The 60948-nt window shown below is 37.2% G+C and overlaps 13 protein-coding genes across 18 annotated transcripts; 7 read left to right on the top strand and 6 right to left on the bottom strand.

Moving 5' to 3' along the window:
• Positions 1–586: 586 nt before the first annotated feature.
• LOC120012640 (lectin-like protein At1g53070) lies at positions 587–3577 on the top strand. Its single transcript, XM_038864076.1, has 5 exons — positions 587–1583; positions 1686–1688; positions 2220–2300; positions 2851–2870; positions 3509–3577. Exons 1-5 carry the CDS (start codon positions 587–589, stop codon positions 3575–3577), a joined length of 1170 nt encoding a protein of 389 aa, XP_038720004.1.
• On the top strand, positions 3558–8141 carry LOC120013087 (proline transporter 2-like). The gene is made up of 7 exons (XM_038864734.1): positions 3558–4069; positions 4798–5022; positions 5158–5252; positions 5987–6176; positions 6614–6738; positions 7294–7509; positions 7598–8141. Exons 1-7 carry the CDS (start codon positions 3871–3873, stop codon positions 7973–7975), a joined length of 1428 nt encoding a protein of 475 aa, XP_038720662.1. The 5' UTR covers positions 3558–3870; the 3' UTR covers positions 7976–8141.
• Positions 8142–9619: 1478 nt separating this feature from the next.
• LOC120013088 (probable sugar phosphate/phosphate translocator At3g11320) lies at positions 9620–13370 on the top strand. The gene is made up of 4 exons (XM_038864735.1): positions 9620–10388; positions 11056–11159; positions 11266–11494; positions 12807–13370. Exons 1-4 carry the CDS (start codon positions 9945–9947, stop codon positions 12951–12953), a joined length of 924 nt encoding a protein of 307 aa, XP_038720663.1. The 5' UTR covers positions 9620–9944; the 3' UTR covers positions 12954–13370.
• A 269-nt stretch (positions 13371–13639) lies between these two features.
• On the bottom strand, positions 13640–18371 carry LOC120013086 (adenylosuccinate lyase-like). Its single transcript, XM_038864732.1, has 10 exons — positions 18074–18371; positions 17832–17975; positions 17370–17585; positions 17070–17252; positions 16391–16612; positions 15910–16026; positions 15342–15485; positions 14896–14997; positions 14564–14632; positions 13640–14206 (listed from the first exon to the last, which is right to left on the bottom strand). The coding sequence occupies exons 1-10, from the start codon at positions 18281–18283 to the stop codon at positions 13958–13960; spliced, it is 1656 nt and encodes a 551-aa protein (XP_038720660.1). The 5' UTR covers positions 18284–18371; the 3' UTR covers positions 13640–13957.
• Positions 18372–19560: 1189 nt separating this feature from the next.
• Positions 19561–20492, top strand: LOC120011832. Its single transcript, XM_038862961.1, has 2 exons — positions 19561–19822; positions 19895–20492. The coding sequence occupies exons 1-2, from the start codon at positions 19820–19822 to the stop codon at positions 20393–20395; spliced, it is 504 nt and encodes a 167-aa protein (XP_038718889.1). The 5' UTR covers positions 19561–19819; the 3' UTR covers positions 20396–20492.
• A 364-nt stretch (positions 20493–20856) lies between these two features.
• On the top strand, positions 20857–23220 carry LOC120013332. Of its 5 annotated transcripts, none has more exons than XM_038865110.1 (5): positions 20857–21390; positions 21624–21642; positions 21955–22301; positions 22380–22562; positions 22652–23220. In XM_038865110.1, exons 3-5 carry the CDS (start codon positions 21960–21962, stop codon positions 22916–22918), a joined length of 792 nt encoding a protein of 263 aa, XP_038721038.1. In that variant the 5' UTR covers positions 20857–21390; positions 21624–21642; positions 21955–21959; the 3' UTR covers positions 22919–23220. The 5 variants fall into 5 exon arrangements, with proteins under 5 accessions (XP_038721038.1, XP_038721039.1, XP_038721037.1 ...); XM_038865111.1 differs by lacking the exon at positions 20857–21390 and adding an exon at positions 21771–21849; XM_038865109.1 differs by lacking the exon at positions 20857–21390 and having other exon boundaries at positions 21630–21849.
• An 855-nt stretch (positions 23221–24075) lies between these two features.
• Positions 24076–26736, bottom strand: LOC120011689 (replication protein A 70 kDa DNA-binding subunit-like). The gene is made up of 8 exons (XM_038862782.1): positions 26475–26736; positions 26300–26396; positions 26033–26163; positions 25809–25890; positions 25593–25722; positions 25357–25514; positions 24702–25253; positions 24076–24587 (listed from the first exon to the last, which is right to left on the bottom strand). The coding sequence occupies exons 1-8, from the start codon at positions 26725–26727 to the stop codon at positions 24491–24493; spliced, it is 1500 nt and encodes a 499-aa protein (XP_038718710.1). The 5' UTR covers positions 26728–26736; the 3' UTR covers positions 24076–24490.
• A 379-nt stretch (positions 26737–27115) lies between these two features.
• LOC120012639 lies at positions 27116–31573 on the bottom strand. The gene has a single exon (XM_038864075.1). It carries the CDS (start codon positions 31571–31573, stop codon positions 27116–27118), a length of 4458 nt encoding a protein of 1485 aa, XP_038720003.1.
• Positions 31574–33382: 1809 nt separating this feature from the next.
• LOC120012359 (laccase-4-like) lies at positions 33383–36933 on the top strand. The gene is made up of 6 exons (XM_038863753.1): positions 33383–33485; positions 33569–33720; positions 33873–34117; positions 34227–34355; positions 34437–35354; positions 36465–36933. The coding sequence occupies exons 1-6, from the start codon at positions 33399–33401 to the stop codon at positions 36593–36595; spliced, it is 1662 nt and encodes a 553-aa protein (XP_038719681.1). The 5' UTR covers positions 33383–33398; the 3' UTR covers positions 36596–36933.
• A 967-nt stretch (positions 36934–37900) lies between these two features.
• Positions 37901–39561, top strand: LOC120013175 (transcription factor DIVARICATA-like). The gene is made up of 2 exons (XM_038864904.1): positions 37901–38846; positions 39047–39561. Exons 1-2 carry the CDS (start codon positions 38464–38466, stop codon positions 39495–39497), a joined length of 834 nt encoding a protein of 277 aa, XP_038720832.1. The 5' UTR covers positions 37901–38463; the 3' UTR covers positions 39498–39561.
• A 2517-nt stretch (positions 39562–42078) lies between these two features.
• On the bottom strand, positions 42079–48691 carry LOC120013173. The gene is made up of 4 exons (XM_038864901.1): positions 48028–48691; positions 47604–47719; positions 44403–44646; positions 42079–43757 (listed from the first exon to the last, which is right to left on the bottom strand). The coding sequence occupies exons 1-4, from the start codon at positions 48403–48405 to the stop codon at positions 42429–42431; spliced, it is 2067 nt and encodes a 688-aa protein (XP_038720829.1). The 5' UTR covers positions 48406–48691; the 3' UTR covers positions 42079–42428.
• Positions 48692–50003: 1312 nt separating this feature from the next.
• LOC120013176 (probable signal peptidase complex subunit 2) lies at positions 50004–52066 on the bottom strand. Its single transcript, XM_038864905.1, has 5 exons — positions 51837–52066; positions 51584–51735; positions 51152–51233; positions 50388–50530; positions 50004–50290 (listed from the first exon to the last, which is right to left on the bottom strand). Exons 1-5 carry the CDS (start codon positions 51915–51917, stop codon positions 50194–50196), a joined length of 555 nt encoding a protein of 184 aa, XP_038720833.1. The 5' UTR covers positions 51918–52066; the 3' UTR covers positions 50004–50193.
• Positions 52067–52184: 118 nt separating this feature from the next.
• Positions 52185–57256, bottom strand: LOC120013174 (peroxisomal nicotinamide adenine dinucleotide carrier). Of its 2 annotated transcripts, XM_038864903.1 has the most exons (11): positions 56983–57255; positions 56817–56894; positions 56652–56726; positions 55795–55925; positions 55007–55061; positions 54734–54841; positions 54147–54215; positions 53971–54078; positions 53767–53835; positions 52840–52894; positions 52185–52582 (listed from the first exon to the last, which is right to left on the bottom strand). In XM_038864903.1, exons 1-11 carry the CDS (start codon positions 57061–57063, stop codon positions 52407–52409), a joined length of 1005 nt encoding a protein of 334 aa, XP_038720831.1. In that variant the 5' UTR covers positions 57064–57255; the 3' UTR covers positions 52185–52406. The 2 variants fall into 2 exon arrangements, with proteins under 2 accessions (XP_038720831.1, XP_038720830.1); XM_038864902.1 differs by having other exon boundaries at positions 56652–56894; positions 56983–57256.
• Positions 57257–60948: the final 3692 nt, after the last annotated feature.

The following is a 60948-nucleotide window of genomic DNA, read 5'->3' as shown; positions in this document are numbered from 1 at the left end:
GGAGAGAGAAAGAAGAGAGAGAGAAAAAGTGAGGAGAGAGAAAGGAGTCAAAATATGAGGAGATGAGAGAGAAAGAAGAGAGGGAAAGAAATGAGTGAGGAGAGAGAGAGGAGTGAAGAGAGAGAGCAGGGAAAAAATGAGGAGAGAGGAGAGAGGAGAAAATAAAGTAGTAAAAAATGTTATTTTATGTTTAGGGAAGTGAATAGTGGTTCTCTAGAGGTAGGGAACTACTGTTCATATTCTGTAAAATAGGGAACCTCTAGGTAATCTGATACGTAGCTTTATTTTGACAAAATCTCTATAATCTTTCCCTATTTTACAGACAGATTCATGTTTAGGTAATCTGATGTGAATGCTCTAATTAACCAACTAGGTTAAGAAGCCAAGCGATGAAAATTAATGATCTGTGAGTGTTGAAATTTCGGTTCATTGGGTAATTCTTGTGGGTGAATGGGATTTATGTAGTGAAATCTGAATCTTATTCTTTTCTTTCGAGACAATTTTCTGATAGGGTCCTTAAATGAACTTGTTCTGTTTTTCGAACCCCAGAAATTCATTGCTCGCCTGATCCAAATTCTTCAAAATCATGGCTGCGTTGTTCTTTCACATTTTCGTCATCTTCTTCTTTCTGTTAATCCTGATCGCAAGCCCCATTCCCTCTCTTGCGCTCCAAATTCTGACCACCAACAACCGCAACTTCGATACCCAGATCTCCCTTCTCGGCGATGCCGAAAATGTCGGTGATGGCTCTCAGTCCTACGTGCAACTTACGCGCTCGATGCCGTCGAGCTCCGGTCTTATATTCTACAAAGAGCCCTTCCATCTCACCAAAACGACTTCGTTTTCCACAGATTTCTCGTTCTCGGTTTCACCCGGTAAGTCGCCTCCTTCGCTGACTCTCATTGTTGGTCCTTACAATTTGGCATCGAAATTTGTGGGTCAAGGGTCGTTTGGGGTTTTGAAGGAGAAAAGTTTTCTGGGTATTGAATTCGACACCTCTGTTGGTAGCAATGCAGGGATCAATGTGGGTAGTTTTGTTTCCGTTAAGATTAATAATGTCAAGCCTCTGAAGTTGGACCTAGATAGAGGGGAAAAGTTGAGATCTTGGATCGATTTCAATGCCATTTCGAGGAGAGTGGAAGTTAGGCTTAGTAGATTGGGAGATAAAAGGCCATACAATCCGGTTCTCGCTTATTCTGTTGATTTGTCAAAAATGTGGGGAGAGAATGTTGCCTTTGTTGGTTTAGGTTCGTCTAGCGGTAATTCATCGCAGACCAGTAGCATTTATGCGTGGAGTTTTAGCTCAAGGAAGGTTCCTAATTGGATGCACTCATTGCCTGTGGATCCAAGGACTTATAAGGACAAGAATGGTGAAGAATTTAGTGCGCACAGGCGTAGGGTTTGTCCTCTGACAGTTTTTGCTCGACTGATTTTTGTGACTGGATGTGGAGCTCTGTTGGCATTTGTGATGCTGTTTGTGTGGGCGATTTTGGCTGGTAGACACTCAGTGTTCCCTGTTGAATGCAATGGGCAGCCTGTAGATTTCCAGTATGAAAAGATTTCTCTGGTTGTGGAGGAAGAAGGTAAAGGTGTTAACAATTAGGGTATGGATTCTGTGATCTAATTTTGTGAATTTTTGTTGTTGCGGTATCTTTGTAGTTTCTGTTGTATATCTGCATATGTAGCTGGTAATATGAGGGATTGCCTAGTTCCTCTTCCAATATTTTTTCAGAAGCCTTGTGTAATATAGACATGCATTCAGTGTAGTACAACATGTGTAACATGGAGAATACTTTTTCTCTGTATAAGCTTGAAAATTTCCCAAGATACTTGGGTATATTTCCTTCATAGAGGTCCTGCAATGTTAACCATCTTTATATGCTGAATTTTGTGACCTGTTATGAGAAGTTTATTGTCGTAGTCTAACTAGAAATCAATACCCTTGATGCCTTTTTTTAATTTCTCCTAATGCAAAGGACGAAACTAGTAAATACTAAATAAAACTGTGATAGTGAAGAATGAGAGGATTAGAAAGAGCCAAAGAGTAAGGATCAAAAACAAACAGAAAACAGTTGGGAGCATCCCCATTCCAGATTGATGATATCTGGAAATTTGTTAAGTGACTGAAAAGCCAAAACTTTGCTGTAGTTATCCAGTTATCAGCAAATAGGTCCAACTCAGGTTATTTCTCAGAGAAATTGTTTTTTCTTTCTTTCTAGCCCAATCAAGCAACAAGCGGTCATTTGGTTTAAAATGTAAAAATGTTCCCTTTGGTTATGCCACTGCAAATCAAGTTCCAAGTATAGTAGTCTTTTGAGTTGTTTGTTGGCATTCTGGATATTGTAATGCTCTAACAAGCTATGAGCAGCGTCTTTGTTTCCCTTTTCTTCTTTAGATGTGAATTACCTATAGTCCTACCCTACACAGAAACCTTCATGCAAATGATATTATAGCTATTTCATTGGCCGTAAAGTTCCCTTCCAAGTTCCATGTAGTTCTCTTTATTAGAGTTTTTCTTGATTATTTTTGAGTTATAGCAACACAAGAAACAATATTTTTCCTTCTCAGCCTTCTTTTGTTTCCTTGAATTTGTAATTCTAGAATATGCTGGAACTGTCCCAAAAATTCTTCTAGTGTTTGTTTTACTCAAAATTTTAGTCTGATGTTCTAGTTGTATTTGGTGCTGTTGTTGATTGATTGATTCTTGCTAGTTATGTTGAAACTTGGCAAATAGATTCACAGCATCTAACATATGCTTCATATGGTTGCACATTTTTTTTTTGTCTGAGATCAAGAATCTGCAAATGCAAGTGTTGCTATGAACATAGTACGTAATGTTGCCTTATACAGCTCCAGTTCTAGCTTGTTTGGTACTTCTATGAACTTGTCATTAGTTATGAATCATCTCATGCAGTGTTGATATTCCACACATTGGTAATAAATTTGGAGAACCATGATGATCCGCCTCAAACTAGTTAATATATTATACTACTTATTGTAGTTTATAAAAAAAATCTAATTATTTTATGCTTTCAAGCCAATCTTCTTCATGGCGAGCAGGAGCTTGTCATATGGGTCCGTTTGATAGAAGTTTATGCTTTGCGAAAATAAGTTAGGTTATAAGATATAAAAATAAACTTAGCTTATAAGCTGTCAGGTTATAAGATAAGACTTATAACTGACTAACTTATAAGTTGTGAGGCATTTTAACATAAGCGTGCACAACAATATAATTTTATTGTCTCAATTTTATTGAGAATAACATGGGGGAAGGGAACACTGGTGTCTTCCTTGTTGGCTTCAACACATGGGATCCATTTGTACCATACTCACAATTATATTAAAAATCAATACTGGATTCCATTTTTATTACATCAAAAATCAAGTCAGTAAATTTACATTATTGAACCAATATATTTTGTTGGTCTAATCACATTATCAAAACACATCTTTCAATACATTTTGTTGTCTTCAAAAAATTTTTATCATTGTGGTTACTTAACATCAGATTCAAAGGATTAATAAACGGGTTGGACAGTTGGGAGTTTCCTTCACAGATTCGTATAATCTACACTAGATAAGTACGTCAGTGCAAGAATCGTATCTACTCACAAAACGTGGCGTCTCTTCCGCCGTACCTAAATAAAATCCACGACTAGCAACTCCCAAGAACTTGGCCACGCCATCAAAAATCCTGACTCGCATAAAAAAGCGTTCTTTTATGGAAAATGAAAAAAAAAGAAGAAGAAGAATTTAGAGGATTTGATTCCGATAGGGACAGTGTTTTTCTCCCGTGGAAAGGAATTAATGTTATTCTGTAATTGGGAATTGAAGATCCTTAGCTGGTGATTAGTTTGGTTCATTAGTTGTATGGGTATATATACGGCGGATTTGGCAGATATTGTTCAAGAAGAAGGAGAGGCGGATCAAGGAGAGGGAGAGGCGCTGCTTTTGGAGAGCATGGAAGGGATACATATTCAAGGAGATTCTGGTAGTTGGAATCAGAATTTGACCGAAGAAGACAAGTTAGGCGTTGAGGTTCCTGAGACTGCACATCAGATTAGCAGTGGTTCGTTTGTTTCTCTATCTTTGTTTTGTTATGGGGGTTGTTTTTATATGTTTCTGCTGTTTTCAATTCATGTTCTGTGTAGTGAATTGGGTTGTTCTTATTGGTGTTGGGTACTGATGAGATTGCATAATTTTCAATTTATATGGTTAATTTTAGTGGATTAGTTTTGGGGTGTTGATTGCTTGTGTTCTAGATGGTAGCCGGGAATTAAACTATGCTAAGACTTATGGAGGATTAACCCAAAGGAGAATGCAATTGATTTCTTTATCAATTGATGCAGACCCCCAAACTGTGGGACAAAGGCTTTGGTGAAGTTTTGGTCTCTGGCTTTGGAATATGAAACATCTGTTTTCAATGTTCTCATCCATTTGGGATGCGAAGAACGACCTATTATTATTATTATTATTTTGGTTATATTATTGGATTTGATGCTGTGAAAACCTTGAAATGGTGCATGATAGGTTTCAATTGTTAGTTATGTGAAGCAGAATCATGGTGATACAAAGAATAGTTTAATGTTTTAGTTGGAGATCATTGTTCATCTTGGATTATTTCCTTAGGTTTGCTGTACATCACATGGTCATAAATGTTCATCTTGTGTCTGTTTTGACACATGAAAGTTTTGTATTTAATCTTATTAATTAGGTGACAGAAATTAGTTTATATAAGTGATTTGGTGTTAAATTGACCTCTTACATTTGCTCTCTTCTTTTTGATGGAATTCACAGATTCATGGTTTCAAGTGGGTTTTGTCCTCACCACTGGTATCAACAGTGCTTATGTCCTTGGATATTCTGGGACAATCATGGTTCCACTGGGTTGGAAAGTTGGTGTGGTTGGCTTAATTTTAGCTACAGCAATTTCATTATATGCAAATACTCTTGTTGCCAAGCTACATGAATATGGTGGCAAGAGGCATATAAGGTACAGGGATCTTGCAGGGGCTCTATATGGTATGAATAAAGAGGACAATAGAAAGATGAACCTTTTCCAATGATTTTGAGTTATTCCTATTGAACTGGTTATTTTGACTTCTTGTTGAAAATGTTTATATAATTTTGCCCAGCTTGATGTGGCTGTCAATGCAGGTAAGAAGGCTTATTCTTTTACTTGGGCATTGCAATATGTAAACCTTTTCATGATCAACACGGGGTTCATCATTTTGGCTGGATCAGCCCTAAAGGTACGATTGATCATGGAGATTTTTTTTTCTTTTTCCTTTCTAGCAGTATTCATGTGGTCTAATGGTAGAATTACAGGGGTGCAACCTAAAGGTCGCAGGTTCAATGCCTGGAAACATCTTCTCCATATGTTATGCGCACATCCTGCTTGTCCTCAATCTCATCCACTGCGGGAACCTTGTGCACAATAGTTATTTGTCTTTTATAGGCAAACATGCGGCCTGGTGGTAGAGTTGCAGAGGTGCAACCTAGAGGTCATAAGTTAAACAATCTCTCCACATATTATGTAGGGGTAAGGTCTGTGTACATCTTGCCTGTCCCTGACCTCGTCCATTGCGGAAGCCTTGTGCATATTTTCAAGTTTACATCAAGGCCTTTTGCATGCCATAAATATAATTGAACATAATTAGTCTTCTCTATCATTTATGAAAGTTATGGTTGTGGAGATTCATTTGAATTCATAACCAAGTTCTCTGACATTAGATATTCATGGTCTTGTTCTGTTTTCTTTTTAGTTTAAAGAATCTTGCTATTTCTCTTTATAATTTAAACATTCTTGTGACATTTAGATAAAGATAGGTTTAAGCATTAAGCTTGTGATGGATTAGACATGCTTCAGTGATTAGGACTTTTGGCACTGTAAGAAATAAATAAATATGATAATGTGTATTTGTTTGAGGGTTGCGTGTTGCTTCTTTTCTCTTCTAATCGTTTCTCATCTGTTTTTCCAACACAGGCTGTCTATGTTCTTTTCAGGGACGACGAGGTGATGAAGCTTCCGTATTTCATTGCCATAGCTGGGTTTGGATGTGCCTTATTTGCCATTTCAATTCCTCATTTGTCGGCTCTAAGAGTATGGTTGGGATTCTCAACAATTTTCAGTCTGCTGTACATTGTTATAGCATTTGTTCTGTCTCTTAAAGATGGTAATTCCATGTACTATTGATTTGGTGCTAGAAAGCAGTTGAGGTTTATTTTAGTAATTCTCGACCCTCTGCCTTTTTGTTTACCTATCAACTAAATTGCCTTGATGGGATTGCCTAAGTTAACGAATTCTCTTGTATTTGGGTTTAGTGGTATGACCTATGCATATTTTTTAAACTTTCAACATGGTGGAGTTGACTCTTCCAGTCAAGTCATTAGAAGAGTGTTCTCTACTTTTTAACGCATTACATGAGTGCTGGAAGTGCCTTAGTATGGTTTTAAAGTTGGCTGAGATGTCTAGTCTTAATTGAATAGAGAGCTAATGGTCGAGGGATCAATCAAATTACTTGCACAAGATTCTTTTTGATTTTCTGCATTTGATCTTACTTCGGGTTATATTTACAAGTCATTTCCTTTGAGAATCTCAATGCTGTTGCAGGAATGGAAGCTCCACCCAGGGATTACAGCATCCATGGAACAAATTCAAGTAAAATATTTACAACAATTGGGGCCTGCGCAAATCTTGTTTTTGCATTCAATACAGGAATGCTCCCAGAAATACAGGTAAGATGTGATACAGATTATCGGAGTTCATATGGAACTTCGAACTTGGTTAGAACCGTGTAATAATATTGGTTTTGTAGTAGCTGTGCAATCAGTTACTACTGATTCTTAATATTTTAGATATATTGGGAGTTCTACATTCTGATATTTGGTTATTAAAAATTGAAGTTTTCGGTAGTTGCCACTTGCCACCTTTTTGATCACCTCTATAGCTGAATTCAAGCTATACAAAGTGCATGAAAATCAGGTTCAAAATGTGTGCAGCCTGGCTACAAAAATTTTGTAGTACGCCTTAACTGTTCGTTCATTGTTTTTCTTTGACCAAAACCAAATATTCAGATCTTATTGGCTTTAGATTTTATTCTTGTTCTCTTGGCGGCAATCTGTATTTCACCGCATTTAGGTGTTCCAAGAGACGAAAATTTTTATGTAGTGATGAAGTATAGTCACGGAACCTACAGCATTACTTTCAAAAAAAAAAAAATTTCCGTCTAAATTATATTTATCTCCCTGCGAATTCTTATATTTTTCTTCATGATCTAATTCTTCCAACAGGCAACAATAAGGCAGCCAGTCGTCAAGAACATGATGAAAGCTCTGTACTTTCAGTTCACTGTTGGAGTTTTGCCAATGTATGCGATTACTTTCGTTGGTTACTGGGCTTATGGATCTTCAACATCGGCCTATCTTCTCAACAACGTCAATGGTCCTGTTTGGGTGAAGACCTTGGCCAACATCTCTGCCTTTCTCCAGACAGTGATCGCTTTGCATGTATTCGTCCTTTATCTGAGTCTTTGTAAAGTTGTTTTGTTTTTGCCGTTGCTGTGTTGTGCTGACCTACTTCCTCTTCTTCTTGTAGATATTCGCGAGTCCAATGTACGAGTATTTGGATACCAAGTATGGAATTAAAGGAAGTGCATTGTCGCCCCGCAACTTGTCATTCAGAATAGCAGTAAGAGGCGGCTACTTGGCAATTAACACCTTAGTCTCAGCTCTTCTGCCCTTCTTAGGTGATTTCATGAGCCTTACCGGCGCTATCAGCACGTTCCCTCTCACATTTATCCTTGCAAACCACATGTATCTAATCGCGAAGAAAAACAAATTGAATTCCTGGCAAAAGTTCTGGCATTGGCTCAACATTTGCTTCTTTGGATGCGCATCGGTTGCAGCAGCTGCTGCAGCCTTGAGGCTTATAGCCGTGGATTCCAAAACTTACCATGTATTTGCAGATCTATGAAACAAGAGTAGTTGGTTTTTCTCTGTTTTAGTTCCCTCGATATTTGCATCTCCATTGATGCGTTCTCCATTGATGCGTTTCGATGCATGTTTCTGTGACAGTTTAGATTACAATTTGAAGCATAGAATAAGTGCCATATTTTAGGTTTGGCCTTCAATTCATTGTACTCTTTTTTTTTTTTTTTTCTTTTGGAAAAACCCTTTTGGTTAAATGATATTATTGACCTATTATATATACTAGATCACTTTAAAAAATAATTAAAATCATTTTGGGATCTCCATTTGTCCAAGCACAAGTAGTAGAAGTGTAGAACCCCGCAAGTGAGTCGTTGGTTGAATGACAATCACAGTGCATGTAAGGGATCATCTACCTATTAAGTCGTGGGTTTGAATCCTACCCCTTTCCAAATCTCTGTTTCAAAAAAAAAAGAAAAAGTGTAGAACCTCATCAAAACCAACAAATCCACTTTATCATTTGGCCCAACCCATCCATCAGAGGTATTGTTCATTTTGTGTTATTCTGTTCTCGTAGATACATCGAGAACCTCAAGGCTTTGTCTTTTTATTAGAAAAATGCGCCTCTCGGTTCACAATTTTTCGATGTGGGACTTTGATTTTTAACATTGGGCATTGATTAAAAAAACATTAAATTTCAAAACCTTCTAGTTATTACTTCCATTGTTCTCTTTAAAGCTTCGCTTGTCATTATCTTTGCGAAAATTAGCTCAACATTATAAAACGAACAAAAAAATAGCAATGCAACATTTGGATGACTATGCAATAATTATGTTAAAAAAATATTTTTTAAGAAAATTAACACATAATTAAGAATGAAGGAGATTGATGAAAAAAGAAGGAGATTGATGAAGAAAGAACTAAGGGATACGGTCCCACCGCAATAATTTATTTGGGACCCATCTAAGGATGCCCCTTGCATGACTTATTTATTTATTTTATTAAATACAAAGATTAGGCTGCGTTTGGACCGACCTATTACAGTCTAAATTATTATTGTTATTTTGACTTTATAGTGTTCAAAACGTGTGGAGATAAAAGTTTTCTCCGGAGACTAAGCTCCAAGTAGTGTGCTTCTCCCTAACAACATCTTGAATTTTTTTTTCTACTGAAAAAAGCATTTTAGTTAGTTATATTTGATAATGCCTTTATCTTATTTGATCAAATTTAAATTTTTTAAAAAAATTTAATAAATAATTATGGTTCTTTGTGCGTACAATTCACCAATATTTTTTAAGAGAAAGGAGTTTCAGCTTAATAAATCATTTTAAATTAAATAATTATCAAACACCTAACAATTTAGACGTAATTTTTCAGCTATGTCAGATTATTGACTATCCGAAAAGACTTAATTTGAAACGTTTGAAAAATGAGTTTTCAAATTGAACTGAGTCAGATTATTCAGTACCCAAAAATGTTATTACCGGTCATCTATATGTGAAAATAAAAATTGTAACTTTCCTTGTTAAATACCCAACTCAAAATAACTACACGCAAAGAAGTCCACGAGGACCCAACATTTGGCCTTTCCATGGCAAGAAGAGATTACAATTAAATTAAGTTAATTAATTCCCATCAATTAACTTAATAATTATGATTATTTAATATAACCCCAAACGGAACAAATCCCCCCACTCGTCTTTCTTAGCTTATTCTGCAGAGACGAAGAAAGAAGGGAATACTCATTCAACTCTGCCTCTCTCTCTGTCTCTCTGAATCTCTCTGAATCTGTGTGTCTGAAGAACCCTTTATCTTTCTCTGTCTCTGCGTGTCTCTGCTTTTTCTGCTGTAAAAGGCTATATGCAGATCCATGGAAGGCGGGCCCCATAATCCGCCATTGCTCATATCGACGCATTTATAGTGTACCTGACGTTACACAATCGACACGGTGTAGTATTGTTGGTTGTATAACAATCTGAGCCGTTTGAATCGAAACGAATCGCCGGATCTTCACAATGAAAGGGGCGTCGTCGAGGTTTTTCACGATCGGGCTGGTGTCGTGCTGGTACTCTTCCAATATTGGGGTTCTGTTACTGAATAAATACTTGCTAAGCAATTATGGGTTCAAGTACCCCATCTTCCTCACCATGTGCCACATGACCGCTTGCTCCCTGTTGAGCTACATCGCTATAGCGTGGATGAAGATGGTTCCTATGCAGACGATTCGCTCCAGGGTCCAGTTTCTCAAGATCTCCGCGCTCAGTCTTGTGTTTTGTGTGTCGGTCGTGTTTGGAAACATCTCATTGAGGTTCTTGCCCGTCTCGTTTAACCAGGCGATCGGAGCCACCACGCCGTTTTTCACCGCGGTGTTCGCGTATTTGATGACTTTCAAGAGGGAGGCGTGGCTAACATACGTCACGCTGGTTCCGGTTGTTACAGGGGTCGTCATTGCGAGCGGGGTATGTATGAGGTTAATTTTATTGGAATGATTTCGAATTGGGTAATGGCTCTGCTTTGATTGATCATCTGTTGAAATTGAGTAACTTTTTGGCTAATTGAAATTTTCAAATGGTTTGTCTTTGATTGAAAGGGTATATTCTTAGTGTCGCATAGGGATGAATTATTTATTTCCGTAAATTGAGAGATATTAGATAGTAGTAGCTAATTTGAATGATGAATAAGAAAGAAAGCTAAAAATTTCAATTATGTTCTTGTTCGTATTTGAGAGCTGGCGTGGCAGATTAGTCCAGCTTGTCGGATTCAATTGCTTGATTGGCTTGTAAGCTAAGTTCTATACAGGTCGAGTCCTCGAGAACTTTAAGGTTCTGAAAGTCATTTATGTATATGGAACAGGTGAATGCCTGAACTAGAATTAATTTAAAAGTTTATGCAGTTGAAAGAAAGCTTATATTATGCAATTTCGGAGGTCTGTAACTGTTTAGATTATGTGTAGTTAAGACATGTTGATTCTGCATTTTGATTGATGATCTTCAAAGTTCTTTTTTTTTTTTTTTTTCCGTCTTTAACTTTTGGATTTTGTTTATATTGTCTGCAATTGCTAAAACCACTTGCGTACAATATTTATTTTATTTTCTTCTTTTGTGCATCCATCTTCCATGGCTATAGGGCGAACCAAGTTTCCATCTATTTGGGTTTATTATATGTGTTGCAGCTACAGCTGCAAGGGCACTCAAATCAGTTTTACAAGGGATTTTGTTGTCTTCTGATGGGTAGGGAGTTTTCTCTTCTTCTTCTTATTATTGTTATTATTATTATTATATCTCGAGTTTTATTAAACTGGGAATGGATTCTGAAGTGCTTCTAACCCTTTCATAGGGAGAAGCTGAATTCAATGAACCTTCTTCTATACATGGCTCCAATAGCAGTCGTGTTTCTTCTTCCTGCAACACTTATTATGGAGGAAAATGTGGTTGGCATCACTATAGCTCTAGCTAGAGATGACATCAAGATCATCTGGTATCTACTTTTCAACTCAGCGCTAGCATATTTTGTGAACTTGACCAACTTTTTGGTCACTAAACACACCAGTGCTCTTACTCTCCAGGTATGCAATTCTTCTGGTTCCTTTACTTTGCATTTGATGATTGACATGATAACCTATTCTGATTTCTTTAGTGCTTATCCCTTTATCCCTGAAGACAAAAGAGAACTAGGATAGTGTGGTTATCGTTTTGCTCAGAGCAGAACTAGGAAAGTCTAGCTTGAGTCATCTTAATCCTTTATGAAGTTTGCATTGCGGGAGTCTATATTTTGGCATGATATGAGAAATATCAGGTATTAGTAACAGTTCCCATTTCCAGATGCTTGGCCTTTTCTTTGTATGCTAATTTCCAGTTATATGCATTCTGGTGTTTGTTTTCACAAATCAACAAGTGGGCTCAGATTTTAGACTTTTTTGGCTTCGGAATAGACTTTGCCTCTATACACGTAAGATCTGTTGCAGGAGACTTGTTAAGCAGCTAACTGTTTGTGGACTTGTTTAGTTTTGCATGCTTGTATTTGTTGAATGTTGGTCTTGGACAGTAAAATGAGATAGTACTGCACAAAAAAGGTGAAAGGCTAGGAATAAAATTCAAGATACTTGAAAAAAATTATGTGAATCTATTCACACCTGTTGGAGGTTCCATTGATATTAGTTCCTTTGTGATTATGTGCTGAGAAATGCCATAAAGTATTTTCATTTATTGGTGCTGAGAAGATGCTAAACTAGGGAAGGTTTTGCTCTTGTATTATGGAAGCTATATAGCTACTGTATGAGTAGTAATGCAATGAAAACAAGAATTTCCTTTCATGATTTAGTGAGACATTTTTTCTCGATCATAGGGGGAGTTGAGGAATAATCTTTCAATTTCCAATTTGATTTTATTATTTTAGTTACATTCCTATGTACTCAACCCTATAGAATGGAAATGCTATATGGGCCATAGGAAAGAGTCTATTGTAGCGATCACTTTTTGATGAGCTTCTTTAGAGATTCTAGAATTTTAGATGCATGGAAAGCTATTTGGTTTGATATGTTTCACTTGAAGAAGAAAAATGGTTTGATAGGTTTTACCACACAAGGGAAACAGGACTTTAAGGTCTCCTTTAGAAATAAAAGAGAGAGATTTTTGATCTGCACAACTGACGAAATACAAATGAACAATGTGTATCCCTGCGCAATTTGAGAGGTGGTCATAAAAAATGCTTATTCACTGGTGGTTTTGCTCCCTCATTTTGGGTATAAAATTTTATAATGATTTAAGTATCTCCTCGTGTCTTTTCCTTTTCTTTGTGTAGTTTATACCTGCTTCAGTTTTGATAAGACACTGTTGGGGTGTTCAGTAAAATGTTAATGGAGTTCTTTGGTTGTACAGGTGCTTGGAAATGCCAAAGGAGCTGTGGCTGTGGTAGTTTCGATTTTAATTTTCAGAAATCCCGTCTCTGTCACTGGAATGCTTGGCTACTCACTTACAGTCCTTGGGGTAATCCTTTACAGTGAAGCCAAGAAAAGAAGTAAATGACATATCATCAAGAAAAAGGCTTAAGTTGCAATTTTCGATTATTTTGTTTTTATCGGTGCAAAATAGAGCGACAACGTTCATGGAAGCAATATTGGGGCGTGCTGCGTCGCTAATCTGTGGATTTTGCGATCTAGATACTATATTTTTCGCCTGGAAGCCTGGAGATTTGGTTTCCATTAGCCTTATGACTGCAGCAGGATTAGCCCAAGGTAGAAAAGTTTCAATAAGTGACAATTTGTTTCTTGCATTCCCGGATTAGGGTTGTAGAGGAATATCATTGTCTTTTGCTCCTTTTTTTTTCACTTTAAAAATTCTTTCAGGGGGTAGGATTTGGCTCTCAATACAATCGGACTGTTATTAACATTTGTTATATTGAATAATTAATGATAAAAACTTAAATAGTTTTACCATTTTCTAGTGTTGTTTTATAGACTGCTAAGCATGTACCTCATATAAGAAAAATAAATTTAAGAAGATATTGAATAAGCAAAAAAAAATTAAGGCGATGACGCCATTCACCAGTCCATCCTGATACAATATTCCAAGTAAACCCTGTCCTTGCACGTTGGTGTAGTCACCCAATAGATAACATCAGTTGCCTGTAATCACCATTTGTTTGCCATGACTCACATTTTCAGCAATCCATTACTTTGGTCTTTCAGGAAATTGAAAAATCCAAACAAAAATAATTCCCACATAATCTTTGCTTATTGCAAACACAGATCAGGAAAGTGTACAATCGAGCTCAGAGGTTCACAGCAATCACAGCAACATTAAGGCAATTTCCTACCAAAACTTCAACCACAAGTTCTTACTTCCCAGTGTACGAATTCCCGATTGCAAAACATAAACTCTCCTTCGGAAACAGGATTCCCCCCTATAACTTAAACATCTCAATGAACCACGTTTTACCTCACCCGGTTAACATGCTGCAGTGAACATATTGGGTCCCATGGTGCAGCCGAACATACTAAGTTACAACAATTGCGCCATCATTAGTTCTATCAGCTGTCGGTCTCTAAAACCTTCACACCATTCACTAAATTCAAAGCTGTATCAGCAGCAGTTCTGGCCAATTCAGTGGCTGCTCCAATGTAGGTATGGGGTGTTAGCTTTAAAAGATTGGTTTTTGCTTCTCTAGGTAATTCCAAGCCTTCAATAAATTGTCTTATACTTTCTTCGGTTACTGCCTGTCCCCTGGTTAGCTGCTTCAGCTTCTCATAAGGCTCTGGAACACCATATCGCCGCATAACCTGTATATAAAGTGGTCAAATATGTCTTATAAAATAAAGAAACAAACAAAACACCAAGGAATGCGGGAACAGAAGACACATGGTGCAAAAAAACCTTATGCATAAACCATAAGAAACCATCTAATCAGGAATCTTAGTCCATAAAGAAGAAAAAAAAAATTTTGGACATTGGTTAATAACAACCTGGATCACATGCAACCAATAGAGAGGCACTCAATCAAATGGACATTGTATTTCAGACTGGCAACTAGAACTACACACAAGCAATAAAGGAAAGTAACAGATGGTATAATAACTCGGATGCATTTAAATTTCTTTAAAATTGTTTAGTCTAAAAGTTGAGTGAGAACTACATACAGTCTGTATTGGTTCAGCAAGCACCTCCCATGCCTGGTTCAAGTCCTCATGCAAACAAGCTTCATTGACCTAAAGCAAGCAAAATCCAAATTCAATCAAAACAAATGCCCAAGGTGAAGGCAATAAAACTGGAATTTGGAGAAGTATCAGTGAAAGTGTTTCGCAGATGAAGCAAAGATACCAACTACATTAAGTTAATGAAGACACCGGGCCATTGATGTCGAATAAAAATTAAGCAAAATATACCACTCTATCAATCACCACCAAGAGTCGTGCAGTTTCAAAAAGTTCCCATTAACCAACCACACAACATCTATAGATACGTTGCATACCTTAAGTTTCGCTATCCCTACAAGCGCACTTTTGTAGGCAAGAAGAGAATGCCCTAATCCTTCACCCATGTTTCTCAGAGCTGTTGAATCAGTTAGATCACGCTGCAAGAATAACATAAAGTAAATGAACTATCTCACCAGTGAAGCAGAAGACAGTTTAGAACTCACCACAAAAGTCTATCTACGATTATAGAATTACAATAGCTCCTTGATTAGTTAAGGCAGACAGGTCCTTCAAAAGATCACAAGAATCATACTTCTTTTTTGGTTATGTTTGAGAAAAATGCTCATATACAGACAACAGATCCTTGGGTAATTAGCAGCCTCAATGAAGTAACCGCGAACTAAAGCTACAAGCACGCAGATTTTAAAAAAGGCCTAGAATTATGAAATAACATATAAAGTAAAGGCATAAAAGTTACAAGGAAAACTATCCTAAGGATTACCTGCAATCGTGAAATAGGCAACTTCTCAGCAAGATGGCGCAAACTTCCAATAGCTTTACCCAGATTGCCTTCACTATTTTCGAAATCAATAGGATTAACCTTATGAGGCATAGTCGAGGAGCCAATCTCACCAGCCTTAGTTATCTGCAAAAAACTTTCAACATGACACACTTGTCTTGTATAAGATTGTAAGAAACCAAACAAATCCAGCACCAAAAAATTGCCCAAGGGAAATCTTGGATTTTCTAGTTTTATTAACTGAAGCAAAGTACTGGGAATTTGAAAGAAAGAGAACCCTAAAAGGCTAAGCAATCTTCAGATAACCAGGATACTCTCCCAAGTAACCTTATAACTAAACCCTATGGCACAAGGTAAAGCCTATGATAAACTAAATTACTAGACCAAGACCACATACAGGCCAACCTAATAAGACTGATAACAATTAATTAAATGGGCTCGAGCCCAACACCAAACCTCCTCTCCATGAGCTGCCACAACTCATAGCCTAGGTTTGTTACAAAGAAAGATGGGGAGAAAACAGTATTCATGCTATGTCAGAATTGCTCACCTGCTTAAAGTAGCGTTTAGAGATGTAGCTCCATACATCAGTATCGAAATCAATCAATATAGTGTTGAATCGAACAATTGCATGAAAAAGTTTTGCCATATAGTCGTGAGTTTCAATCTGCCAAACAAGTATAAAATAACACAATCAGAAAACTACCTGAATTCATTTAGATTCTATCGACAGGGATTATAATCCCAGCCCCTTCCAAGAAAAACTTTGGTACTTAATCACTGTTCTACACAAAATCTTGCAAAAGACATTTCCATGTTTATACTGACAATCACTGAAAAGTTGCACTTGAGGTAACCCCCGCATTTAGATATTGATAAAGACTTAAGGACATGAAAAAAATCATCAAGCATGCTTAAGACGGGTTGCTGGTGCGTAGCAGTTAGTATCTTGAATATAATAAAAAACTACAGACTGAGAAATCTGAATAGATTGACCTCAACACCTTACTAGAAGAAAAACAAGGAAGTACCTGAGTAACATAGGGATTAAAGCACAACCCAAGAGATTTGACAAACTCTTCAGCAATCTGAGGCCAATTGATTTCGGGATATGCAGCAAGATGTGCATTATAGTTACCAACTGCACCAGCAAACTTCCCCATTATTTCAACTTGAGATAGTTCCTGCCTCTCTCTGCTCAATCGGACAGCAAATATACTAATCTCCTTTCCCAAAGTAGTTGGTGAAGCTGGCTAAGAGGAAAGATACAATGATCAACGATCAATTTATGAGTTACTTAAACTAAACCGTGCTACTGGATATTAAGTAAAATATAAAACCAAAAGCAATACAAGAACCAACCAAGATTGTCTCTTTTTTCCATCTTTTTAAATGCAAAGAAACATTTCATTAAAGAGTAACATGGTGGGTACCACCAATGTAGACAGCACCATAGAGTTCATAGTGGAATAAACATCGACATTCAGATCTCCGAAATCCCAGGAGTTGAGGTCCATGATCCTCCCTTTAAAAAATGCTGCTTAAAAGAAATTATATTCTCTGTACTTATTGTATAAGATTACAATGTTACTGTTTTAGTGAAACTTGCATATGCAATACAGCAGCGAGGTTCAAACATTCTAGCAGGCTCTCAGAGATAAAGAAAAGAATAACTATTAAATCACCCCATACAAAGAAAAGAAAATTCACCTGCCCATGAGTGTGTGAAAGCATGGGAATATGAGCGGTATCCTTAGCCATGTTGCACAATGCTTTGATCAGTTCATCAGTGACAGGAAATATAACTCTGTTTATTGCTTCTTTGAGCATCAATGCATGGGCGAGATTGTTAATGTCCTCAGATGTGCAAGCAAAGTGAAAAAATTCAAGCACCTGAGTTGTTTGAGCAAGGAAATATACAAAAACTCATTCCAAAATTTTTAAAAATTACGTCAAATGGAAATGAGCACACCAGCATTACTCAAATGAATGAATCCAGTCACCCCCAACCTTTGAAATCTCTGGATGCGATTGACATTTCTGTTTGAGGAAGTATTCCACAGCTTTTACATCATGGTTTGTTACTTTCTCAATCCTTTTAACTTCCAAGGCATCGTTGATGCTAAATCCAGTTATCAGTCCTTGCATATAAGACTCGGCTTCCTCACTAAAGCTAGGAACTTCTGTAACTTCTGGAATTTGGGAAAGCTTCAGCAACCATTTGATCTGACAGAGGTATCAATGTTACAATGAAACTCTTCATTATATTATGGTGGAGAAATCCCCAAGAAAAGGAAGAATCAGGAAAAAAAAAGAAAAAGAGAGAGAGATTATTGTTGCTACATGGAGACATGAAACTTGGTGTCACACAATCAGCATTAAATTCAGGCACTTCATACGTTATTCTCACTAAGAAATCATGCAAAAAAAAAAAAAAAACAACTTCAAATGTCTGGAACAATACAAACTTACCTCAACCAGGACACGAAAATAGATTAGACCATATTCACTCATATAAGGAGCTAAGTCCTTCACTTTACCCCAATATCGACCATCCAAAGGCGACAAAGCCATTAAACTCCACGATTCAAAATTCTCTCCCGCCAAATTCATAGCCTACAATACCAAAACAAAACCGGCAAAAAAAAAAATACAAATTCAGAAACTCGGGAAAAAAAACACAGAAAGTAAGCAGCCAACAGTGAAATAACAACCGGTAGAGTGGAGATGTTGGTATCTCTGAGGGTGGATGTTTTGCAGATAAAGCCTCTGCGAGAGCAAGATGTAGAGAGCTGAAACGAAGAATTCAATGGATAGTGAAAACTTAAGAATTCTTTTGACTCCGAGTGTCTTCTTCTCGTCGTTGCTGCTGATATGGGATTTAAAGAAGATAACCGACCGCGGTTGAGCAATCCGCACTCCATGAATGCTTTCAAGTGTGTGTGCTTGCAGTGAACCCTAGCTTTTTCACAGGGAGCGAGCGAGAAGAAACGGAACTGCTTTCAGTCTCCCACCCATATTCAGTCCCATCCCCCTTCACAGCCGTTAGATTTTCAAAGCCAAGACTGACCATTAGATTTTTGTTAATATTAATGACTTGATTTATCTTTATTTATTTACAATAAAGAAAATCAAACTACAATAATACCCTCAACTGCGTCAACTGTACCGTTCTTCTTCTACATCCTCAGAACGGACTTCTTCTCCCACCCCTTCCATAGTAATACCCTTCCGCTGTGTTTTGGGGTGACAAAAAAATATTCCCAATCGAACGAAATAACGTGTTTACGATCAAAATATTTACATATTCGGATCCGAGTTGAATTTCAGACGTACTTAATTGATCAAATTTAAATTGATTTAAATTCGAGATAAGTAAAACAGACAATAACTTAATTCAGGTTTTCGAATATGCTTAATTGATCAAATTCATATTAATTTAAATTCGAGACAAGTAAATCAGACAATAACATAATTCAGGTTAAGGTCTGTATAAATAAATTGGATAAACCTTCGATGTTTGGATCCAGACTTTATTTAAACTAGACAAAAAAAAATTTTGTACTCCAATTTGTCCAAACTAGTTTAATTCTAGGTGAATAAATCCGATCATCTGGACCAGAAATTCCACCCGAAACAGAATTTTGCCACCCCTACCCGCGTCCCCAGCTGCTGCTGCTAGTCCTCTTTTATGGTTTTCCTTCACCGTCAACGGGATTCAGTGCGCTTCTGTTCGTCCTTTGTGGATTTTTTTTAGCTGCACAAATCCCAGTTTTTTTATTTGGTAAAGGAAGCACTACTCAAAAACCCCGGTTTGGGCTTTGCGTCATCAACTGGAGCCCCTGATAGGGTGACAAAGAGCTTCTCTAGTTGTCAGCCATGGCCGAAGAATATGACTACAACGATGTCGATAAGGGGTGCGTTCTATAACTGTGGGCATTAACATATAGCTAATTTGAAATCGGACCCAAAACGAGTCAAGAGTTATATATTTGAATTCGAACAAGTTTTCCGTTGTTCGAAAAGAGCCGCAGCGGCACGAATGATTCTCTATCTAACCAGTTATATCTAACTCTTACACTTACCATTCCCATGATTCAATCCTCAAATCGGCTTGGCCTCATATATGTGAATTGAGTCCCATAACAGGCATTCGTTGGCCGGATAAGGCATTTATATGATCAAGATTATGCAGAAATAATGGAAAATTACAGAAAAAGTTAGATGTATGATTGTAGATTCCTAAGAAGGTTAGTTGTCTTGCTCATAGGACACTCCAAACTATGTACATTGCTTCTTAGGATTCCTTCACTACAACCTATGATGCCAGGAAAAAAAAAATGATGACATCCTAGTGCAAGATGATGATCATTCCAAGAACAGCTCACAGCCAACTGTTTTACGCTCGTTAAAGGATAGAAGTGTGCAGATTCTTGGCAACCTGCAGAACTCGGATAAACATGGTATGAATTCAGCTTTCCCCCTTTACGCTGTTCTTGTTCATATTTGGTTTCATATGTTCATATTTTCTGCAGGCACTTGAAGCAGGAAAGGAGAAATGGCGAAGCGTGGTAGGACTCGTAGTTAGTGCGCCAATTGAGAAAGTATGGACAATAGTCTCTCAAACAAGAAGGCTACAAGAATGGATGCCAATGGTTGAAAGAGTCACTGACTTAGCTGGTAATGAAGGTGTTCCTGGCTATGTTCGGCTAGTCTCCGGCTTCATGTTCCCTCAAGATGATGGAGAGAGGTCATGGATCAAGGAAAGGTTAGTTTCCATGGACTCAACACTGCATAGTTACGTTTACAGAATGGAAGCAAGCAACATAGGATTAGACGGATCGGTTAACTCACTGAAGCTAGTCAAATATGGAGAAGACTCAACACTAGTTGAGTGGTCTTTTGAGATTAATCCCATGGAAGGTGCCTGTGAGCACAGCATCATTGATTACCTGGAATTTCTTTACAAATCTTGCATTAATAGGATTGAGGGTGCCATACAAACAGCATCTCAAATGGCTCGAGGCGGTCTGTGATATTGTAAGACTTATCTTTTTTGTGTCATCTTTGAATTAATTTCAGACTTGTGATACAGATTATGGTCTAAATTTTACACTGCAGATGTTTTAAGAAGCAATATTTTCATTAAATTTGTTCTGTTTCACTTTGTTTGTTTATTAGATTCCATTCTGTAATTGTAAGTAATATCTGTTCAAGAAAAACCCAAGATTAAAAAATGGTTCAAAGAGGGAGGGAGACAGTCTAGGGTTTTGAAAAACCAAGTCAAAGATAATGTGTGATTTTGAAATTGACCCATGGGGGTTGGGCTGTTACTGCAAACACCATTTAATTAACAACATATTTTATAATAAGCTTTCTGGGTATCAAACTAGTGACCATTTCCATGAAAACCATTTCTCAACTGCACACATTTGCACTATCATCCATTGCCACCGTCGTATCCTGTTAACCTCCATACTCTTCTAGAAGATTATATATATACAAGCAAGCAACCCGCGCTTCGCGACGGGTTGTTGCTGTCTAAAGTGCATGGGAAATATTATAGAAGTTGTATCAGATGTTTTGGTATTGTAAATAGATTTTGTTGAATGGGCAACACATCATGGTCATACTGGTAATGTTTAAATAATAGGCAATATTGTGGTAATTTTTGTTGTGGTAATACCGACAATATGCCTCTTGTCTTGCAAAAACTTTCGAGTTTTCTTAGCAAAAGAGAAATGATGACTTTGCTTACCCTACATCATGAGATTTTTCACAGAGATTGCAGAGTTTTGTTGGCTGCGAAGATTATTCATGTGGGAAAGTTGAAGGAAGACGGAAGATAAAAGGGCCCTGGAATGCAAATAGGTTTAGGAATTGTCGATCTTGACCTTGGTTAATGACCTTGTTGGCAATGTTAGAGCAAACCAAAGGATATAATAGTACTTTCCTTTGCTGGCGGTATTAACTTCGATCAGAGGGAAAAAAATATTTTGGGCTCTGTTTTTGTGTTTGTGGACCAGGGAGGTTTACCAGTTGGGGTACTCGATAATTTCTGTAAAATGACAATGCGAAGCCCATATCCATTCTGAGTTTATTGAAAATGCTAAGCCATATCTACGCTTAGTTTAATGGAAGTTGAACAACAGGTTTGACGACAAACGTTATGTCTCCCGCGAAGTGATACCAGTTTTCTCTCCATAAAATCTCTTGCTCGTTTCGTCTCTCCATCGCTTCGAAATTCAGTTGTGCGCCGTACGATTTCACAGATTTGACTCAGGTATTCTCTGCTCTATATTGTGTACAATGTTCTTTACTTTCGTTTGCATGCATTTCTGATGTTTGTCTAGGAACCCTTACCTTTTCTCTCTCATTATTGTGTCTTTCTTACTGGAATCTGCACTCTAGGGTGTTTGGTGTAAGAATGTGGTATTGTGATTTTACATCTTGGTTGTGGCCGAAGTAACCCTTGTCTAGGTGTCTAAAGGCGAGTTCTTTTTTCTTAACCAATGGGTTATTCTGTTTGATGAAAATTGGGGCTCTTGTGCATCTAATTTTTGCATATTTGGTTATCCTTTGGCTTAGCATGCAGGAGTAATGGAAGATAATCGTAGATTTAGCATCTATATCCATCATGGTGGTTTTATGTCTGAAGAAACTAATGAGTATATTGGTGGTCAGGTTCACATATGGATGAATTTGATGATGAATCATTGGTCTCGAGATTTTGTGCTAGATCATCTGGCAAAAGATCTACATGTAAACATTAAATTTGTTACTTTCAGCTTTCGCAGGGTAACTGGTTGTTTGTGTTGCTGTGTCTTTAAGGCCAGAACTGCTGCTGATTTTATGGATTTAGGACTGCTTGGGTGTTTTGATGGACATATTAACTTGTATGTCTCGAGTTTCGGTATTGGTGATCGCGCTGTAAAGTTTGAGGTATTTGTATTGGTAGCATTTTGTCTTGTGAAGTTTAAGTTATTTCATTAGTGATGATGTAATATTTTTCTGTGTTAGTTGCCTCATGATGGTGACCACCCAAGTTTAATCGCCGTTGATGCAAAAGTATTGTGTCCTGCTACAAATTATTGTTTTCGGAAGAAGGAAGGTTATCTTCCTATTATGTTTGGTGCTGACATACTTTCCAAGCATCCTATGTCAAGCGTGCTTTCATCATCAGCAACTGCTACAGATAGCAAGATTTATATAAATGTTTCTAATAAAATGTTTGATTTACTGTGGTATTTCCCAGGTTGCTAATGTGATGTTTCTTTACATGTTAATTGCAGAAGAGAAAGACTGCACCCATCATCCCACCATTGATTGAGGAACATGGAGCATCTTCTTCAAGGACAGTCCGACGTTCAGCAAGAATTGCTGCTCTACTTGCTGATTCTGCAAATCATCCAGATCGCAACTATGAGGTTGTTAAAGTGATGTTTCATCTGCTGCAGTTGAATTTGGATGCTTGCAAATGCTCACCCTGTTGTTTTAAATCGATGCTTTGTTGTGTAGCTTGTAGGCTCTGGTGGATCAAGAAGTGTTTTCTTTTGTAGAAAGAAGAACGAATAAGAGAGACTTTTGCATTGAGTGACCAGCAGCTTGATCTAACATTTTGTGGACAATTTACTTTGTGTGGATGGCAGCGATGACATGCATGTACTGAAAGTGATATTAGTTATATTGTTTTGGTGTAATTTGCTTCAGTGATGTCTGCTATGCAAGGGTTTTACATGGTGGCTTGCATAGGTGAACATCATTGTCTTCCTTTTGTGTAGCTAGTCATAACTATGTAGATTATAACTTCCTTTGCTTTTGTATGTAAACTTATGTAGCAGCTTGCATAGGTTAACTTGTTTGCTTTTGTTAACTTGTTAACTTCCTTTTGTTAACTTGTTTGGGTTTAGTTTATGCATCACAGTTTTTGTTTGGATTTTCTCAAGGGAGGATGAAGGCGATATCACTTATTTGTTTGGATTGATTTGTAATTTTTTTTTTAATTTCACGGGTGAAAAGAAATGAATTACAAAATTTTATTTTGTCATGTCATTAGGCCATGTGTAATGTTCATCCGATAGTGGATGCCACGTCAAAAAATCCGGCCGATATCTCACCGGAATACCAATGACCTTATCATCCTGGGCAAACAAAAGTTTACTGCACTTGAGAAGACACATTCAAATACTTGATACTGGTATAATTTGGGTATGAAAAATGAGTAGCTCTCTCTACCCACACATTTATCAATTGGCAGTTAATCAACACCCCAAACCAAAAACTTACATTTACAGCCTAACAACTATGTAGCTTGCTATGATCCAGCATTTTCCAATCACATATTTCTTTGCCCTTTTGGGTCTCTGTGATTGCTATTGGCATTAGGTAAGACCTCACTTATATAGGTTGTTATTTAAGAAGCTTGACCAACTAATTTTATTTTTAACCATCAAAGAAGACGCAGCTGGACATATGGCAATAATCAGCAATAATTAGACCTCTAATGTTACAAATACACAGGCGGATAGCTTATGACCATCATAAGGTTTTCTATACTGCAAATGAACTCACAGAACTAAGAAAAAGCTTAAATGGGTTTGCCATTAAATTGACTTTCTATATGTCATAAACAATATAAGACCATACAAAATATAATAGAACTATTTGCATCTGTTAAACCATACCTTTTTTTATCATATCTGGATGATGTTGAAAGTGCGAAAAACATTTACATAGAATTTTGCATGACATGAGCAGGGGAAGGAATTATCCAAAATAAGTATGACAAAATATATGATAATCATTCCCCTGTGATTAAAAGTCTTGAACGCCTAGCAACAACTGTGATGGCATTATCAAAGGACTTTACATTTAAGGCTGCATTAGAGATAAACAGGCGCAACAGAGATCAAAATAGGTGTGGCAAAATATATTACAGCCACTCATTCTTCATTGGAACTACTGGATGCCTGACAAAAATGCTGATGGCATCATCAAAGGATCTTACATATAAGGCTGCATCAGATATAAGAAGTAGCAGCAGAGATCCAAATTAAGCATACCAAAATTTATCACAGCCAATCAACCTTGATTGAAACTGTGCATTGCCTTACCAAAACTTCAAAGGATTTTCATTTTGCTTGCTTTTTCCCTTTCTTCTTTTTTTGCACAGCACTATTCCTTTGTTTTTTTATATTGTCCACTGGCTCTTCTATTGTTAGAATTTCCCTACAAATGGAAGCAAGCAATGGAAGTTAATCCTGAGTGACTTGGTAGTCTAGGAAGATAAGCGTCAATGAAGCAAGGTATAAGATACAAAGGCAGCAATAAATGTCTACAGACCTTTTATTTCTCTTGAGACTTCTTTGGAATAACACAGATATAGGCTCATCATCAGAGTTTGATTCATCAAGATGGATTGTTGTTAAGTTTTTCTTCGCCTTCCTAGGAGTGGTTGACCTTGATTTTTGCGGTGTATGGACTTGTATGTCATCCTGCAACCTTGACAATTCATTCACAGGCTGGCTGTTTGAGAAAGCTGACTCCTGAGATAGAACATCTTCTATTTTGTTGCCTGTTATGATTGGCTTCACTGTCTCAAAAATCCCAGGCTGCTTCTCCTCCTTAACCTGAGCAAACACTGCACCATCGAAGATTTTTGTCACTTTGAAACAAATGGACTTCATCTTCTTGTTGTTAGTGTTTATTGTTACTTGGAACGTGTGTAAATTATGGTAGATATCTTTGATCATTTGTGGCAAGACATATCGATTGGAGCCATTTGCAGATGTAAGTGTACTTGCTGAAACTCCAATTAGCTTCTCTGCCAGGCGGTCAAAAATCGTAAATAGAGCTTGGCCGGTCTCATCTTCAGCAGTGGTGTTCAGAATATAGCTAAGGCATATAGACGAAGATTGCCCATGTTAACACATGGTAAGTTATTTATCATGTTTGCATAAACCAAGGCATGTATTTATAGATCTGATGTATTACTTACCATGGGATTGGCGCCTCGTCAATAACACTACATAGAGAGCATAAGTTTGAATGTTTCCATGGCTTCGTTGTACCTCCACACTTTGGACATGTAGGATACCACCAGCCATCAATGATGTCAATACTTGTAATTCTTGCCATGCATGTAAACTTCTGGCGCTGCATCATTGGCATTAGTTAAAGATATTTCATTTATTCTAATAAGATATACATAAGCTTGATAGCCTTCATACTCACAGCATCTTGCTCGACATTCAATGACAATAACTCAGCTATCTTCTTCCTATTTTTTTTCATCTCATCATCTGAATTTGTCAGCACAGCCAGGCTAGATGGTAGAATCTTGAAATCCACAGGTTGAACTATCCTGGATGGGATTCTTTATTGTTAGAGATGAAAGAAGAGCAGATGCAAACACAAACATTTTAAGCTGCTTGTAATTGAGTATCATACCTTTCTCTTAACTGATGAACCTCTGGAATATCCAGATTGAGATATACCTTTGAAGAAGATATACTACTCAAGATATTTTTTCCTAGTTCAGCACCAAGAAGAGAAAATAATCAGATTACTTAATTATATGACATCCATAACTCTGATGCATAAGTTTTTTTTCTTGAGAGCACACCAATGTTTATGAATGAACGTTTCCGATGGTGTTCAGAAGGCAAACAAACCTGAGAATGTTGAAACCATCATCGCTGCGCAGATTATGATCACTGGCTTGTTTTTAGCATCCTCAAGGATTTTCTGACCATCAAAATCTATTGCCAAATCTCCCCATAGTGTAACTGATATGACATTCATCCTATAAATAACCAATGCATTGACAATTATGCAATTCATCCTTCTCCATTAAGAAAACAACTTTGACAGGAAAATCAAATTTTATTTTGCCAACGGAAAGGCAAAGTTAGAAGTGACCTAAGATTCGCAACACTTACATCTCATCCTGGAAGTCCAACTTACGGAGCCTCACTGTTTTGTTATTGGCATATATCTCATTCAGATGTCCAGCATTGACAATCTGCCCTATCATATCTACAAAACAATACATTAATTCTTCTAGAATGGTAATCATAACTTTATGCAAGCAGGGCAGCGATACATGAAGTTTACCTGTTAGCTGCACTTTATTTCGAACTCTGCCTTGCATTTCAGCATAATCAACAAAATGAAACTTCTCGAGTGGGATAATATTGGCAGTCTGTGTAGCCTTTTCAATCTTTGTATTCCTGTCAAATTTTATCATATAGTCACCTGGACATGGATGATAGCTAGGCCTGATAGGGAACAACTTAAAGTTGCTGAAGAAGTAAATTTCTTTCTCAGTAAGCATAGTCCTGAAGTATTCCATATTTTCTGGCCTCATCGTTGCCAACATTGTGTTACCCTGCAAAAACAACATAACAAACCATGATTATGGTATTCCAGACGTGAGTGATTATGGACAAATTCCAATAATTCATAAATTATCTTTTCAAATCTGGCAAAGTGGTAGACACGACCTGCTCATCAATAAGGTAAGCATCAAAACTTATAAGTTGATCATTGTCGGCATGATTTATTGAATTCCATAGACGGGCAACCCTTGCCTTAATTTTCCATTCACGTTTTGGAAATCCTAGCTCGGAAAGGAGGTTGTAGTCCATTTAACTTATATTTAGACTGCAAAAAAGAAAAAGTATATTAGATGATAACATCTGAAAGTCTTCGCAAGTAGAAAATGAAACATATCATGCTTAAGTCTGTAATGTAATCTAGGATGCATGCAGGATAACAAAATCGCTCTCATAACCTGAAGGCAGCTCATCAAAAATCCCATGATAAACAATATTTTTTGTATGACCTTTTGTTTTGTCATCGATAGACTCAAGCATAATTTTCAAGCCACTGTATGAGGTAACACGTGATAGGGCAACATAGAGTTGTCCATGTGTGAAAATAGGTTTTGGTAAATATAATCCAACCTTTTTTAATGTTTGTCCTTGACTTTTGTTAATTGTCATTGCGTAGCATAATTTAATAGGAAATTGTCTCCTCTTGAGTATGAAAGGATATTTTTTATCCTTTCCATCCATGATTATCCGAGGAATGCAAACCTTTGTCCCTACATGGCTGCCACTCAATATTTGAGCCTCAATAACTCTATCTCCAAGGTGAGTAATTAATAGCCTTGTTCCATTGCATAGACCGTCGGCTTGGTTTATATTTCTCAGCAACATGACTGGAGCGTACTTCTTCAATGTCAACTCATGATTAGGAACACCATGAAATGTCATTGAATTCAACACATCAGTGGTATATAGCAAATTTGACATTGTAGAATCCTCAGATGTCTTGCAAACAGTATCAAAACTATAGTACGTTCGTGCTTCTGTTGGTAGCATTAACAACACATGAGAATTAACCAAAGCAACAGTGTCATTTGTCCCAGTGATGATCGCCCTTTCATTGAGATAAGATTGATCATGATATAGATTAGCCAAGTCTCCATAAATTTCTGACACCATTGAATGTAATGCATCACCAGTAGAAGGAAGCAATAGTTCATTTGGTATTTCTATCCAGCTTGATTCCTCCTCATCCTCACCACTGACAGTTGAAAGAACCTTGCCATTCCCAACATTCAGTATCCACTCTGCGAATTTTGACATTGAATCCCTCTCATCTGTAGTGAGTCCTGTTGCATGCAACCGCATATTTTGCCTTAGCATGTATACCTTACAACACTGCCACAGATAAGATCTCGTAAGAGATGCATTGACTGTATCAGACCTCGTGCCATTCAAAACAACAGGCAGAATCTGTCTAAAATCACCCCCCAACAATACAGTCTTACCACCAAACGGGGTTGAACATCCTTGTGCACCATCAATGTTCATTATGTCTTGCAATGTTCTATCAAGAGCTTCAAAGCAATGTCTGTGAGCCATGGGAGCTTCATCCCACACAATAAGACTTGCCTTCATTATTAATCTTGCAAGTTGTGTTCCCTTTTTGATATGACATGTTGAACTCTCATCAACTTGGATTGGAATCTTAAATCGAGAGTGTGCTGTGCGACCACCAGGAAGCAACAACGATGCTATGCCAGAGGATGCAACAGCAAGGACAATTCTCCCTGTAGACCTAACTTTTGCAATTATTGTTTGATATAAGAATGTCTTTCCAGTTCCTCCATGTCCATATACGAAATACAAACCGCCTGCCTGATTTATGACTTTCTCCACAACCACATCATATATAGTCTTCTGTTCTTCATTCAAGTGATCTTCCAACTCCCTACATTCATCCCTTAGCTGATGAACATCATAATTCATCTCTTCCCTCAAAAGACGATTATTTAGTTCATCCAAAAGCTGTCCCTGCGGCATTGGCAAATTATAAGCAGCAAGGGATGTGGCAGCTCTGTTGAATAACATTTCAAGCTCAAACAAAATATAGTTCTTCAATTCATGCTCAGGCAAGCTTAAACATGGCAAATCTAGCTGTCTTCTTAATTTATACAGGATATCATCTTGGAACAGTCTCCAGTTGCTGTCCCAAAGTCTCAATGGTTCACTGACATTGCAGAAAATAACCAATGTGACAAATAGTTGCCTCAGCTGGACTCCTGTTGCAAAAACGGATGCCTCATCCAATGCATCGTGCCACTCTTTATCATCTCCAAGCAAACCAAGAGCCATACATGCTGACTGGAATGTAGGATGAATGAACCCACCAACTGTTCTAATCTCAGCATAATTTTTAGGCCCATTTTGAACATTTAGTAACATACGAAGATAGTATAACTCACCTGAATTTGGATGGACATATGACATTCGACCAATTGACTGACCTCGCTTTCTTGGTGTCCATTCCTTCTGTCTGTCATCCCAAACCCACTCCGAAGGAAATAAACCATAGGTTAATCTTCTTGCCTCACTATACAGAGAGTTAGCATGCATCCATTCGGTAAACATTGTTTTCTCAATAGCAGACTGGTTAATAATACTTGACAAACTTCTTTCATCATCATAGTAAACATTTTGCATGCGAGGCAAGTGAATGGGCAAACGTTGAACAGATGGATATCTAAAGTGAATATGATACTCAAAAAGCCGCCACACTGATTCATATGCCGCCAAATACCTACAATCAAGATATTTCTGTATTTCATCAAGTACTGCTCTCTGCTGGCCATCTGACTCCAAAACAGCCCTGACTCTATCTGGCCCTTTATTTATATATTTGAAAAGATATTTGATAGCCCGAGATTTATTACACCATTCAACATTAATGTGGGCTTGATATCGCAGCAGCAAAGACTTGCAATAAGGAACCACAGACCTGTTATCCACTGGATGACCATTCTTCATGATTGTCCTCCCATTATCTCGGCGCCTATAAACAGCAAAACCATTGTCATCAATAGTTGTCTCTGTATGGAAAGGCTTTGGGAAGTGTTTTTTACAACGACCACCAGACATGCACGGTGACAATGGCCTAACAACACCACATGGACCATGCACCATAAACTTCCCAACCAAACCACATAACCTAGGCTCTGCAAGCTCATCTGGAATTTCAGCAGAGATAACTTTATCCACATCAGTAGGAGTCAAGCATTTATCCTCTGGACGACACCAAATAACCATATGCACGTGTGGCAAACCACGTTTTTGGAATTCAACAGTATAAACCACAGCAACAGTTTGACCAAGATACTTACCTGATCGTATATCTGACAGTAGACCATCAACTTTCATCTTAAAAACTCTTGCAACTATATCTGGTCGATCCTCTATTCTCTGCCCTGGAATAAGTCTCAACGCATCCACTATCTCAGACCACTGTGAGTTGCATGTAAATGTAACGAAAAAATCTGGGTAACCGTAAAATTTGCAAATGGCCATAGCATCATGGTAGTTTTGCATCATGTAACGTGGACCTCCAGTAAAACTTGATGGTAACACAATCCTCTTCCCAACATTACTACCAGCAACATTTCCATTCGCATATGCATCACATATCCCCTGATATCCTTCTGCCCTCAATTTTTTCTGGTTGTGACGGATAAAACATAACCTTTGCTCCTCAACACATGCATATGCATCAACAATATACTGCTGGAATAACCTACCACCACGAATTAATGTCTGCCCTTCACCATGTCTTTGTTGCAATCTATATGCGTAGTATTCCCTCATGGTCATACATGTTCTTTCCGTAGGCCTTCTAGCAATCATATCCTGATATTTAAGATCTTTTGAGTAACCATCCTCACCATATGGAAATAGAAGAGGGTATTGCATTGCCATGAAACTTGGATGCATTTCATCAACACGTTTCAACCCATCAACTCTGTCCTCCACAATGATATCTCTATGCTCAAAAGCATGGCCAAAGTCACCCACAATGAGTCCAGCAATCTCTGATACAACAGGCATATCATACTGCACACCATCTCCTTGCCTGCTAGCACACAACCTCAATCTAATAGGCCTAACATCAGATTCAGCAAATCTATCCCTGGCCATACGAAAAGCCTTCGCAATATCATTGATACCATCAAACATGATAATCAACTGCTTGACAATATCCTCATCTATTGAATCATTATCTACTGATCCAACAACCATCATCCTATTAAATACTTCATGCTCAGTGTCGTGAACATATAACTGCGCAAATTTGGGAGAGTCTCCATGAGCTGGCAGCAAAGACCCAATGCGATGATAATTCTGCCCACCAAGCCTAAAGACATACGGACCAAAAGAGTCATTCAAAGTTGTATCAATTCTACTACCAAGGGAGGTAAACGCAAACATTGCATTGTAAACTCTTATATGTCTACGAAACCCCTTACTCCTGCCCAACCCTCCACAATCCATTAACTCAGTAAGCAACGCAGGAGTCTCCTTCAACAACGGAAGACTGATCTTTCCACCACGACAACACACAGAATACATAGGCCTCCTTGCAGTATTGGATTTAAGCCGCTCAGAATACCAAAAAATTGCACCACAATATTCACACACTAAGTCAGGAGAACCAACACTAAAATATTCAATATCCTCTGCCCCTGCCTGTGCCCCTGCCCCTGCCCCTGCCCCAGCTACGTCGTCGGATGTACCAATATGACCAACATCTGCCATTCGCCTCTTCCTTGCACGGTCATTCATCACAGCACCACGCTTAGACCTACGTGACTTGCTACTCTCACCAACCTCCATTGCAATCCAACAGAGCACAGGACATCACCAACCACCAAATAAACAACACATGAACACAAACAGCAACGACAGAGAAAACCAAAACTGCGCAGCACACAATGCCCAAAAGAAAAAAAAAATATAGAGCAGCAGCAACAACCAATAATCAATTGTCATGACATAGCAAGAGAAACGCAAAAAAATAGCAAAGACAAAACAAACAAACAATAAACACAGCAGTCGCAGAAAAACCAAATTCCAGGAGAAAAATAGCCAAAAACAACGCAAGAAAAAGAGCAAAAAATAGAAGTACCTCCAAAATCGCTCCAACAGAAAAGAAACCAAACCTGCAGACATGGAAATGAGGAAGAGAAGACAACAAAGCAAAACAACATGAGAAAAACCCAAAACAACAAAACAAACAACAAAACGTAGCAAAAAGCCATCACAGTACAACAGCATAGCATGCAAATCGAAATAAAAAACAAAAAGAAAAAAAAGAAATCACCTCCAGGCAAAACAGCGGTAAACCAACAGAAGCAGCGAGACAAACCAAGCAAAAAACCTTGCCACACCAACAACAACACAAACAAACCCTCCACCACCGCCAGAGAAGACCAATGAGAACCCAAGAGACAGACATGATACGACGCAGAGCCACCAAAACAGAAGACAATGACCCACAACAGCACTCCCCCTCTGCATGAAGAAACACATCTCACCATCTGTCCAACAACGACGAAACCAAGAAGAGATCAACAAACACGTGTGAAAGCAGCCAAAATCCCCTCAGAACTCAACCACGAAACCGCCAACCGATAAATCTCGTCATCTCTCCAATGCGAAACACCCAATCCCACTATAGCATCCACCCCTGCCATCGCGAGAAGCTCGGCCATATCGTGAAATCACATCACGCAAACATGAACGAAAACAACATAGCGGTCCCACCACAAACGAATCTCAAACAAAGCAACGACAAAAGCGGGCCCCATAAAAGGGTCGTTTATGACTTTCGCCAAGCAAAATAGAAAGAGGGTATCAAAACCATGAAAACACGTGTCAAATGCTTATGTATAGGTGTTGTTCTAAGTAATTGAAGTGGGACCACACCACAAAAACAAAAAGCCAGAGAGATACATGTAGGCCCCAGAAATATGAAAAGAACCAGAGGCCACACGCGAGAGTAGGAAAATAACAGGGAACTCGCCCACAATTGTACAGACTTGCCTCTCCTATTAGTATTCTTAATAGATATATATATATATATATATATATATATATCAGTATTATGATGTGTGCATATGAAGTAAAACTGTATATTCAGTCTATTTTTATGAACACAGTGCAATCAGGATTAGTTTTATCCTAATTTATGAATAATTCCAAACTCGAAAGTTGACGATGGAAGCAACAAAACATATTCAAAACAAAAATCATGTTAAGGCTAGAAAATGCAATTGTTGCTATTGAATAAATAAAAGAACAAAGTATATGTTGATATGTACTTGTACCAACACAAAGCTTACAGCAGGGGAGACTGAGAGAGAGATGCAGCTGGGAAGTATGTTTCAATGAATGTGTCTCTTGCATTCAATTGAATATGGATACTAGAAATATTACTTGTTGGAGATACAAATATGAAATATCAGTACTTTGTGTAATATGCAAGAAACGTGAAGCTAAACTACAGGCTGCCATTCCTGTTCACCTAACAAAGAAAAATGACATTGCATCAAAGGTTTAATTTCTACCTTATAAAAACTTAAAAGGTGGTCTGTCATAACTATATTAGTCATAGTTCAAACACAGAGAATTGAACAATAGAGAGAGAGAGAGAGAGAGAATGGGGTCTTGGGCTCAGGCGATGCTGCTGGTGGCACTTCTATTTCCCGCGTTTGTGGAGTCGAAGATTCATCATTACAAGTTCAGTGTAAGTACATTAATTCTTTGGTACCTTTTGTAGCATTTTTCTCTATGTTTGTGTTCTAAATTAAACTGGCTTAACATATGCAGGTGGTCATGAAGAACACAACAAAGCTTTGTCAAACAAAGCCCATTCTTACTGTCAATGGGAAGTTTCCTGGACCAACTCTGTATGCAAGGGAGGATGATAATGTTATAGTAAGGGTCACCAATCATGTTAGCTATAACGTTACGATCCACTGGTGAGAAATTCTGCAAACCACCGGTTCCCATTAATAAAATCTGCTTAAAATTGATTTTCTAAGTACAAATTAGCAGCTAGTTTAGTTCAGAAGCTACTGATGATGATTACAGCAAATGCTATTGTCAATTTGTCATGTTATGGTAATTGCAGGCATGGAGTCAGGCAGCTTAGGACAGGTTGGTCCGATGGGCCGGCATATGTGACACAATGCCCAATCCAGCCTGGACAGGACTACATCTACAACTTCACCCTCACTGGACAAAGAGGTACTCTTCTTTGGCATGCACACATTTCTTGGCTAAGGGCAACAATGCATGGTGCCATTGTCATCTTGCCTAAGCGAGGCGTTGCTTATCCATTTCCGAAACCTGATAAGGAAAAGATCATCATATTTGGTACTCGTTAACCTCTTCAGCCATTTAAGGATCCCTTTTTTTTTTCCTTCATGAGGTTATATTGAATTGAAGATATGATATTAATTGATATGAAAATTGTGTTGTATAGCTGAGTGGTGGAAGGCAGATGTTGAAGCCGTTGTTAACCAGTATACACAAACTGGAATGCCACCAAACGTATCGGATGCACACACTATCAATGGCTACCCTGGACCTGTTCCTAATTGCTCTTCAAAGGGTACTAAGTAATAACAATCAAACTGCAGAAGAAATTAAAAGTTTCTTATCTAAACATTGACATCAAATGTGATTTCTGCAGGTTACACACTGCATGTTGATGGAGGCAAAACCTACTTGCTTCGGATCATCAACGCAGCGCTGAATGATGAGCTATTTTTCAAGATTGCAGGGCATAATCTAACCGTAGTTGAAGTTGATGCATCATATACTAAGCCCTTCCAAACTGACACAATCTTCATTGGTCCAGGCCAAACCACAAATGCCATACTAGCCACAGATAAGGCCACAGGAAAGTACTTGATTACAATCTCTCCATTCATGGACACCACAGTTGCTGTCAACAATATAACTGCCTTCGCCTTCCTCCGCTACAATGGCACCCCTGCCTTTCCTCCAACCACCCTAACCAGCATTCCTCCTATAAATGCCACTGCCGTAACGACAAAATTTATCAACTCTCTTCGAAGCCTTAATTCTAAACAATACCCTGCCAAAGTTCCATTAACAATAGATCACTCTTTGTTCTTCACAATCGGCGTAGGTGTCAATCCATGTGCAACCTGTGTCAATGGTAGCAGAGTTATAGCAGCTGTCAACAATGTCACCTTCATAATGCCTACAGTAGCTCTGCTTCAAGCACATTATTACAACATAGGTGGAGTTTTCACAGATGATTTTCCTGCTAATCCGCCGATACCTTTCAATTATACAGGAAACCCACCATCTAATATGGCTACCAATAATGGAACAAGGCTTTACAGACTGTCTTTTAATTCAACAGTTCAAGTTGTGATTCAAGGAACCAGTATGATAGCTCCTGAGAGCCATCCAACCCATCTCCATGGATTCAATTTCTTTCAAGTTGGTAAAGGAGTTGGGAATTTCGATCCAACCAAAGATCCAAAAAGTTTCAATCTTGTTGATCCCGTTGAGAGAAACACAATGGCAGTGCCAACCGGTGGATGGACAGCAATCAGATTCAGGGCAGATAATCCGGGTAAGTCGAGATTTCTTTTGTGAAATATATATATAGGGTTAATTATACTTTTAGTCACCGAAAGATTGGCTTCGTTCACATTTAACACCGAAAGATTTTTTGTTACAAAGTAGTCATCTATTGTTCCAAAATGAGACAATTAGGGGACTCGGTCAGAATTGATACAATTTCGGGCAGGGCTTTCGCTGACATGGCATCTATTTAACTATTATTGGTCAAAAATGCTTATGTGGCAACAAACCTTATCTTTGACATATGACATGGAAATTCCAATTAGATTATTAATAAAAAATAATTTTCCATTAAAAAAATTCTATGTAACTTTCTCTCATCTCTCTCATAGAAGCAAGATATTTTTCAATAAAATCTCAGTCGTTCTTCAACTATTATTGGGAAGTTGCTGTTGATACCAATTTATGTTTCTTTGAGTTTGATTTTTTTTTTTGAATAATCTCCATGAATCCAAGTGTCTTAGGGAGATCCCTCCACTGTCATCATCTCTCCCTCCTGCACAGAGGTGGATTTTGAGCAGGTCATCTGAAATCGATATTTACTTGGCCTCTCTCTCATCTATTCCACGCTTGGATTGAAACCTAGATCTAGAAATCTGATTCCTTGAGCCTTTTATTTTTTTATATTTTTTTTTTATCTAGAGAGTGGGTTATATTACAAGTAGGCTTATTGAAGCCATGTCTGACAAATAATTACCAATTGAGCATGATCTTAGTGATTGCGTTGTTGAACCAGTAGAGAGAGATGAGAGGGTGGAAGGGAGGTAGATGAAAGAGGCAAAGAATTAATGACGTCATTTTTATTAATTTTCCTTTTGTTGCCACATAAGCATATGTTGACCCAAATATGTTGAGTGGATGCCACGTCAGCGGAAACCTGCCCATTACTGTAGTAAATCTGACCAAATCCCTTAATTATCTCATTTTGGAACAATGGATAACCACTTTGTAACAAAAAATCTTTAGGTGCTAAATGTGAACGAAGCCGATCTTTTAGTGACGAAAAGTATAATTAACCCTCTATATATATATATATATATATATATATATATATATATATATATATATAAGTATATATGTTCATTGGGTTTTGTTGTAGGGGTGTGGTTTTTCCACTGTCATCTGGAAGTACACACAACATGGGGACTAAAGATGGCATTTTTGGTGGACAATGGAGAGGAACCAAATGAGTCACTTCCCCCTCCCCCTAAAGACCTTCCAAAGTGTTGATGAGGGAGGGATGTTTATGCAGTGGCTTCAAGATCATCAACAAAACCAAGAGAAACAATGCTAATAACAAAACCAAACACAATTCAGGGGGATCTTACCTCCCCCTCCCCTCTCCTCTCCTCCTTGGTATTTCCACTTTGGGGTAACGAGTTCATTATTGGCTCATTTGGATTTGTTAGATTTAATATGAGGTTATGAGTTCATTGTATTATTTAGTTTGAGAAGGAATTCAAAGACTTGTTTGTGCGTCACTTGACTCTGTACATTTCAATCTTGTAATTTCAAGTAATTCTAAAGCAGTCAGTCAATGAAATAACCAAGCGCATACATCTTTTCAACTTTTTGAATGAATGTAGGATAATGCAACTTCTTTGATACGTTCTAACTCCTTCATCTAATTTTTCAACCTTCGCCTACATTGACATAGACAAACAATGTGTCCACATTCCACTCGAATGCTTCTGCAATTCGAATCTGTGCTGAGATTCGAATTTGGGTTGTGGGTACCCAAATGGCTCGGCGGGCTAAGGGGTAGGTTTCGAAGTCCTTTGGCAGACCAACCTATTTTGTGGTGTCAGTTGCCGACAGTGGGGGCTCAATCGGGCGGAATGAGGTGATTTCCTTCAAAAGGTCCAGACTTCCGAGCATTTTTCCAACAAAACTTGTGGTTGTTGGCTATCGAGAATGGTCGGGTTTTACTTGTGGAGGTCAGGTGAAGTGTTTTGGGTGGTCAGACGACGATTTTGGGTGTCAAGTGGCAGCGGTTGTTTAAGGAAGGAGAAGTGAAATTTGGTTTTTTTTTTTGGGTTTTGATTTTTTGTGGTTTATTTTTTTATCATAATATTTTTTAAAAAATATAACAAATATCCAAGCCACAAACTTGTCATTTGTCAGGCCACATCACCTAAATATAAAAATTTTTATGCCACATCAGCATCAGCATCAGCATCAGGGAATTTATTTTTGAAAAGATCGAAAATCTGCCTGATTTTGAACAATTTTCAACTTTAGATTTCAAATCATTTGAAAATTCAGTGATTAAATTAGACCTGATCAACTCTTTCAGCGATTAAAAGTTGCATTACTCCAATAATGTATGAATTCATCCACCAATTATTGTGTGGAAATGTGCTTTGGGCCTAAGGCCTCGAGTGTGCTTATATTATGGACTGGACTGGGCTGGACTGGATCATAATCATAATTAAACTTAGCCCAGTCCAAAACTATGGGCCGAAAATTTTTAGCTGGGAGAGAGGTCTTTTTAGTCTCAAACATCCCAGAACAGCCACCATTGGCATCCACGTCTCCTTCACACTCTCAAAACTGTTTTTCGAATTTCAAAAACAGTATTTTCTAGATTCACCTTCCTAAATCCTCGCCTACTCTGCATCCAATCTTTATTACCTTTTTTTTTTTTTTTTTTAATCTTTCTCTGCATCCATCCAATCTTTATCACCTTTTTGATCTTTCTGATTACCTTTGATGTTGGGTTCTTCCTTTCTTTTGTGGGTTTTCCAGTTTACTACCGTCTATGTGCTGATATTCTGATTTGGGTTTTGTTTATCTTCTCTATTGGGGTTATTATACTTGTGTGAACATATCAGATTTTTCATTCTCTTTTCATGGTTCTCTTCGATTCTCAAAAGTCGGTTCTTTATTTGATTCTTAAGTTTATGCCTGTGAAGAAAAAGCAGATTCTTGATTCCCCTCTAATTGGTTACAAGAAATTTTTGCGACTTTTTTTTGAAGTAGACATAAAAGGGTCTCTCCCTCTGTCTATATATACACTCTATGCCTTTGTTCCCCCCTTACTTTGGAGGCTATGAACTTCTGAGTCATTGATTGTTTGCATATTAGCACTTTAAATCATGGAGACTCTATACCCATCTCCTTATATGTCTGACACTGGTTGGTCTAGCCAAAGAAGTGAGTGGACTAGAGAAGAGAATAAGAAGTTTGAGAGTGCTTTGGCCATATATGATGAGCATACTCCGGATAGATGGTTTAAGGTAGCTGCAATGATTCCAGGGAAAACAGTTTTTGATGTGATGGAGCAGTATAGGGAACTAGAAGATGATGTTAGTGATATTGAAGCAGGCCGTGTTCCGATTCCTGGTTATCTTAGCTCATCTTTCACATGGGAGTTGGTTGGTGCTCGCAATTCTGATGGGTATAGGAAGAGGTCTTTGGCAGTAAAGACTTGTGATCGGGAGAGGAAGAAAGGAGTTCCATGGACTGAAGAAGAGCACAGGTGAATGAATCTCTCTCCTTAAAAACACTTGAAAAACATTTTTTTTGTTTGGTTGCACAGAGAATTCCAATCATATGAAGATACTTTCAAAGTCCTGAAATTTTGAAATTTTTCTTGTTAAGAACATGATAGAACCATCATTTTCTTAGTAGCTTAATTACTTTTAACGGTTTCATGGATTGATTGACTGTTGGTTGCAGGCGGTTTTTGATGGGATTGCTTAAGTATGGTAAAGGGGATTGGCGAAACATATCCCAGAAATTCGTCGTCTCCAAGACCCCAACTCAAGTGGCAAGCCATGCCCAGAAATACTTCATAAGGCAGCAGCTTTCAGGAGTGAAAGATAAGAGGAGACCAAGTATTCATGACATCACTACAATCAATCTCACAAACACAACCCTGATGGATCAAAACAAACATTCATTTGATCAGTCAAATTTGCTTTACTTGCAGCAGAAGCCGACTGGCATGACCAAAGAGGCAGTCATGGTTCTGGATTCGTCTAACGGTGACCTGTTCGTGGCATCTCCTTATGAATCTGCTTCAAATGGCTTTAGATTGCAGGGGAATAGTTTCTATGGCAATGCTGGTATAGACTCCCATAATTTGGCTTTTCAAATGCCATCTAGGAGACATCGTATTCACCGATGAGCAATCGGTTTTTATTGTAAATGGGTTGAACTGCTGAATCTAATCATGCTCAGTACTATTTCCATGTTTGTGCTTTTTTCCATTATGTATGATTACCTAAATGAGAAATTCTGTAAATCTGCAGATCAGATTGCTTCTGTAGTTCTACAACAAACAAATGGATTCATATAACACCTAGGATTCCAAATTTCCAATGTCTGAAACAACATTTACGCGTTAATAACTCAATCACACATCTCTGAAAGCATGGCAACAGCAAGTGAACATGAGAAAATTGTTCCAAGAACTTTTGCAGACACATACATATATGTTTTTCTGAAATTTTGATATGATGTCATGCACTGTTCAAGTCTTTTTCTTTCTACTAATCCATACTTAAAACCCTCCACAAGATGTTTATTCAAAGTGGTAAATCCAGGATCACAAGTAGAAGTGGCAGACTGCAATATCTCAGACATTCCCCAAAAGCAAGGATGATAATGAAGTTGCTGATGATGCATTCTACTATTGATAAGGTAATTAATCAAACTAAACAAAGCTTATGCTTTTACACGTGGCTCGATTATACGATCATCGGTGTACAATTCCACATCAGCAGATGATGTGGCCAGGCTAGAAGCTGAGTCAGTAGTCACTCTTTGCTTTCATTTTTTTTTGTCTGAAATTCCGTAGTATCATCTAATTGCTTTGCTTTGTGCCAGCCTTAACTTTATGCACTCAATATGGCCAAGTTGACCAAAGAAGCTGCTTCACTCAGTAGATGCTGAGTTTGCATTCCACTTATAATACACAATGAGCATCTCATGCTTTCAAATGCCAATCCAATGTGGTCTTTTTTTTTTATAATAGTCTCTTTCTGCCAACCCAGTTGTCAATGGTGGCATGGCTTTCAATAGTGAAATGTAGTAAGCTTTTGTTTTTGCTTAGTCTCTGGAAGCATCATGCATTTCTGTTCTTGTGATTTTAGTTTATTTGGCAAACCCTAATACAAGAAAAAAAAAGTAAGAGGATTGTAACTATGCTTAGATTTTTTTTATCATTGCAGAATCTATGGGGAGAATCTGGCTTTGAAATTATAAAAAGTAATGAAATTGAAATAATGGGAGTGTTGACTTGTTGTTGACTTCACAAGAATATAATCATGGTTCTTGGTGTTCAAAGGTGCTACAAGGATTCCTTTTCTGGGTTTCTGAAGGTTTTTTTTTTTTTTAATCATTGATGCTTCTAAATGTCACATTTTTTTAAAAAATTCCCAAAAAATAATAAATAGAAAATGGGTAAGATTTTGACCATTGGATTACGTATTCAACTATTGAATCTTTTAAAAAAGACAACATGTTAGACACTTTGCATCCAACGACTAGAACCATTCAATTTTTCTCATGCATTTTTTTAAAATTAATTTCAACAAACAATACTCACTAATAACTAGAAAATAACAAAGACCTATAATAATAATTAAAAAAAAAAATCAACGTCAAAAAAGTGTGGCTTTGATGATGATCACTATAGAAAAGGTTGTTGGCATTTGACAGACGAAATAAGCATACCTTAGTTTCCTTCCTATTGAGCTGATACAATGTTGGTCTTCTTTCAGCAGCATTTGTGGGGTTCTACCATCACCATTGCTGCTGTTCAACTATCATCAAAAGCTTAGTAGCTCCCACCTATATCCCTTTACACACCATCATTTTCTACACCAAACATTAATCCATTAAACAAAAACCCATAAAGGCAACATGATCATTTTTGGTAAATTTTTTTAAGGTAAGTGAGAGATAATTGCCAACTGTATAATACAATTGAATTAGGAGCAGTGTTTCTACAAGTTGCATAAGAAAAGCACTCTTTCTACTTTATTCTAGTTTTGATCACAAAATGCTTTTGGCCATATATATATATATATATATATGTATATGCTTTCCTTCATTTTTTTCTAAAGGGGAAAGCATAAATTTAAAACATGTTGGTCATTGGCAAATCATTCTCAGAAGGATGAATGCCCAAAATAGATAAACAAAAATCTCCATGACAAAGCAAGAGATTTTCTTGGCTTTATGACAGCATCTTCCTTGGTCTATTATCGTTTGAAAGTACTTTTATGATCAGATCATGATGGGATAAACATCAGATTAATTTATCACCATTTTACACAAGTTTTGTTCTTATGTGCACATGGTCACTTAACAATGAAACACATAACTTGATTTCCTTATGCTATCTTGGATCTTGGATAAATAACAGTAGCCCAATTCTTTGTAATAGTCGATAATATGACCAACCGACTTTTGAGTAATCTGAAAACCACCGACCCACCTTTGTATGCATCGGATGAAATTTTTTGCTTGACCAACAAACTTTTGAGTAATTTGACAACCACCAACCCACCTTTGTCTGAATCGTGTGAAATTATCGACCCAACTCTATGAATCATGATCGATCAATCTTTAGTCAATAAAAGATCGCTTAACCAATAATTGACTAAAGATCACTTAACCAATAAAACCGACCCCTGCTCAGCTCTAGTCTTGTCCACTGCTCCAAATAGACAATAAAAGTACTAAAAACAAGAGGGAGACAATGCGATCACTACAACATGACTTCTTGCTTATTAAAAAAAAACAATAACTTCTAATAGTTCCAAAGATTCCAGCCACGTAGCAAATAATTAAATCAGGACATCAGTTCAGATGGCCAACAGTACAAAGCCAAAGATAATACCAAAATTCATTTACATTCTTGATTTAGACCTAGAACAATGATGGGAATATAAATGCCAAAGAGCACCCCGAATGGCAGGATTCGCAGTAATTACAGAAGCAAAATGCTAGACACTCCGCCATACATCTAAAGTTGAGGGAACAAACCCAGATCTACACAAGAGAACGAGAAGTGAATTGTAATGTATCATCAGTTTGTTCTCTTGAATGATTACAGAGGTGGGCCCCCAGCATCTGAATAAGATCCACCCATTCCACCAGATCCTTCAGCCGATGCATCTAATTTGTCGCAACTACATTTATTTGAAACACGGTCTCCAATAGAAGTTCCAGATAGCGAAGCCAAGCTCATGGCAGCGATGCTGCTTGCAATAGCATCAACATCTCTTACTCCAGTGTAAAGACCCCGGCTTCCTGTAACAAATATATTTTGTTGTTCACCAGAATTTGTAAGAACAGCAGGCAAAACATCCATCAACTGATTGTTGGCTTGGCTTGAAGTACTAATGAGGAGCCGCAAGGTCTCCCTTGCACCCTTTTCCACCAAAGACTCGGTTTCAGCGATCAATGGACTTACAAGTTTTGGATGCAAAGGAGGAATTGTGGTTGTCATAGTTGGACCAGCACTAACAAGGTAGCCTTGGCCAGAAGAGCAAATATCAATGACTGGGATGTGCACAATTGGGTCACACATTAAAGGCGTGAAAGTTGGTATTTGCTGTGAACTAGGAATTGGTAAAAAGTGTGAACTAGGAATTGGTAAAAAGGTAGGGAAATCGAGTGATGGGACATCAGTTCGATCAAGAGCCGATGTGGGTGTCAAAAAGCTTGGTGGCGCTGACAACAGGGAAGAAAGTGATGGAAGACGAGGTATACCAACTGATGAGGAGGTAATTTGTGAAGGAACAACTGACTGCTGTGTACCTGGGGGGCACCAACAATAATACGGAGAAAAGAGTTGCGGACTGAGGGAAGGAACTTGAGACATGGCGCTCAAAGTTGGTGGGACAGCTAATTTCCCAAGAGATTCCAGCAAACTTGAGGTAGAAGATTCGCTACTCTTAATATCCAACAGTTTACCATTTTCATTTTGACGAGAGCCATATGCGTTGTCACCCACTGGTAAAACAGCAGCCAAGTTGTCAACAACTTGGAGATGGCAATCCCCACGGCGCCTCAGCTTTTCCCTTGCAGCATTTCTCAATGAAGATAAGCTTTTAGGTAATCCCTCTTTGAAGGAACCTGATCTTGGACTGAGGCTACCCTGATAGATATTCAACTTCGCTGATTGACTGCTGATGTGCCGATAACGCGGAGACTTTGTTGATAAGGGTACAGTTTGGGCACTTTGAGTGGCATCACAGAGATTCAGTGACGAATCAAGCGAAGGTGAAGCAGAGCATGGAGAATTTCCTTTTCCATTGCAGACTGCCGATCCCATCAGATAGGCATGGAGGTGAGTTGCAAAGCAATCAAGGCGTGACTCACTGATTCCAGTTAAAACAGCGACTGAGGGCCTCTTCTTGAGTAAATCTTTCATCTACAACAGAGGATAATAGTAAAATGGTCATCATCTGTGGCTAGCATTGAAATAAATAAAGCTGGCATTCTGCTCAGTAGTTTGGTGGGAGAGGTGGAAAAGGGAGGTTTCAAAAAGAGAGGGAATGGAGGGGAACAATTGTGGGTAGATTAATTCAAGTCCCCATGCTTGGGAGTTCTTTTAGGAGGACAAGGGAGTAATACTTAGAACAGGTGTATGAAAATTTTTAATTGTTGGCTATAATGTAAGGGGTGAACTGCAATTTTTTAAAGGGGGAACAGGTAAATAAAATATTAATAGAATGTCACCAATGTAAAAATAAAAAGCCAAGTGCAAAGATATACAAGACTGAGTGACGAAATTGAGATATAAAGAGTAGTTTTTTTTACTGGTGAAATACAATAAAGGTTATTTAAAACTAATAGTCTCCATTTGTCACCAATTTGGCTGAAACAGTGTTGGAGTTACTTTATTTTTTCCTTTGTTCTATTAAGAGCTGTAGGAACAGTTTTCTGAAGATGGAGTATTCCCCCCTTAAAAATAAATGCAAATAGTACAACATGCATTCTTGGTACAGAACCTAGTCAAAGTAAACAGTGCAGAAGTTAACAGGGCATGCAGTCATGATTGATGAAGTTGATGTACCTTCGCAAGTAATTCGATTCCCAACAGCTTGGATTTCTCTGAGCACCAAAAGTAAAAAACTCTGCTATCCGAGATCCTTATTTGGAAAGAACGACCAGAACTGTCGGCTGCAATTTCCTCAACTACTACGGCAGAAGACTGGGATTTGTTACTCAAGGAGAATAGTCTTTCCATTTGGCCATCGTCCCCGATGAATGAGAGGCGCAAATCAGATGTTGGCGAGAGCGTAAGATTTAAATCCCCCCTGCACAAGCATTAAAACACATGATTTAAAGACATTATATTGTGAAATCAGAAGCAAAATGAAATCCAAATCATCAAAGCACACACCTATTCGGGAGGATGTTTAGACCATTATTAAAAATAATGGCATCATGAATTATGAAAAATTAAAATCCAATAAACTCAGAAAATTATTTCACATGTATAATTCATACTATCAACACTTATATACCCATTCCTACTAATGGAGTCCAACCGCCAAAGACCACTACACTAGTCAGAGAGGATAGAAGCCTCACAAGCTCGGTATCTGCCATTCTCTAACATTACATAACAACATAGGCTGCCAACCACAGCCTTACCCCCGGCTACCAAAGTTTTAACGGTCAAACAAATCATCAGTTGTTTGCCAATATAAAACATCAAAAAGGGATGCCTAAGTAAAAATATTTAATTTCAAATCTATATCAAGGACAGGCTCTCCAAATCCAATGGAAAATTCCATAGTACTCACAACCAAATTTCAAAATTATAGTTCCAATGAAACTTTTTCAGGAAAACTCGTAGGCACAAAATGTACCCACACGCAGACACGCTCATTTTCCAAACCCCCCGCTAACAACCTCATACATTACACATTTTTCTTTACCACAATAGGTAAACAAACTAAAACTAAACTTGTGCTGGAATATATCTAAAGTGTGCTAATATTTGTGCATTTCTGGACTTTGCTACATTCACATGGCATGTCATATTAACAATAACTCATTCATGAAATGGAAAAAAAAATCCTCAACAGAAAGAAGTTAGTGAACAAATAAATAACGACATAAGAGTTATAAAAGTTCAGCCTTGAAAAGAAATAAAAAAATAACAATGTAGAGGGATACAATATAAAAACAAAGTACAATGACACTGCCACATGTACCATCAGTTTAATGGTTTGGGGAAAAAAGGAAAAGGCAAGGGGGAGGGGGGGTTGGGAAACTCTTCAAACTTCAAAGGCCATCAACTGTATATCACAACAAACAACATCATTAGGCAAACATAGCATCAAGAATATAAGCAAGACAATCCACACCAATTTCAACTCTAATTAAAATGTTGAATCCTACATATACAAAAGCAACAACAAAAACTAATATAATATAGGAGATGAAACTACCTTTACTTCCTCTTAATTCAGAGATAATACATCCACATTACCTACAAGTCAAAAGATACATTTATTTGCAAGCATGAACATATCACTATGCATAAGCTAAAACATCGAATCCTGCAACTTCTACCAGTCATAGCAACACATAAGTTTCTAGCAACATCTTATTTTACATAAGCCGAAATGATACCAAACAACCACAACAAACAAGACACTTTCACACAAAAAAAAAACCACTGTACAAAACATAAAGAACTAGATTTAATATTACAAAAACAACAATCGTCATCGACGAGAATAATACAGAATGATTCTCCAGATCAGACACCATAGGTCTCAACCATGAAAAAATCTATACGGAAAAAAATATCATAGATCTATCATGCATTCCTCAGATGCCAGATCAAAATAGTAATTCTGCAATGAATATATCAAGTATATACAGTTCTTTCAATCAAGTTCACGGGCAAAAAACGTACATGACCAAAAATAGTGATTCCTTAAAAGCCAATATGGTCACGACGACAATACAAGAACAGAGTATAGTATGTGGTAGTTCATCAACAATGGAAATCAAAATATCATTTACAATATCATAGTTCAACACTTAACATAAGCATATAGTGTGCTGAGGCAGAAGATAAAATTTGGGTTTAGAACTCATAAAATTTATCAAACTTTCTTTGCCAAATATAAGATTAATCAGAGTTATGTAAACAAACACAAAGGAATACTTCTTGGGAGGCACTGCATGGATATGGGGAATACCATCATCATACAGAAGTCCAGCTAGCAATGATATGAACACAAGAATATGCACATATATACGGACTGTTTAGAGAATACTGACCAAAGAACTAGACACAAAAATGGACACTAAACATACAGGTGCAACAACAAATGTGCCAAAAATCAATAACATCATGTCTATGATGTTGGCAACAAAGGGTATACAATTATGATAAGACACCAGCTTGCACTTGTTTGAACACGTTAGATGCATATGCAAGCAGATAAAGCTAGCAAGCCTAGAAAGCTTACAAAGACATATATATGTAAAATACATACTACGCAAACTTACTGGTACACTAGCAAGTGTGAAACCTCACAAACATTATGTATATAATCATATAGGCTGTGTGCATGAGTTTTTAGAATAATAATTGCATAAAGTCACAATTAGGCGACAGAAAACTGCAAAAAGAGGAGGGGATGCCGAAAAAAGAACCACAAGTCACTATTGCGGAACTTAACAAATCACAGCTTCAAATCTAAGAATATCAAAAGCATTCACACAATTTTCTTCACTTGAAGCAAAAATTGACAGGAAGTTGTGATAGAGAGAACTTTGAAAGAAGTAGACAGGTTGCTAGCAGAGAACATCAATTGATACCAAATAACAAAAACAGAAGACAAAATTGAGTTTGAAATATAAAAATTCACATAAATAACCACAGCAAGCAGCAGCAAGAGCTGAACCAAAAAACTGTATACATAAGAACAAAAAATCAGGTTAACACACAGGAACAACTGATTGAACAAATTCATATTGTTATGTTGTAACCAAAACAACTACAACAGATACCATGCAGACTCATAGAATCATAAATGTCTAACAGCATAATGAAGTCACACCGGGAGCAAAGAAAAGTATATTTGCGGAATTACAACGTACACTATGGCCCAGCATCTCATCACCAAGAGGACAGTTACATAACTACGCCTAAGAAAACTCACATAATCAGCACACAAGTAAAGAAAACTCACATAATCAGCACACAAGTAAACAAACCATCAGCTAACCACAAAAGTTCAATTACCTTGTAGGAGTTGGGCACAAAAGATTTCCTTGCTTGTTGATCTTTCCCACGCGGATGGAAACTAGAGGTATGCAAAAGCATCTGGCAAGCATACCAACTTCCGATGGTTCAAAGTGCTGTTTGCCAAAAGAAAACATGAAACCAATGAGCAAAAAAATTAGCACACTAACATAGGGAATATACATAATCATAAAGTAATAATAATATCATCCAATGAACATCCATGGACATCCCCACGAGGTGTGCAGAAAACTCTACTACATGAAAAGAAAACTATTTCACAAAAAGGAAAAAAATCCAGAACCACAACCCCGGTCTAACGAGACCTTGAATTGTAACATACCAAAAATAACTTCATTCATTTATTAATCATATAGAGTGAAAAGTGCAAAACATAGATTTCAGATTTAATATTGATATGCACCTGAATAAGATGTTCCAGCAAGCGATCTTCAGCCAAGCCACTAGAAACATTCATCTTCAACATAGGCTTTAATCTCTCATCCGCTCGACAAGCACCAATCACCTGAAAATCAAGAGCCTGAAGCCACTGCAAAACTGTATTTTCTCGATCATTTTGCTGAAGCAACAAATCACCATCCCCATGGCCAACAAAGATGTCCGTCAATCGCTCCGTTAGCCCAACCTCGCTCCTCGACCCACCACTCTCTCTCAGACTCCCATCAGATCGAACACTTGACGTCTCACCGCCACTAGAAATCGATGATGAGTCATCGCAATCCTCAACGTTGGACTGTTCAACGCCGTCATCATTGAATTCTTGCTTTCTAAGGTTCGACATGGCTAATCTCTCAAGCTCAACTCCAATTATATAAAAAAATATATATATATCAGCGCAAGTCGCAAAACCCTAGATCCTTCAAATCATCCACTAAAGCACCGATCAGATGGTTCGAAACCTCAGAAAGAAGACGAATCGCCGGAAAATTGGGTTGAAATTTGAAAATCTGGTCAGAGTATCGAAGATCAGATTGCTTTGTTAGAGAGATGAAGGAGCGAGAAAAACGAGTATGGCTAGAGAGAGAAAAAAAATCTTTCACAGGAAATCGTTTAGGTGGTTCTGGCAGGATAAGAAAAGGGATTTGTTATATACAACCTGGCGGACTTGAAAACGGTTCACAGATCGTGGTTTCGTGTTGTTCTCGATTCCGGGTTTAGGTTACACGGGTTCCACGTCAGTTTCCTTCGGTGGGTCCCATGCTAGATGGGGACAGAAGGAAAACGACATCGTAGATCTCCTCCACATCAGCAACGTAGCCGACTTCTAGGTTTTAGCCACGAATGGGAGGGTGAGGCCGGATGTGACTGTGAAGCTTATTGGATTGAAGGCGGTTTCACTTTTCTTTTCTTTTCTTTTCTTTTCTTTTTCTTTTTTTATTTAGTTATATTATGTATAATATTATAAAAAATTTAAATAATAATATCTTCTGATTTAAACTATAAAATTAAAATTTAATAATGTAATTTCTACTTATAAATATTTATAATGAAATAAACGTAATAGAAATTAAAAAACATTTTTCACATGGTGGACATGTAAAATATTTCTTGAACTCCAGATGTTGTCTAATTCGAAATCGATTTTTGTCACCTCTAAGTGTATTCAGCACATACCAAATAATAGTGATCGTAGAATCTCATGTTAAAAATATTGAAATGTAATAAAACTGACATTTAAAATTAGTAGGCTGCAAAAAATACTTAAGCTGATTCTATGGCGAAATGGGTCATTATAGACTGTAGATCATCCAGTAGCATTCCCATAGCTAACGAAAATGTTTAAGCATGAACATGGTGTTTTATAATGGAGGGATTGTTTTGCTTAAACAATTATTATTGTGTTAATTATCCCAACTAAACTGGTGAGAGTTGGACATAAAAGGAAAACTCAAAGTTAAGTACCAACCAACCAGTTATCATGGGCCCCATAATGAAAATAAATATATTGTTTTGTCGTACTCTGTGGCCCAACAGATTGCGGAAATTCATTGTCATTGGAGTACGAGAAACAGCATCTTCCACAGTGTGTTCGAATATTCAAGCTCAGAGGAGTTTTGAACATTTTTGTTTTGTTTTTTTTTTTGTAAAGTACTATAATTAAAGGCTTCCTGCCAAACTACAGTAACATTAAAAAAAGAAGAAATAATGTCAACCGTCAAAACTCTCCAACAATTCATCTGTCGAGTTCATCCCGAGACAGTGATTCGATGTTACACGATGTTAATCCAATATTTGTTTTTTCGACTTTATAATTCCTCCGATAAGATTTGTAAACCCTAGGAGAAAGGAGCCATTGGCTTAATGGTAGTCACTTCTAAGGATTTTGAATCCTGCCACAAGCTAGAAATAACAATATTAATAAAAATCAAGACCATTCAATAAAATAAAAGTCGACGCAAGAATTTCTTTCTTTTCTCCATGAAAAAGTCATAAGATGAATGTTCAGTAACTTGTAGTTTCGATTCAAAAAGTATAATTTTGATGAACATCAGTACCCGAGTTGCAGAACAGCCGTAGTAGCTATTCTGACCATCTGATGAACTGTTACAAGAGGCCTAAAAGTTTGAAATCACTTCTTCTTTTTGGGTTCTCCTGCATATTCATCTATTAGTGCATCAACATCTTTCCAGAAAAGGCCCTCCGCCAAAATTCCATCCTTGGTAAACCTGCAATATTGGGAGAGATTAGAAATGTGGTGTACATTTAACAGCACACACACACAAACATATATGTATATATATACATAGAGAGAGAGAGAGAGACCACTGAGTAACACTTGTGGTGAACTCTACTGGTTTCCCCGCTGAAATTGATTTGGGATCTGAACTAGCTATTGTAAGTGTGTAGAGATCAGAAAATCTTGGCAATCTTGAGGAGACCACCAAACCAGTACGCGTGAAGGATCCCTGCAGGAAAATTGCAGCTAACATGGTGAATAGAGCAGAAAACTATTTAAACGACGTAACTTTGCTTGTGGTTTCTGAGTAGCAAGGCAGGTTCTACATGCATAATCACATTGCTTGCTAACATTTGAGTCTCATTCCTTAAATTCAATAACTGAATTCCAAATTCATTCCAGCATTGAAATTATATTAACTAACTGAAACAGAATATGAACACATGTGAACAAAGAGCAACAGTATGTTTGATATTCACCAAGGGAAAAATCATAGCCCAACTCATAAGACGACTTCAATGAGGATTGCAAGAGAGATACAATCATGGCTTAATTATCTCTTCATCACCCATTTTTAAAAAAATAATTAAAACACAAATGAAAGTAAGAGAGGTGTGCTTTAAGCGAATTTGCATGACCATTGCACTTCTTTGACACAGTTCACTCAAGGCAAAAGCTTTTCCTTCAGTATCACCTTGCAATAGAACCAAGAATGGATGGTTTTAAAGGATGGTTTTATAATCATTCTTAACCACAAAAGCATAAATCAATGCATGATGTGTAGACGTGTTATCAGGCAAAGATAACTACTAAAGCAATTTACGCAGCTTGAAGGTATAGGCTACCTTACCTCAGGAGGATAAGTAAACAAGATCGCGTTCTTTTCCTTTGTGTAGATTATCAACTGCAATAATCCATTGAACACTACATATGTGCGCAAGTCAAGGACCAAACATACTAGAAATGTAAAGACTAATTATATCCAGTCAAAAGTACGCTTCCACAAATGCATAAAAATGGAGAAAACAAACAAAACATAACTATTAAATCATTTGGATCATTCAGTACCAATAAATATTAAGGCTTCAGTTATCCCCCACAATATTTTGATCATGCCCACTCCATCATATGTAGGTAAGATATAAACCCCAGCAAGACATCGAAAATCCAGTTTATGAAAAGTGACAAAACACATTGATCATTTCTACTGCAATATTACAATGTAATCATATCAAGAGAAATAATATTGTTTTAAAAAGAGACAAATAATCAAAAAGGATATAATGCGATGCAACCAATAAGAAAGTCCTTGTTCTCAGGGAACTTCTTCTTGTAAAACTGGGCAAAAAGAGCGATAATAATGATAACCAGCCCCAGAACCAACCTTACATTGCTCATCCTCATATCCTCGACAAATCCACGGGTCGTAAGAACCTTCAGAAATCAAAATTGAAAGAGCAAAAATATTCAATTGAATGTAAAGAAACGAGATATCAACAGATCTAAATTCGAGCGAGCAGAAAATTAGGATTTACCTCGGAGACGGACTCATCGAGGATGTGCTTGATGGAATGGTGATCGAGGAGATTGGCCTTCTTAGGGTTTTTAGCGGCCATATCTGATTTCTTTCGTACGTGAATTTGGGTGTCCGAATATAGAGCAGGGTGTTTGTGTGTAAGCAGTGAGAGTAATGAAGGAGACTCTGCGTTATCTTCGTCAATGCCGGGCCGACGATAGCAGATGGATTCTTGGGCCCGCTCATGGGTTGCCCATGTAGAGGCCCAGAAATTGAGATTAAATGATTAATAGCCTTCCAGGATTATGCTTGCAAACCCGGCCCATTAGGCCCAAGGTCAGTTGTCTGCCAATAAGGCCTTGACAGGTACCCTGTAAAACGACATACAATTTATTGAAGCAAATGGCAAAGTGTCCTGCAACTATCCAATACAGATTCCAGTGTTAATAGGATGATAGGATCTGATCAACTTATATCACAATCAAATTCACTTATTCCCTCTTATTTGACGGTACCATCCAATTAGCGCAGGCATCTGCTTAAATATGTTTATGGAAACAATTGGCGGGTAATCATGGATGCTTCAATCTCATTGTCTAATAACATCCTTGGTAAGCAACAACCGAGCACCTTTAACAAGTTCTTCCTTGATCATGAACAAAACAGCTGCAGCGAGGACACTTTGCACTATTTTCGTGCTCATTCCTTTGTAAAACCCATATAGCCCTTCATAGTGGATCATCTTCAGGATTGCATCCAACGTACCTAAATGGAATGGAATGAAGAAGAAACATCATAGAATGGACAAAACTTTATTCAAAGAAATTTCCAACATCATTAACAGAGATTTTTCTTCATGTCTACTATTTTGTCAAGTTAATCTTCTCATCAAAATCAATTATCTGCCTTCCCGTGTCTCATAAGACGAAGAATATGCTTTCAGTATCTCGTTAATATGCACTATGCAGTACAGTGATATTCTAAAATTCATGTTAAATGAAAGATTTCCCAAAAATTCAAACCTTTGTAATGATGCCTTTTGTCTCCTGTAGTAACTTGTTTTGCTTGAAGCCTTGACTGCATGGGCAAGGAGGACTAATGAGGAACCAAAAAAGTCATTGTGCAATAAAACTACTAATAGAAACATGCACTGTCTAATAAACCATTCTTTTGCGACCAGTCAGATTAAAGGATGAAATGCTATGTTCTGCCTGCATCAATTTTTCCAAGTCAAATCCATCAACATAATATTCAACCTAATCTACCACTCAAGTTCCAGGAAGCCTATCTACTTCAAAGTGCTAATTGGCCACTCTCTATCCATGATATCTGCAGCAATGACAGAGTACACACACATCATTGCTTCGAGCATGTGGTTCTTACGGATTTGGGGGCTCCGCAATTCCCTAGAGTTTACAATTCATATCCAATGGTGAAGAAAAAGTCATACAAATTTTAAAAATGAAAAAACAAAAATGTGGTGTGATGTGGTACATCTCTTAAGCCATTGGATTTCAACTGTAGACTCTACAATTTGAAACTAATTGCGGAGCCCCTAATCCGGTTCTTTGTAGGGGATATACTTCGTGCTGAAACAAATTTCCCCCAAGAAAGCCGTCACCAAAATTTTAAAGAATTTAACACCATGACAGAATATTATAAGGTGGAAGATAGATGAACATTTAGCTTTTGATCAACAAAGGCAGCTTAAACCATAATTATAAAGAATTTAACAATATGACCAAATATGAGAAGGTAAAAGAATAGATAAGAGTTCAGCTTTCCATTTGTGGAGAGAACTGGCGTACTCAATACATGTATTCATGTTTATTGAGTTGACTAAAGGAAAGAGAAGCCCTTCAAGAGCTTAATTGCAATGCTGGTCACATCTTAAGGTTAAGGTGCTTTCTAAATTTATGGTAGTTATCAACTGAACTCATGAAATTTACCTTTACAACCAGTAGAGGATATGTTACAACCGTAGCTCCAAGTTTTGCTAGGGCTCCAAGAAGAAAAATCTATCAAAATCAGCAAAAACATTTAGGTTAAAAAAAAATAACTAGACAGCTGACAGGTGATTTACTTCTCTCGAAATAAAAATCAGAAGGAAAAAACATAATGCACAAAACTGGAGGGAAGAAGTAAAAGCCAACCTCCAAAGCAGTGACCTCATTACTATTGTTCTTATGCAAGGCACGTCTTTTCTTCAGCTTCTTCAGCATAGTTTCATACAACATGAATTGCATTGAAGGATTACTGACCTAAAAGCATTTTCATGAACAAGTTAGTAATAACCCTTTTGCATATACATGATTCAGTTTCAACTTACCATGATCAATGTTGGGAATACACCTTTCCAAAACCCCCATAGTCCAGCTTCATCATAGACTTCTTGAATCTGTAAACATTTATGATTAAACAGTATTCCAGAAGACGAACACACGCTCATATCAAAGAAGGGCATATTTAACTCCATGAGAAGATATGTTAGCGAAAGAACCATGAAAATACTCCAAGTTTTAGCAATTATGAAAGAAACATGCTCCCAGCCAAAACCATGGATAAGCACTATGAAATATTATTTCATCAAATACCACAGATATGTAATGAAGGAATAGTAATATGGTAGCATGTTATCCTTTAACCTATCTATTTAAAGACAGATTTTTTTCACAAAAAAGTCTCCCGCACTGGATACTGTCTCTTGTTGCTGAATAATCAATTACATATTAGTAAATTACCAACAACCATTTCACTCCCAGATTTTGTTTACCATCTGCTTCTGAGAACAGGAGCAGCTGATCAATAGTGAATTTTTTTTTATGGTAATTCAGACACAGCTATCTCACAACAACAAAACTAGAAAACTATCACCAGTAAACTCTATAAAGAAGAACAACTCTTGTCCATACTTACTGCATGGTTAGTTTGAAATGGAGGAGACTCAACTGCAACAGGCACAAAATCATCTGAAACACTCGGTAAGTGACGTCCCTGAGCTTCGTTTGGGAGTCTTTTATGCGTCTGCGTGACCCAAATATATAGAGGACAACCAACTTTTCAGATGATATAGATAAGCAACATCTATGGTGAAATAAGTTGAAATCACATGAGTTATACAATTGGTTACTTGTCCCATCAACTTTTTTAGGCATCAAATAAAACCTGAAATGTGAGTCAGCATTTTACCTGCATGCGAGTGACGATGACCCATATGGGGTTTGTCAGCAGCACATTTACGCACCTTTCAAATAGTAGAGTAAGAAACAGGTGAATAAGTGATGTGAAGTCAAAACTCAGCTCATCGACATCAAACTTTAAAGATGATGTTCTCACTTCACACTTTATTACAAGCTTTTAACAACCCAGTACCAACTATTCCGGCAATCAGCTTCAAGGAGTAAAAGGTTTTACAGCCTTTTCTGTTGTCACTTGTTAGCAAATCAAAATCATGAAGCAGTCCAGGTTTTGAGAAAACTAAATTTATCTGACAGTAGTTTAACAACCAAAATGGTCATAAAAGTTGCTACACGAATACAAACTAACTCAAATCAGCTAAGTTGGGAAGAAAAAAAAATATAAGAGTCATGATAACTATTAGAAGCATGTTTTATGGCCAATGCACATTAGCACATCACACCAAAAATAAAATAAAATATCAATTTTCTTGCAAAAAAAAATCTTTTAAAAATGGCAAAAAACATCTAAAGAAAAAGAAAATTCAGGCCTTGCTAATATAGTAACTACAGTTTGAAAAGCGTAAAGAATAATAAGAAATCCCATAGGGACCACACAACTGAATGCCAATGGTTCCACCTCTAATCACGTTATGGGTTTTTTGTTTACATTACTTAAGGAGGATATTTAAAGAACAATGACAACTATAGGCAAATAAATCATAAATGTAAATCGAATTCAGAAACAAATAAAGAACAAAAACTGCCAGGAATCCTTAAAGAAAGCAATTAACTAGTTACCCAGCTAAAGCAGCCACCACAAGGGATGAAAGCATCCCAACTGATCCATCACCAAACCCCTTTTTCCTTCGTTGTAGTGCAGCAGCTTCAGCCCTACTCCTGAATATTTGATAGAAATAATAGTAAACACCCTGTTTCATAAGAGAAGACAAATTTTAAAACTAAATCAGAAGTTTCACAAGACGAGCTGATCCAAGTTTTCATTAAAGGCTGGATCACTTGTTAGTGCAAAGGAAGTTCAGCTTGGGGAGAAGATATGGGAGAACAGAGAAAAAAGAATATGGTTACCTAAGTAAGCAAACAATTTGACATCTTAATTAGATAAAGCAGTCCACATAAAAAATGAGAGGTATGACTTTAAGACTTTAAGTCGTTACCATCCTTATCTTATGTATACTTAGGCACTTAAAGCCTAAATCCTAAATCTTACAGGGTGCTTTTACAAGTTAGATTAACATATGCAGTTATGCACAACCTTACCGCATAGGATAAGGGTTTTATGGGACTCACTTTACCATGAGAGGAAAACAAACTATTGGGCTTTGATATTACGTCACAAAACTCATGCAACAGTAGCACATTTTCAGTCATGGACCACAACTAGTTACTCTAACCATTACAACATATCTATCAACAATCTCTGAAAAGACATATAGCATTCAGCATGAAATACATTTTACATAGTCACCAAAAAATCCACTGAACTTTTCATCCTAAATTTTCCTCCATATTGTTCTAACAAGCAAAACAGATCTGCAGAACATTAATCTAAAGTCTAAACCAATATTTCTTCCTGCCACATCGGAAGAGGAAAATTAAAGAATTGGCAATGTAAGAAACAGAGAGCTGAAACCCACCTGAGACGCAGCTGTACCAACTAAAGATGGCTTTAAGCCTCCGTACAACCGTCTCCATCCCTCATATTTAACAACCTGCAGATCAATCAAATAAACAAACGTTCCTAGAAATCTAAAATCTCTCAACGGCAGCAACCAAAAAAAAAAAACTATTGAGCTAAGAACCTGACACATTTGCTCAATTGTTCCAAGTTTCCTCCTCTCTTTCTTCAGATCACGCTCAGTTTGTTGACGAGTATTGACCTAAAAATCAAAATTTCGTAAACAACAAGAAAATGAACCGAACGGAAAATTTAACAAACTGTAGAAGTAAAGAGATCAAGAATCGCACAGTTTGGAGAGGATACGTGATGAGCTGAGCTATGATCCCTCCTCCGGCTCCGGCGAGTCCATTTATCAAGGCGTCCGACATCCTTTTTCCGGAGAAATACTTCGAGGTTTAAATTTTTCTCGAGAAAACGTGCAGAGGTTCTAGGAGGAAGACAGATCCAAGCTCGTGTGAGATAATTGACTCTGACTTTGGCGGTAGCAGAGTACTATGAACACGCGACGGCCATGGCACTCCCTATCAGAGAGAGACCCACCGTGTTTTTTATTCAGTTCGGTTGCTTCGTTCAAGAAATCAAGTGACGTTGCCTGGTATTCGTGATATTACCAATTTATCCTTGTTCAATATCATAATTTCCAATTTTTGTTCGTCGAGAAAGATAAATTTGGCTAACCTTCTTCAAGGGTAGGAAAGAGAATTTCGTAAAACACAAAATATTTCCAAGTTCATGCATTAATGATTTTTCTTTTTTTAATGCGCCAAATAAGTATGATTTTTAGTAGCCTCCCTCTTTGGTAAAGTCTATAACTCAATTTATAAGTTGGGTATACGTTGTCTTATAGATACACCCGAGTCACTAATTAAAATTGTAAAAAACTAAAGATGGTGTGTATCGGTTCATCAAGATTAAAAAAATTAAAAAAAAAAAAAACTCGCTTATCTCTATAAGAATTTACAAACTCATAAAAATAAGATTGATATTGAAGTCTGTTTTAAAATTTTTGAAAAGAATTAAGGATGGTGTGTATTGTCTCATCAGGATTCGAAACTTCGAATCCCCTACCCATTTAAAAAAGATTTTAAAAAATCTCTTATCTCTATAAGAATTTACGAGCTCATAGAAATAAGATTGAAATTGAAATCTGTTTTAAAACTTTTGTTTGTTAGTTTTTTTTTTCTTCCTATTTTCTTTTATTAAGATCATATTATTAACCATTTTAAATATTAATTTTTAATTTTATTTGTATAAAAATATCTTATAATTTATAAGTTTAAATTGTCAAAAAATATTTATCAACAAAATTATAAAATAATAAACTACGGTAAGATTTTTGTATATCTTTTAAACTAAATTTAAATATATTTTTTCACAGCTTATAAACTAGCTAGCGTCAGTTATAAGTTTTAATAAACACCTCAGAGCTTATAGTGAGCTTATTTTTCAAACTTATAAATTAGTTTATTTTGACAGTAAATAAATTCTATCAATCAGACAAATTCAACTGTTCACATCGATACTCATCACCTATCAGGTATTCGGGGGGAAAGGCGATCCAAGTATCTGGTTTACATGGACAAAGGCATGAACTTGGAAATATTTTGGACACTATTATCTGGTTTACATCGAAATAGAATTTGGACACTATTATGTGATTTACGAAAAAATTTACAGATATTTAAAATAATATTTGATATATCGCTATCTTATCTATGTAATTAACTAGTGTTAACGTCAGTTGTTGGGCGGGGCCCCCGAGATAATTCCACGTCATGGGGTCTTTATTATTATTATTTTATTAAAAAATAAAATCAGATCAAGCGTGTATTGGACTTGGACTATAGGTCCAGTGGAACCATGTGTTACGCTTGGGCCTAATCAGCCCATTTACTTTGTATCTCAAAGACACCATCTGGATGTATCAATATATATAAGGTTTAAGAATCTAACAAGCCCATTTACTTTGTTCGGAGATACAAATATGACGCAATCGGAAGTTGAAAACTCAAAGAGTTTTAGAAAAGAATCAAGATTCTTATTAAAGACAAAGTAAAAACTGTCTACAAAACCCTCCTAACGACATATATATATGAAGCGAGATTATCACATGCGGTATTATTTTACAGTATCATCTTACGGTTTGTGTTTTTAGCCGTTGGATGAGATTTCAAATATCAAGATAGAGACTGAAAGTCCCAAATCTCGACTCCAACGCCGTACTTCACCTACAAGTGAATTGCATCATCACCCACCCACTGATCTCGTCATCGGAAGCCACCCAAACAAGCGGCGGGAGTCTTCACTACATCACCATTTTGAGATCATTAAACATTATCTCTGTTTCCACAGTCACCATTTGGGAAGGAATCTATACAGCTCTGGGCGCTAATTGAACAATATATTGAACAAAATTGTGAACAAATCTCTCAAACCACATATGCGACCTTCTCTCGCAACTGACCCACATCTGTGACCTGATGGAGGTGGTCGGTCGGAGGTGGTCTTTCTGGCAGGTGTCTTCGGTTGGAGGTGGTCGATTGAGAGGAGGCTATGGCTGTCGGAGGTGATCGATTGAGAGGAGGCACTGCAGCTGGGAAACCGCATTGACGAGAGAGAAGTTAACATGAGAGACCGAGATCGAAAGAGAGAAGTTAACACGAGTGAACGCCTGACTTATGTTAACTGTGGGATTGATCCAACGATTCTTATTTGGTACCGCAAATTAATCCCGTAAATTGATACCGCATAAGAGCGGGACTCTATATATGAATAAGAAACCCTAATAAGTCTAGAAAACCGAATACTACTTGGAAACAAATAAAGAAATTCAAAAGAAACTAAAACACCTCCGTAAACAGGGAAAACGTCACTTTTCAGCCTTGATTAGAACTCTTCTACCGGGTTTAACCCGAAATTTCCTAGCTGAATTTCAATTCAGTCCTTAAAAAGATATTATGGGCCTCATAACTCCAAGCGGATCAAAAGTTACGGCCACTTTTAGATTTACCATTAAATTGCTAAACCGAACTTCGTTTCTTAAACTTTCGACGCTCCAAACAATCCAAAAACTCATTCGCAACGACGTCCACGTCAAAATAAGAGCACTTACATCGGTTTATCTTTTACAGATTCTCTAAAAATATAGACAAAATATTCTTGTTCTCTATTTTACATATTATCTATCAAAATAATACTGTATCAAATTATCTATCATGTTCTTTGTTTTATTAATGTCTTGCAAAAGTGACTTGTTATGTGGAGACCCTCATGACAACAGCAACCATCAAAAGAGGACCAGGGAGAGAGAGGAGCAACAAGAGGAGGACGAGAACGAGAGTGTGGACGATGTGATTTTTGACTTGTTACCACTTGTTAGGGAGAATGCCGAATTTATAGAAGAGTTCATGTGGACACATGTGTGCGTAATTAGGACCAACATAGAGAGATACATAAAATTTAATTTTAATCATGATTACTTTGATATATAATTTAATTTTAATGAGTGGCTTAACCTATAATTAATATTGATCTAATCTCTTAGCTAAGATAATTTATGAAATGTCTACGTGGTATCAACAATACTACACTTTTGGCTCAAGATTGACTCAAAAGTTAAATAATATGTTGGAAAGATGAGAAAATAGTATTTGTAGAAGATATGGGTACAAATCAATGAATCTAATTCGATTAGGATAATAGGATAACACCAATCAATCTAATACACATAAAAAGTCGACTTACAAATTTAATTTGTCTTTATGTTGGTGCTCCACAATAACCACCATTTGTGTGTCACCTTTTTGAAAAAACAAATTCTTTCAATGGTGGAAGCACCAATGATGTTGTCCATTGTACTTCTCCTAAAGATTGGATTGATGCATGTTTTAGAACATAACAATTTGATGGTATATATATATATATATGTATATATGTCTAGTCATCTCAATAATGTTTTTAGGTTCTTATCTTGTCCTTGGTCTCTAGCTAGCTAGGATTTGTTGGTGGGGGTTTTTTCTTCTTTTTTTCTCACAAGAGTATTCGAGGCTATGTCCGGACTATTTCATCATTAATTGACAAAAAAATTAAAAATAAAAATGGGCCCAAAAAGATTAGCACACAAACGAATATTCAAACCCTCTAAACCTAATTCCATAAATGATTTGGAGCAGTGTTATCATAACTGGTTCGACCTGTCAATTAGACCGGTTTAACTGTCATTTTTCATCAAAGTCGGGTTGGTTTTGTTATTA

The sequence above is a fragment of the Tripterygium wilfordii genome, chromosome 13 (genome assembly GCF_013401445.1).
Source record: "Tripterygium wilfordii isolate XIE 37 chromosome 13, ASM1340144v1, whole genome shotgun sequence".
Lineage (NCBI taxonomy): Eukaryota > Viridiplantae > Streptophyta > Magnoliopsida > Celastrales > Celastraceae > Tripterygium > Tripterygium wilfordii.
This window is presented reverse-complemented; position numbering and strand designations above follow the sequence as displayed.

Bases quoted from the DNA above. Each gene is read 5' to 3' on its own strand.
- LOC120012640 (XM_038864076.1), top strand. From the start codon at position 587: ATGGCTGCGTTGTTCTTTCACATTTTCGTCATCTTCTTCTTTCTGTTA. The intron at 2,301-2,850 runs GTATAGTAGTCT...TGCCTTATACAG, and splicing joins CACTGCAAATCAAGTTCCAA to CTCCAGTTCTAGCTTGTTTG. The intron at 2,871-3,508 runs GTACTTCTATGA...ACTTAACATCAG, and splicing joins CTCCAGTTCTAGCTTGTTTG to ATTCAAAGGATTAATAAACG.
- LOC120013087 (XM_038864734.1), top strand. From the start codon at position 3,871: ATGGGTATATATACGGCGGATTTGGCAGATATTGTTCAAGAAGAAGGA. The intron at 4,070-4,797 runs GTTCGTTTGTTT...TGGAATTCACAG, and splicing joins TGCACATCAGATTAGCAGTG to ATTCATGGTTTCAAGTGGGT. The intron at 6,177-6,613 runs GTAATTCCATGT...ATGCTGTTGCAG, and splicing joins TGTTCTGTCTCTTAAAGATG to GAATGGAAGCTCCACCCAGG.
- LOC120013088 (XM_038864735.1), top strand. From the start codon at position 9,945: ATGAAAGGGGCGTCGTCGAGGTTTTTCACGATCGGGCTGGTGTCGTGC. The intron at 11,160-11,265 runs GTAGGGAGTTTT...ACCCTTTCATAG, and splicing joins ATTTTGTTGTCTTCTGATGG to GGAGAAGCTGAATTCAATGA. The intron at 11,495-12,806 runs GTATGCAATTCT...TTGGTTGTACAG, and splicing joins CCAGTGCTCTTACTCTCCAG to GTGCTTGGAAATGCCAAAGG.
- LOC120013086 (XM_038864732.1), bottom strand. From the start codon at position 18,283: ATGGAGTGCGGATTGCTCAACCGCGGTCGGTTATCTTCTTTAAATCCC. The intron at 16,613-17,069 runs GTGAATTTTCTT...CTTTCCTCTTAG, and splicing joins TTTCACACACTCATGGGCAG to CCAGCTTCACCAACTACTTT. The intron at 15,486-15,909 runs GTGAGCAATTCT...AGTTTTTTGCAG, and splicing joins CTAAACGCTACTTTAAGCAG to ATAACTAAGGCTGGTGAGAT.
- LOC120013332 (XM_038865110.1), top strand. From the start codon at position 21,960: ATGGAAGATAATCGTAGATTTAGCATCTATATCCATCATGGTGGTTTT. The intron at 22,302-22,379 runs GTATTTGTATTG...TTTCTGTGTTAG, and splicing joins ATCGCGCTGTAAAGTTTGAG to TTGCCTCATGATGGTGACCA. The intron at 22,563-22,651 runs ATTTATATAAAT...TGTTAATTGCAG, and splicing joins CAACTGCTACAGATAGCAAG to AAGAGAAAGACTGCACCCAT.
- LOC120011689 (XM_038862782.1), bottom strand. From the start codon at position 26,727: ATGAGGCCAGAAAATATGGAATACTTCAGGACTATGCTTACTGAGAAA. The intron at 25,723-25,808 runs GTATGATACTCA...AATCCCATCCAG, and splicing joins GTTCATCAGTTAAGAGAAAG to GATAGTTCAACCTGTGGATT. The intron at 24,588-24,701 runs GTCTGTAGACAT...TTCCATTTGTAG, and splicing joins AGTCTCAAGAGAAATAAAAG to GGAAATTCTAACAATAGAAG.
- LOC120012639 (XM_038864075.1), bottom strand. From the start codon at position 31,573: ATGGAGGTTGGTGAGAGTAGCAAGTCACGTAGGTCTAAGCGTGGTGCT.
- LOC120012359 (XM_038863753.1), top strand. From the start codon at position 33,399: ATGGGGTCTTGGGCTCAGGCGATGCTGCTGGTGGCACTTCTATTTCCC. The intron at 33,721-33,872 runs GTGAGAAATTCT...TGGTAATTGCAG, and splicing joins TATAACGTTACGATCCACTG to GCATGGAGTCAGGCAGCTTA. The intron at 35,355-36,464 runs GTAAGTCGAGAT...GTTTTGTTGTAG, and splicing joins ATTCAGGGCAGATAATCCGG to GGGTGTGGTTTTTCCACTGT.
- LOC120013175 (XM_038864904.1), top strand. From the start codon at position 38,464: ATGGAGACTCTATACCCATCTCCTTATATGTCTGACACTGGTTGGTCT. The intron at 38,847-39,046 runs GTGAATGAATCT...TGTTGGTTGCAG, and splicing joins TGGACTGAAGAAGAGCACAG to GCGGTTTTTGATGGGATTGC.
- LOC120013173 (XM_038864901.1), bottom strand. From the start codon at position 48,405: ATGTCGAACCTTAGAAAGCAAGAATTCAATGATGACGGCGTTGAACAG. The intron at 47,720-48,027 runs GTGCATATCAAT...TTTGGCAAACAG, and splicing joins TGCTGGAACATCTTATTCAG to CACTTTGAACCATCGGAAGT. The intron at 44,647-47,603 runs GTAATTGAACTT...ATGCTTGTGCAG, and splicing joins TTGTGCCCAACTCCTACAAG to GGGGGATTTAAATCTTACGC.
- LOC120013176 (XM_038864905.1), bottom strand. From the start codon at position 51,917: ATGGCCGCTAAAAACCCTAAGAAGGCCAATCTCCTCGATCACCATTCC. The intron at 51,234-51,583 runs ATATCCTTTTTG...TGACTTGCGCAC, and splicing joins CTTATTGGTTGCATCGCATT to ATATGTAGTGTTCAATGGAT. The intron at 50,531-51,151 runs GTAAGGTAGCCT...ATTTTCCTGCAG, and splicing joins TGTTTACTTATCCTCCTGAG to GGATCCTTCACGCGTACTGG.
- LOC120013174 (XM_038864902.1), bottom strand. From the start codon at position 57,063: ATGTCGGACGCCTTGATAAATGGACTCGCCGGAGCCGGAGGAGGGATC. The intron at 56,895-56,982 runs GTGCGATTCTTG...TTTGATTTTTAG, and splicing joins TCACGTATCCTCTCCAAACT to GTCAATACTCGTCAACAAAC. The intron at 52,583-52,839 runs GTTTGAATTTTT...CATTCCATTTAG, and splicing joins CAAAAGGCATCATTACAAAG to GTACGTTGGATGCAATCCTG.